The sequence below is a fragment of the Nicotiana tomentosiformis genome, chromosome 5 (assembly GCF_000390325.3).
Source record: "Nicotiana tomentosiformis chromosome 5, ASM39032v3, whole genome shotgun sequence".
NCBI classification, from domain to species: Eukaryota; Viridiplantae; Streptophyta; class Magnoliopsida; order Solanales; family Solanaceae; genus Nicotiana; species Nicotiana tomentosiformis.
The window spans coordinates 28,079,775-28,134,133 of record NC_090816.1 but is presented as its reverse complement, the minus strand read 5'-3'; the positions used below and the strand labels follow the sequence as shown (position 1 = coordinate 28,134,133).

Here is a 54,359-nt window from a genome sequence, read left to right as displayed (position 1 = left end):
ATGATTAACTTACTTTATATACTTTTAAATATTATCTCATTTTTTTGTCCTACATTAGTTTGCTTACGACGCATTTTTACATACGAAAATATAGGGTGTAACAGGGCTGTGTGAAGTCTATCCTTAATTACCTTAACCTTCTCCAAGGCATCCTGAACCAAATCTGTACCCAATAGCCTAGCCTTGCCCGGTTCGAACCAACCCACTGGAGACCGTCATCGCCTACCATACAAGGCCTCATACAGAGCCATCTGAATGCTCGACTGGTAGCTGTTGTTTTAGGCAAACTCTGCAAGTGGCAAGAACTGATCCCAAGCACCCCAAAAATCTATCACAGACGCACGAAGCATATCCTCAGTATTTGAATAGTGCGTTCGGACTGTCCATCCGTCTGAGGGTGAAATGTTATGCTCAACTCAACCCGAGTACCCAAATCATGTTGTACAGCTCTCCAGAACCGTGATGTAAATTGCGTACCCCAGTCAGAGATGATGGATACCGGTACGCCATGAAGTCTGACGATCTCGTGGACATAAATTTGAGCCAACTGCTCGGAAGAATAGGTAGTCATCACAGAAATGAAATGAGCTGACTTGGTCAGCCTGTCCACAATCACCCAACTGCTTCAAACTTTCGCTGAGTCCGTGGGAGTCCAACAATGAAATCCATAGTGATTCGCTCCCATTTCTACTCCGGAATCTCTAACTTCTGAAGCAACCCACCTGGCCGTTGATACTCATACTTCACCTTCTGTAAATTTAGACATCGGGCCACAAACTCTACTATGTTCTTCTTCATCCTCCTCCACCAATAATATTGTCTCAAGTCCTGATACATCTTTGCGGCACCCGGATGAATAGAGTACCGCGAGCTATGAGCCTCTTGGAGAATCAACTCACGCAAACCATCTACATTGGGCACACATAGCCTGCCCTACATCCTCAATGCACCATCATCTCCAATAGTGACATCTCTAGCATCACCTTGCCGAACCCTATCCTGAAGGACGAGCAGATGGGGGTCATCATACTGACCCTTCCTGATACGATCATAAAGAGAAAACCGAGAGACCACACAAGCCAATACTCGACTCGGCTCAGAAATATCCGATCTCACAAACTGGCTGGCTAAGGCCTGAACATCCAACGCCAATGGCCTCTCTACTACTGGTAGATATGCTAAACTCCCAAAAATCTCATCCTTACGACTCAAGGCATCGGCCACTACATTGGCCTTCCCGGGATGATAGAGAATGGTGATATCATAATCCTTAAGTAAATACAACCACCTCCTCTGATGCAAATTAAGATCCTTCTTCTTGAACAGATGCTGCAAATTCCGATGATCGGTGTAAATATCACAAGGAACACCGTACAAATAATGTCGCCAAATCTTCAAGGCATGAACAATAGCTGCTAACTCTGGGTCGTGGACAAGATAGTTCTTTTCATGCACCTTCAGTTGTCTGGACGCGTAGGCAATCACCCTACCGTCCTGCATCAACACCGCACCGAGACCAATCCGCGATGCATCACAATATACAATATAAGACCCTGAACCTGTAGGCAACACCAATACTGGGGCTGTAGTCAAAGCTGTCTTGAGCTTTTGGAAGCTCTCCTCACATTCCTCGGTCCACCTCAATAGAGCACTCTTCTGGGTCAATTTGGTCATAAGTGCAGCAATAGAAGAGAAACCCTCTACAAATCGACGGTAATACCCCGCCAAACCAAGAAAACCCTAGATCTCTATAGCCGAGGACGGTCTAGGCCAACTCTGCACTGCTTCAATCTTCTTCAGATCCACCTGGATCGCATCACTCGATACTATATGACCCAAGAATGCCACTGAGTCTAGCCAAAACTCACACTTTGAAAATTTTGCATATAACTTATTTTCTCTCAAGGTCTGAAGTGCAGTCCTCAGATGTTGCTCATGATCTTCCCGAGTCCGGGAGTACACCAGAATGTCGTCAATAAACACAATGACGAATGAGTCAAAATAAGGCCGGAACACACTATGCATCAAGTTCATAAAAGTTGTTGGGGCATTGGTCAGCCCAAAAGACATAACAAGAAACTCATAGTGACTATATCTGGTCCTGAAAGCAGTCTTTGGGATATCTGGCTCCCGAATCTTCAACTGATGATAGCCTGAGCGTAAATCAATCTTGGAAAACACTCTGTCACCATGTAACTGATCAAATAAGTCATCAATACGAGGCAATGGATACATGTTCTTCACTGTGACTTTGTTCAACTGGCGGTAATCAATACACATCCGCATAGAACCATCTTTCTTCTTCACAAATAAGACAGGAGAACCCCAAGGTGACATAATGGGCCGAATGAAACCCTTATCAAGCAACTCTTGTAACTGCTCCTTCAACTCAGGAGGAGCCATACAATATAGAGAAATAGAGATGGGCTGAGTGCCCAGCAACAAATCAATGCCAAAATCAATATTTCTGTCGGGCGGCATGCCCGGAAGATCAGCTGGAAACACATCTGGAAAGTCCCTCACTACTGGAATTGACTCAACTGTAGGGGTATCAATACTGACATCTCTCACATAAGCTAGATACGCGTCACACCCCTTCTCAACCATTCTTTGAGCTTTAAGAAATGAAATAACTCTGCTGGGAGTATACTCTAAGGTACCTCTCCACTCTAATCGCGGAAGTCCTGGCATAGCCAGCGTCACGGTCTTAGCGTGACAATCAAGAATATCATAATGGGGTGACAACCAGTCCATGCCCAAAATAATATCAAAGTCCACCATGTTGAGCAATAATAAATCAGCTCTGGTCTCAAAACCACTAAGAGCAATCAAACACGCCCGATGCACGTGGTCCATAACAAGAGAATCTCCCACAGGAGTAGACACATAAATAGGAGAACTCAAAAAATCCCGAGATACTCCCAAATATGGGGAAAAATAAGAGGACGCATAGGAATATGTAGAGCCTGGGTCAAATATACGGACGCATCTCTATGACAGACTAGAACAATACATGTAATGATAGAATCAGAAGCAACTGCCTCTATACGAGCAGGAAAGGTATAATATCTGGCCAGGCCTCCCCCTCTGGGGCGACCTCTACCTCCCCAACGTCCACCTCGGGCTGGTTGAGCAGGTGGGGTGGCAGCTGGTGCTATAATCATAGCCTGAGGACCCGGTGGAGCACGCTGTGGCTGAGAAGTCTGTGGAGGTACATCCCTCCTAAACCTAGGGCAATCCCTCACCATATGGCGAGTGTCGCCACACTCAAAACAAGCTCTGAGAGGGCATGGCTGCTGTGACTGGTTTGGGCCAGGTCTGTTGGACTGGCCGCTAAGAACACCCCGTGCAGGAGGCACATTAGATAATGGCGGTGCATAATAAGGCTCATGGGGCCTAGAAGGAGCTGGAACACCGCTGGCAGCTGGAAAAGCTGAATGAATAGGGCACGAGCACCAGAATAAGAACCAGTCTCTCGAGACCTCTTGGCCTCCCTCTCCTCTCTATCCCGGGTAAGCATGCCCTCCAATCTCCTGGCAATACTCACAACCTGCTGATAAGAAATATCCATCTCCAACTCCCTGTCCATACTAATCTGAATACTAGGGTGGAGTCTCTCAATAAACCGTCGAAACCTCTCTCGAACTGTGGCAACCAAGGTCGGTGCATGTCGGGTCAAATCACTGAAACAGACTGCATACTCTGACACAGTCATGGATCCCTGGCGCAGCTGCTCAAACTCCGCACGCCATGAGTCCCTGAGGATCTGAGGGACATACTTTCTCAAAAACATGTCCGAGAACTGAGTCCGTGTAAGTGAAACTGCCTCATCCGAACTATTCAGCTCATAAGCACGCCACCACTGATAGGCTGCTCCTATAAGCTGGAATGTAGTAAAATAAACCCCGCTCGTCTCCGCTATGCCTATAGTATGGAGAATACGATGATACTTTTTCAGAAAACCCTGAGCATCATCTGTAGCCAATCCGCTGAAGGTAGGTGGGTGGTACTTCTTGTATCTCTCAAATCTGAGCTACTCCACCTCAGAAGTTGTTGCCCTAACCTCAGGCTGAGCTGGAGCTACCGGCTGCATTGGTACAATCTCTGGAACCTGGTCGACCTGAACCCGCTGCTCTGGAGTATCGGCGACGGGTGTCTGTACTCCTCCCCCGGCCTGAGATGTGGTAGGAGCAAGTGGGATCAATCCAGCCTGAGCTAAGGTGCTGAACATGCTCAGAAACTGGGCTACAGTCTCCTGGAGGGCTGGTGCAGAAACAGGTACCTCAGGTGTCTGCCTTCCGGCTGAAGCTACTGGGGGCTCCTCTGTAGCAGCTCGTGCGGGTGCCCTGTCTGCACCACGTGGACGACCTCGTCCTCTACCCCAGTCTGGGCCTCTCGCATCTCTAGCAGGGGGCGCAGGTGCCTGGTCATTAAATCCGGTCGTACGTGTCCTCACTATCTGTGAGAGAATAGAATACAAAAGTTTAGATTTTTTTTTTTTGAAGTCAACAAATTTTCGCACGACAAGGAATTAAAGTAGTGAAATTTTCCTAACAGTTCCATAGCCTCCCGAAGATAAGTACAGACGCCTCCGTACCGAACCGCGAGACTCTAATAAATCGGCTTGTGACTCACGATACCTACGAACCTAGAGCTCTGATACTAACTTGTCATGACCTAATTTCCCCTCCTTATTACGTCATGACGACACCTAATCTCTACACCTAGGTAAGCCTAACATTTTGCTGAATAATGATATGAAAACATAAATTTAACAACATAACTGGGTACCATGCCGATTGGCATGTACAATAACCAACTATTAAAAAAAGAAAATACACAGTAATCCCAAAACCCGGAATATCGTGAATCACAAACTACAGAAGGAAAATCTAGTGTCTCTATACATCGGAGTCTAACAAAAAAAATACAGAAGATAATGGACATGTGAAAGAGTAGAAGGGGACTTCGAGGTCTGCGGACGCGGCAGATATACCTTGAAGTCTCCAAAGTAATCTCGGCTCACTGACAATGCGGCTGATAAGGAGCACCTGGATCTGCACATGAAAAATATATGTAGAGAGTAGCATGAGTACACCATAATCGGTACCCAGTAAGTGCCAAGCCTAACCTCGGTCGAGTAATGACGAGGTCAGATCATGACCCTACTTGTATATATAATAATAAAGCGAGGCAGGAATGAAATATCACAGTAAAATAAAGACTGAAATTTAACAAGAAAGAATTCATAGAAGGTAACAGCTCAGTACACAGAAATATAACAGGGGATCTCCCGAGATATCGTCTCGTATTCCTAAACGTAAATGTGCAGGGGGATCTCCCGGAATATTGTTCCGTAGTCCCAAAGTAAATATGCAAGACAGGGGGATCTCCCGGAATACCGTTCCGTAGTCCCAAAATAAATATGCAGTACATGGGAGATCTCCCGGAATACCGTTCCGTAATCCCAAAGTAAATATACAAGACAGGGGGATCTCCAGGAATACCGTTCCGTTGTCCCAAAATAAATATGCAGTACAAGGTGATCTCCCGAAATACCGTTCCGTAGTCCCAAAGTAAATATACAGCTCAACAAACAGAAATAACAATTACAGCAGGAAAAACTACAATTGAGACTAAGTTCAAGTCAAGGAAAAACAGGAATTTCACTAAAACATGTTGCACGGAGTTCAGATAAACAATTAAGGAAAGCAGGCATGCTATTTTAGTCTAACCGGATACTACACATGTTGATAAGACTCAAATAAGAAGGAAAAATAGGTTATTACTTAGTAAAAATTGGGTTTTTATAACAATTAGCCCGTGTACATACTCGTCACCCCACGACCCACGTACACGGCACTCACATATCAAAACAGTACCAAATCCTAAGGGAATTTTTCCCACACAAAGTTAGGCAAGCCACTTACTTCGAACCAAGCTCAATCAATCGGTAAGAATGCCTTTTCCATGAATATCCGACTCTGAATGGCTCGAATCTAGCCAAAATAATTCGATACAGTCAACAAAAATTATACGAATCAATTTCATAAGAAAATACTATATTTTTTAATAGAAATCCGAAATTAACTCAAAAATTACCCGTGGGGCCCATGTATCGGAATCCAGCGAAACTCATAAAATTTGACAACCTATTCAATTAAGAGTCCAACTATACCAGTTTCACCTAAATCCGACTCCGAATCGACACCGAAATCTCAAAATTTCGTTTCTATGAATTTCTAAAATTTTTCCAAATTTCAATCTCAAAATACTAATTAAATGGTGAAAACAAATGATAGATTCAGGTAATCTAACCATAATTGAGTTAAGAATACTTACCCGATGTTTTCTCTGAAAATCTCCCAAAAATCGCCTCTCCCCAAGCTCAAATTTATCAAAATAAAAAATGGGACGAAGTCCCCTGCTTTATAACTTACAGTTCTGTTGAGGATGCCCTCGGCCCTCGATCCTCGGCCTCGACCCTCGGCCCTCGGCCTTTGGTCCTCAGCCTTCAGTCATCGGCCTTCGGTCCTGCCCCCGAATTTCCAGCAGAATAAAAATTACAGCAGCTTTTGCAGTAGCTGTTTAAGTCCAACTTTTGATTCGTTAACCATCCGAAACTCACCCGAGGCCCTCGGGACCTCAACCAAATACACCAACAAATCCTAAAATATCATACGAACTTATTTAAAATCTCAAATTACATCAAACAGCGCTAAAATCACAATTCACACCCCCCAATTCAAGCTTAATGAAACTTAAGAATTTTCTACTTCTACATTCGATGTCGAAACCTATCAAATCAAGTCCGATTGACCTCAAATTTTGCACACAAGTCATAAATGACATAACGAAACTATGAAATTTTTTAGAATTGGATTCCGACCCCGATATTAAAAAGTCAACCCCCCGGTCAAACTTCTAAACTTAAATTCCTATTTTAGCCATTTCAAGCATATTTTAACTACGGACTTTCAAATAAAATTTCGAACATGTCCCTAAGTCCAAAATTATCATACGGAGCTGTTGGAATCATCAAAATTTTATTCCAGGGTCGTTTGCATATAAGTCGACATCCGGTCACTATTTGAACTTAAACTTTAAAACTTGGAACTAAATGTTCCAATTCATTCCAAAACCTCACCGGATCCGAACCGACTATCCCGACAAGTTACATAACAGTTATAAAGCATATAATGAGTAGTAAATAGGGGAGTGGGGCTACAACTTTTAAAACGACTGGCCGGGTCGTTACATCTTATTATTATGTGTTATTGAAATGCGTCAATCATCTCTTTATTCTTTCATATTCATATGTCAAAATTTATTTCATATTTTTCGAATTTGAAGTGGTATTTTGATAATCTAAAATTACATAGAATATATCATTATTTAGGTATCATACTGATTTTTATGTTTAATTATTAAATTTGGTTAACCTTGAAAGCGTACATCAACCAAAAATTATTGGTAGACGACTAAGAAAATAAACTATTATGTGTTACTAAAAAAAACTCCCATAAGATCACTTTAATCGATCATATGTTTGTTATTTTTTTTAATTTTTAGTAAACATATATTCACTTATCAAAATTTTATCTATAACTTTAATAATGCAAGATTGAAATAATATTCATATAACAAAAAAATCCGAAAAATCCAAAAAATCCGACAAAACCGAACCAATCTAAACCGATATAATTGGTTTGGTTTTGATAAAATTCGAACCAACTCGATCCATGTACACCCCTACTATTTACTATGATCGTTCTTTACTCTAGCCGCGTAATACACACTCGACACTTTGTTAGTCTTAACGTCCTGTTAGGATATTTCATCAATCAGACAAAAAAAATTTAAATATTCAAAGTTATAGATTCATATATGCTAAAAATAGTATAATAGAGACGAAAATTAACCTACCCAAAATTCTTTATGGACCATTTAGGTTAAAAACTTGTCTATTAGCTTTAAAATACCCACCACACTAATGAAATGTCATATATTTTTTACGTGTTCAAACTATATAACTTTTTCGATCAAAGATTTTGTCTAATTTTATTTTTGATTGTGTTCAAAGATCAAGCAATTAAAATCTTAATGGCATAATTGGCGCATCAAGAGCTCTATCGAGTATTATTGGAGCATCGGCCATTAAAGCTAAGCTTATTCCCTTTATTACGATTGTTCTTTACACTAGTACATAATACACACTTGACGCTTCGTTAGATTTAACGTTCTGTTTGGATGTTTCATCAGCCGGACTAAAAATGCTTAATTTTCAAATTCATAGATTCATATATGCTAAAGATAGTATAATAAAGACGAAAATTAACCTCCCAAAATCCTTAAGGACTATCTGAGTTAAAAACTTGTCTATTAGCTTTAAAAACCCCACCAGCCACCACACTAATGGCAGTATTCACAAATAATCCCAAAATCCATATTTCTCTCATATTGTCCAATCCACCCACTCCATATTTCTCTCTATAATAACCAATCTTTATTCAATGGATAAAGACTGCATTATTTTATAGAATTACTGTATTTAGGTAGTCAAATAAAAAAAATATTATGAATTTTAAAATAATATTAAAATACTTTCAATAACGAAATTATTTATTTCTGATAATTGTTCATATTCAAATCACCAAATGTATGGTGAAATGCCAAATTAGAAAGATAGAATCCTACCAAAGCAATAAGTTATAAACAAATACCATATTTTTTATTAGAAAACATATTGTTATACTAAAGGCTCGGCAAACGTGTTATAGAATTTGCTCTGTCATTAAAATCCCGATAGTGATCAAGATATGCGGGCCAATGTTAATGTAACTGCCCTTTACTTTCTCTGTTTTGATAAATAAAGAGGATTTTCTGTCGGCAAGTTTTGTAAAAGCGCCAATTATTGCACAATTTGCAATATCAAAAGTTATTCGCCTTTGGAGGAAAAAAATAAGGAAATTGTTTCCCTTTGCATAGTTAATATGAAGCATTGAAAGTAATGACTAGTCTGCTTTGGCAATCTTCTTCAAAGTCAAAAGTATTTTTTTTGTAAAAAAAATATATTTTTTTTTTGTAAAAGAAAGTATATTTTTTTAAAGTTAAAGTGTTAGGCAAAGTTTTTAGAAGAAAAAAAAAAACTTTTGAATATAATTAGAAACACTTTTGAGAAAAATGTACTTAGAATCACTTTTTAAAAGTCTGGCCAAACAATAATTGCTGCTTAGATATACTTTTTAAATTAATTAACTAAATACAAATTGCTTCTCACCGAAAGTACTTTTAAAAAAAAAAAACATTCTCAAAATAATTTGATTTTTAAAGTTTGGCATATAAGTCATATGATCAAACCTCTACACAAAGCCACTTGTCTTGTAGGCTAAGTTGAAACGTTTTTTTTAGGATAACACTTTATACGTCTATTATGTGTATCAACACCTCTAATATGATTCTATTGTCTAACTTCTAATGTCGATTATAGTGATGTATCGTCTAAGATTACTGTTAACACTTCATAATCAAGTTTCAATAATATTTGTTATGTCTAGTCGTTTTTGTTCTCCCACCCCAAGAAGAACTTTTCTGAAATTGAAGTAATTGTTACTTGTTAGTTGGTTCTTAATTGAATTTGGTCCTGCGACAATTTTGTGTATCCAAATCGATTTGCTTAAAAAGAACATTTTTTTTTGTTGGGTGCCGTCAGCTTGGTGAATGTTTCAACAATTACAAGTTTACAAATTGATGTCTCTAAAACCTAACAAGAATTTTGACGATAAGTGCTTAATTTCCTCACATTACTATTTCTCTCTAATTATTGTTGGTTAACATATTAAATCACTACCAATTACTTTTCATTTTTGGCAACTTGTAGCTCCCGATCTCTTCTCAACATACAGTTGCCCCTATTTCCTGTAGCTTCTTGAATGTTGCAAGTTCAAATTAGGAGTATGACTTATGCAAGTAATAAATTACAAAGAAAGGTTTCTACTCCGCCAAATTCAGTAGCGTTGTTTCTTGAGAATGATTCATAGGGAGTCCAATTTTGTAATGGGCTATGTTTTCCAATCACTACATACGCATAAAAATTTAGTCACGGTCGGTATTTATATCAAATCATATTAACTTATCACGATTAAGTAATTTAATAAGGTAATAGTATATAACTATAGCTAAATAAAAAAAGTGTATATGCAACCACATATCATATAATTATTGATTTCAGGGGCAGACCCACATTATATCAAGTGGATTCAATTAAATCCGCTTCGATAAAACTTTTTGTTAATTATATGTGTAAATTATAGTGACAAACGGATATGTAGGTAAAATGAATCTGCTGTCATCAACAAGTAATGTCAGCTCGATGGTCAAGTGGGGTCATTTTCGTAAATCACGGGGATGCACACACTGCACTTTTTTGCGCAGTACAAGGTACCCTTCTCCCTGTATTACTGTGACTATTATTAATTTAGTTCAATCTACTAATATGCTAAAATTGTTAGGTTATTTTTCCTTTTGAATTTTATTATTTGCCAATTGTCATATAGGAGTTGTTTTAATTGTTATAATTATTTATTATTTGTAAATAATACTTAGCTTTTAGAAGTTATATTTGTGTGAAATTGTGTATTTAGTGTCTAATATTTTATTTTAGCACTTTTATGTTATAAAGTTGCGGTTTTTCTCTTCTTCTTTTTCTGCAGTTAGTTCTTTTAAAATTTATTTACTGTTTTATTAAATTGTGTGTTTATTTCTTTATTGTTCAAGTAAATTGTCTGTTAATTTTAATTCTTATTTTGTTTATATTTATGGTGTTTCAAAATTATTAGATTGCTATTGTATTAACTTATCTTTTGAGTAAAACATAAGAAAATTAAAAACTTTAAAGGAAAATTTATAGTCTTATAACGGGTTAAAAGTTCCCCATACCCCAATTGTGGGAAATTATTGGGTTTGTTGTTATTGTATAACGAGTGAAAAGTTGACAGACACAAACACTATACACACACACATTGAAAAGTCACTTTTTGACTAGTATCTCACCTAATATTATTGTGTCTACTGAACTCGTTTGGATAAAATTCTGGGTCCGTCACTGATTGATTTGGTGTATGCATCGTACTGATATAAGTCTATAGCTAAGTGAGAAAAGTGCATGTGCATGTTGCAATCACATCGCAGAAACATAGGGTTTTGGAAAGTTAATGTCCAAATTTCCCCCTTGTGGTAATGTATAATAGACATTTTACACCTTTCTTAGATGTTAACCTTTTACTAGATTTTATGAGATTAACTAAAGTATAACCCACATATTTTTAATTAGATATATTAATTGTATCACAAATTAAGAGATATTGTTATAACATGATAATTTACGCCTCTTTATCGGAAGTGGTTAGCATTTTACCTATAATTGTTGGTATTTAGAGAAAGAACCAGAAAATTGGCAACAATTCAACTAGGGTTCTCATTGAGAAAATGTGATTGTAGACCACGAAAAGGTGAAAGGTGAAGAAGCGTCTCAAGATCACAAGTTAAAAAGCAGAATTTGATACGAATATTAGTGGCTAAGGATGGAACTATTTAAATTTTAGTTGAGTTGAAGCGGCGGGAAAAGTAGTTATCAGTTTTTATTCAAATTCTGTAATTCTTTTTGTTGCATTTTAATTTTCAACACTTATAAATAGAGCATTATAATTGTAAGTCACACAATTATCATGTTATAAGAAAATCTGAGTTCATCTCTCTCTATTTATCTCTATTTTCACATTCTTCTCCCACTCCTCTTTCCTCTTCTTTTGCTATTGTTCTATTACTTAACATATGATACTCGAAAATTGACTATCAAATTGTATCGGAGCTCAGTGAATTATGGGACCTTGACGAGCAGTTGATGTGGTAACTGGTAGTCAACCACTGGAACTTCACGAACAATACGAAGATCTCGCAGCTCAGCAAGTGGATCTACACACTGAATTGACTCAGAAACATCAGGAGCTAAGGGATGATCTGGATAAGCGACATGTTGAGCTACTTAAGTTGGTACATTCTCTGAAAAATTCCTTTGATGGAATACATCTCAGTCAACAATCGAAGGACAATGCATATGTTTCAACTACAGCTAGGGATAAGTTACTTCAATCAGGTCAGGGTATTTTAGGACCTAATCCTTATTGTGTAAACTCTAGTCGTTTCCATAACTTATTGTTTCCTCGATTTAATGGAAAAAATCCAAATACCTGGTTATATAGGATTGATCAATACTTTGCTGAGGATGAAACTCCTCTCAATCAAAGAGTGAGACTAGTTGCTATGAACTTGAATGATGAGGCCTTAGTTTGGCATCGATCCTATTTGAAATGTAGAAATTTTCCTACATTACCTGCTTGGTATGAGTATATATCAGAATTAATTAAAATATTTGGTGAGGAATTTGCTGATCCTATGCTAGAACTCAAGCAATTGAGACAAATTGGTACTGTGAGGGAATTTCAGTTTGCCTTTGATAGGTTACTAGCACACTGTAGTCTAACTATTGAGCAAGCCCTTTCATGTTTCCTGAGAGGCTTGAAGGAAGAGCTGGTACACCCTATTAAGATGCATGAACCCAAATCACTATCCAAAACTTACATGTTAGCTAGGTTAGCAGAAGCAACCTTAGTTGCTAATGCTAGAGCCTTAAAGCAAGCCTCATTTGGGGATACTCTGCAACTAGGAAGAATGTGTATGACAGTCAAGGCCTCAAAAGTCATCAATACCACCAGCCTCAATACCCACCTAGATTGACTTCACCTGCTAATTCTACCTTTATTGCCCCTAAAACAAGGAGAACTATCTCTTCTGCAGAGATGCAAAGTAGAAGAGCTCAAGGTCTTTGTTACTTCTGTGATGACAAGTTTTCTCCTGAACATAAATGCACTCTTCCAAAGTAAATGTTTGTCTTGGAATTGGAAGTTCCCGAGGGTGAATTTACTGACAGTGGCAATAGTAGTAGTGAGACTGAATCACCAAGTGAAGAGAGGTCATCTCTTGGAGGTGATCAACCTTTCATCTCTTTATGCTATAAAAAGAATCCAAGGTGCTCAAACCATCCATGTCACTAGTTATAGTGATAAGAGGCCTATTCAGATTTTATTGGATAGAGGTAGTACCCATAACTTCATTGACTCAGAATCAGCTAAGAGTTCGGGGTGCAATGTGGTTCCAACCAAGGTGGGATATGTCAGCCTAGGCAACAACACTATAGAAGCCACTTCTGGTATAATTAGAAATTTCCAATGGATGTTGGAAGGTACATCATATGAATCAGACTTGATTGTATTTCCAGTTGGGAAGTATGACTTGGTCCCAGGTGCTTTATGGATGAGAACTCTAAGTCCAGTGACTATGGACTATTCTGCACTTACCATGACATATAACTACTTGGGTAAGCAGCATGTTTTGAAGGGTGTTTCTGATGATTGCAGATTGCCAAGTCCAAAGGTTGTTAATAAGTCCGATAGGGAAGAGGTGCAATTCTTCATGATACATGTCATGGTTGATCCACCACAATCTATTAAGTTGATTTCACTCCACCTTTCCAAAGATGAGGCAGTACCACAACCTCTTCATGATCTTCTCAACACCTACCTGACAGTATTTTCTGAACCAACTGCTTTTCCCCCTCAAATAGGTGTCTTTGATCATAAGATCCCATTGCAACCTGGGTCTAAACTAGTTAACATTATACCTTATAGGTACTCTTCTATGAAGAAGTACATTATAGAGAAGTTAGCAAAGAAAATATTGCAGCAAGAGTTGATCCAATACAGTAACAACCCATTCTCCTCTCATGTGGTAGTGGTGGGAAAGAATGATGGTACATGGAGGATGTGTGTGGACTATAGAGAACTAAACCAATGCACAATTAAGGACAAGTTTCCTATTCCAATTATAGATGATTTGCTTAATGAACTATCTTTTCTAAAATTGACCTTAGGTCTGGGTATCACCATATTAGAATGGTGCCTGAGGATGTTCCTAAGACTGCCTTCAAGACTCATATGGGAAACTGTGAATACTTGGTCATGCCATTTGGCTTGACAAATGCACCCTCTACATTTTAGTATTTGATGAACCACGTATTCCAATCTTTCCTGAGGAGGTTTGTGCTGGTCTTTTTTGATGATATTTTGGTCTACAACTTGACTTTAGTAGACCATGTTCAGCATCTACAATAGGTATTTGAGGTTATGGTGCAGCACAGGTTGCTACCCAAGAGGTCTAAGTGTCTGTTTGGTGTCCCTAGTATTGAATACTTGGGGGATTTTATCTCTGCTCATGGTGTGTCCACTGATCCTAAAAAGATAGTTGCAGTGCAACAGTGGCCTACTTCAACTACTGTCAAATAACTGAGAGCCTTTTTGGGATTACCTGGCTATTACAGGAAGTTTATCAAAGGTGTATGGACTCATCAGCAAACCTTTGACTGAATTGTTAAAGAAGGATAACTTCCACTGGTCTGTTTCTGCTGATCAAGCATTTGCTGAGCTCAAGATGGCACTTACTTCTGTACCAGTGTTGGCTCTGCCTAACTACTCCTTGCCCTTTGTAGTAAAAACTGATGCAAGTGGTACTGGTATTGGTGTTGTCCTAATACAATCTTATCACCCTATAACTTTTATTAGTAAGGGTCTTGCACCTAGACATGTTGTCCTTTCTATGTATGAAAGAGAACTTTTAACCTTGGTGTTTGTTGTAACCAATTGGTTTCATTACCTGCTAAGTCAGCATTTTATTGTGAGAACTGATCAGAAGGCTCTAAAATATCTTTTAGAGTAGAAACTTCACACTGATTCCCAGATCAGGTGGTTGGCTAAACTCCTCCCGTTTGACTTTGAAGTTCAGAACAAAAAAGGAAAAGAAAACATTGATGTTGATTCAGTATCTAGAGTTCAAGGTGTTGAACTCATGTCATTACCCATGAGCTCAGTGCAGGCTGATCTTTGGAAGGAAATCCAGGATAGTTGGTCTGAAGATCCTGAGCTTGCTAACCTTATTGCTTCCCACTAGCACACTCCGCAGAAATAATTCACTTGGATTAATCAACAGCTTCAAAGGAAAAGCAAACTTTTGGTTGGCAATGACTCTGCTTTAAGGACTAAAATCCTCACACTTTGGCACTCCTCTCCTGTTGGTAGACATTCAGAAATTGATGTTACTATAAGGAAAATCCTCTCTTATTTCTACTGGAAGGGAATTAGAAGTGACATCGTGAATTTCATTCACAAATGCACTGTATGTCAGAGAAACAAGTATGATATTGCTGTTTCTCCTAGTCTTTTGCAACCCCTTCCTATCCTTGTACTTCCTTGGACTGACATTACTATGGATTATCATTTGGGTAATCATTTATAGGTTAACCAAATATGCTCACTTTATTGCCTTGTCTCACCCCTACACAACTCAGTCCTTGGTCCCTATTTTTTTTAAATAACATCTTCAAACTTCATGGCTTTCCAGTATTGACCACAAGTGACAGGGATCCCATTTTTATCAGCAACTTTTGGAAAGAGTTCCTTACTGCTCAGGGTGTTACCTTACAAACCTCCACTGTTTATCATCCTCAAACAGATGGACAACCAGAGGTCCTTAATCGTTGCTTGGAGACATACCTACGCTGCTTTTGTACTGATTCCCCTGCAGACTGATCCCTTTTTTCCTTTTCTTAGCTGAGCGGTGGTATAACACTAGCCCTCGCTCAGCCATTCAATCTTCCCCCTTTGAACCCTTATATGGATACCCTCCTTCTCTTCATGACTCTGATTCTACTTCCATTGAAGAAATTGCATTGCTCCGAGAATTCAAACTTCAGCTAGCCAAATTCCATCTTACACAAGCCCAACACAGAATGCAAGCCCATGCTAACTCCCATAGGTCTGATAAACAGTTCAAGGTGGGGGACTGAGTCTTTGTCAAGCTCCAACCTTATAGACAATCCACTTTTTCTTCTTTCCCTTAGCACAAGCTCACCTCACGATATTATGGACCCTACCCTATTGTTGAAAAGATTGGTGCAGTAGCCTATAAACTCCTTTTTCTGCATCTTACTTTCCATGTGTTTCAGTTGAAATTATGTTATGAAATCCCTCCTACCATTATTCACCCTCCTGTTGTTAATCTAGCCAGCCAGTATTGTCCCTCTCCTGAAGCTATTCTTGATCACAGATTGATTAAAAGAGGTAATAGAGTTGTCGCTCAATGCTTGATCACATGGACATGCTTAGATCCATCCTATGCTACCTGGGAATTAGCTTCTGCCTTGAAGGCTCCATTTCCTTCCTTCACTCTTGAGGACAAGGGTGTTGTTCATACGGGGGTATTGATACGATTAGTAGTGGCTAAGGATGAAACTATTTGAATTTTAGTTGAGCTGAAGTAGCGGGAAAAAGTAGTTATCAGTTTGTATTCAAATTCTGTAATTCCTTTTGTTGTATTTAATTTCCACCACTTATAAATAGAACATTGTAATTGTAAGTCATACAATTATCACGTTATAAGAAAATTTGAGTTCATCTCTCTATCTTTGTTTTCACTCTCCTCCTCCTCTTTTCTCTTCTTTTGCTACTGTTCTATTACTTAACAGCTGATACTCGACAATTGAGTATCAGAACTCTGTCAAAGATTAAAATAATAATTGGAGGAAAGGCATCAAAAACTCCTTACTGGAGCATCACTTCTTAAAACATGAATACGTCAACAAAAAAAAATGTTCTAAATAGATGATGAACCTCCATGCTAGTAATAAATAATTGAATCAACGTATTAGACCCTGGGATTCTCTTCTAAAGTTTAGAGAAAATCAGTAAATTAGTTCTTTTATTCGACTAGGGCCAAGATAACGGATAGTGATTAATAAAATTACAACACAAATGGAGCAAGAATCTGCAGACTGATAATCAAATTTGATCCAGTTCACGGATGATCTTAGTTCTTTACTGTGGTCACCTGCCTCAGTAGCATCTGGCCAACATCGTGGGAGATACTTTCAGCTTCTGTCTTCAAGTGCTGGATCTTTGCAAATGTTTCTTGCTCAAGGCGTTTGACATTAGCACCCGAATCACCGCTAGTCTGTAGACAACACAGATATTAACAAGCATGCTTAATCAAGGGTAAAGTAAGAAAGTTGAATAACCCACTATGTTACCCCCTTCCCGACAAACAACTACTACGCCTCAATCCCAAGCAAGTTGGAATTGATTATAGAAAACTCCACTGTCCACCTCCCTCCAGATAAGCTCATCTCAGTTCTCTAAATGAGCTCATTTTTATGGTGTACTTAAATGAGTAATTACACCGACCAAAATCACCAGCTGGAAGCAGACTGGAGCAGAAAAGGTAGTCACATTTTCAAGATCTAAGAGGAGAACACATACATTATGGGCCCTGATCAAGAATGCAGCCGGGGGAATGCAAATTAAAGACAACTTTTGGTCTTATTTCATTTTTTTTTTAAAGAAACATGCAAATGGGTTTCTTTCCCAAAACATTTTGTTTCTTATTTACCTGTTCAACCTTCCTCTGAAACTCAGCCTCCATATAAGCACGAAATTCAGCTATCTCCTTCTCAGCTTCTTCCTTTGCCTGTTTCATTCTAGCCTGTTTTCCTGCACATGATACGAAAGTCACGATATAGAACCTGTTTATACAACTGACCCATTTGCAGTCCCAGTGCTTTGAAAGACGATTCCCACAGCTCATATTATAAGATAGACACGGGACAGAAAGTTATAAATTTATGAGCTTTTGTCTGCAACAGTTATGACTCTTTGCATGATATCCAGAAAGCTACCATTATCCAATAACTTAGGCTCCCTCACCCCATATTTGATCTCCCTCTTGAAAATATCCATCCACGACAAGAAAAGCGTGATTTTGCATCTTCCTAGACATGTCCTATTTATGAATTAAATCCCCTTTTGGACATACAGATGCATATTGAGCAGTTATGTAGCAGTTGAATCAGTAATACTATGTACGATGTTGAGAAAGGGAGTGTACTTAAAACTGTGAAGGAAGAGTGGTGTATTGGTAGGAAAATACATTTGGAGTACATTTTACTTATTCAGTGCACATCACATATGACAATCATCCACCTTGCCTTATATTGGAAGGGAGCTGGTTAAGACTGAAAACAAACCCTCAATAAGTACCCCACACTAAGAATGCAACTAGTGTCTGCGGAGTGATTGGTTCAGAAAGTGTGATACTATAACTAAAAAGTGATCTTAAGGAATCTACCATGCACACATACGCAGGAAGGAAATAAGCTGAATTGAATATAGAAGTTATTATGTGGAAGGAGGAAATTATAACAATGGCCCGTTGACTTGAAATAGCATATATGCTGCCAAATAACTAGGTCTCCTGGTTGCTGCACTACAGCTAGTGAAACTAATAGAAATCCAATTTTAAAAAAGAATCAGAAAACTGGCGTCCTAAAAAAAGGGAAATCAATTACCACTCCTGGCAGCATTGACAATGTGTTGAGCTTCTTGCTCTGCACCTAAAAGGAGTTGAATTCCGTTCTGGCTGCCTCTGTTGGATTCCATACTCGTCTGATATAGTTATGGAACTACAATAAGAAAGAAAATATGTGTCTTAAAAATATGGATAATATATGAGGAACACAATTACCAATTATTCAGCAGAAATGTGAGCATGCTGTGAAACTATATGGTAAAAGGAACAGCCATGACGTCTTTTTTGCAAAACTTTTATAGCATTTGTCAAGACCAAAATTACAAGTATTACATGTGAAAAGAAAAACCACAAGTAGCTCATTTACAGCATGATTAAATCTAAGGACCAGATTCTTACTAGGATCTTTTTCTCGTGTGTAGTCCAGGTTGTACATTTATAGGACGAACTTCGAACTATCCAACATTTAGGCTACACGGAGATGGATCATAAGTGGGACAGGGAAAACACATGTATTTCACATGTTAACACAGTAACACACTTTAATTACTAATTCTATGCCAGCAAAAAATTGGGATGTCCCTGCAATAGCTTTGGTGGTCATTCCAATTTCAGCTATCCTATAGTTTATTAAGGCCTCATTTGTTTTTTATTAAGATATCATGATGCGTATTAAGATTAAGACATCTGAACCTGAATACACATCTGAATATTAAGATGTGCATTAAGATCTGAATACTAAATGATTAAGACTGTTTGATTTTTAATATCTGAATGTATAAAATTTATCTTTATTTAAAAATTAATAAACATAAAATTCAAATGAAATACTAATTAATCTAATATTTTATCAATAAAATATATAGTTTTTTAAAATATGGTAGTTGGTGGTGGTGATGGCTAACGATGGTGCTTGTGAATGCCGACTAGAGGCGGTGGTTGGTGGTAGTTTTGGTTGATGGTGGTGGTTTAGGGTAGTAGCTAGTGGTGATTGGTAGCGGTGTCGATTATAATTGAGGATGGTAGTGGTGGATGGTGATAGTTAATAATGGCGGGTGGTGGTGGTAGTTGTGATTGAGGAAGATAGCGGTGGGCGGTGGTAGTTTATAATGATGGGCAGTGCTGACTATGGTTGTTGATGGTGATGGGGTGGTTAGTTGTGATAGTTGAGGTAGATGAGTATTGGTTGTTGTTGAGGATGATGGTGGTGGGAGTGGTGGGGATGGTGGGTGGTGGTAGTCGATAATGGTGACGGCTATGATTGAGGATGATGGTGGTGGTGGTGGTGGGTGACATGGTGGTAGTTGATAATGGCAGGCAGTGGCGGCATTTAATAATAAATATAGATGATAGCATCTTAATGAAATTAAGTCTCTGTTATAGATTTTAATCATACATACCTATTCAGACCCATTAAGTGGTTGTAAAGTAAAAAAAAAAAAAAAAAAACATTTAATGATTAAGATCTGAATAATTAAGATTCAGACTTTAAAAACAAACACACTTAATATCTAAAATCTGAATGATTAAGATTCAGACCTCCATTAAATGCAAACAAATAAGGCACGGTTCCCATCTAGAATGAAAAGAATCCTAGGTCAAATACTTATGAGCTCCGAACTTGGTAAAATTTTGAAGTAACGAATGCCTTACTGTTAGCTTTGAGCTAATGGAGGAAAAAGATTCTTGGCTCAATGGTAATAAGCAAGGTATTCCTACAACTTTTTAAATGGCCCAACTAAATGGAAACCCTGCCCATGAAATTTAACTCCTCTCCTGTGATTCGACTAAACAAACTACAATAAATCCAATAATCATTACAATCAAATACTAAACCTACTTAGCAAAAGAAGGAAAAACTAGAGCATTAGCAATTAACTTGGGAAAGAATCAGAAAACCACATGAAACTGCGAACTGTCAACCATCCCCCACTTCTTCCCAATCCCAAACTCAAAAAAAGATATTTCATACAAGCTACACCTCCTAGAATCTAGAAGCATAGCTATGTGTATCGACAGGGGTTCAATTGAATCTCCTTCATCATAAAGTTATAATGTTCATATAGGACAAAACCAACTTTTTTTGTATATATCAAATTGCTGAATCCCCTAGATAGCCAAGTGTCACTTATTGTGCAAATTTACATTTTTTTGAATCCCCTTGTTAGAATTTCTGACTCTGTCACTACAAAAATCGCTCTATAGAAATAATAGATCCATCAATAAACAAATATATCACTGTCAACAAGTCAAACAGATAAAGCATAAGCATTTTCCAGAAGCAAGTCGATCAATCACCTCAATTCAAAATTAGTTATAATTAACTACATGAATCCTCTGCATCCATTCCGCTTTCATCACAATTTGTATATTTACACAATGCCGGTCAACCAACTACAAACCTTCTAACTCATTATGGTTTGCGAATCTCACATAGACCGAGTTATTTTGTAGAAGCAAATAGTTGACTATGTAAACTAAAGCGGAGTAAAATTCGAAGGAAGAATATATCAAAGCACGTGAAACAATCATCCGATCCAGATCTAATCTATTGAAGCTGAAATTGGCAGATTGCAAATCAAAACACACACACACACACACACACACACACACACACACACACACACAGAAGATGAGGAGTTAATGTAAGAAGAGAGAGAAGTACCTGTAGAAAGAAACTGAGTTTAGGAATGGTGGAGCGGAAGTCGAATTTGCCTTTGTTTGGTTCTTTGCAGAAAGAGCTTAGACTATGAAGTATATGATTTACGGAGAGGGATATAAAGTTATAAACTGTCATGTCCCCTTTTCTTTCTCTTTTTTTTCTTTTTCTTTTTTCTCTTGCTAAAATTTGAAATTGTTGGGTGAAAATATAGTTACAAATTGAAAAATAGAAATAAAAAATAACAAATTTTTCATGCTGAAATATAGATATCTTGTTCTTTTTAAGAAAATTCAAGCCTTTTCTTTTAGTACATTAGAAAATACTAAAAAGTATTGAAATCTTTCATAAGCTACCTTGCTTAAATCTGCTAGGAGCAAGAACTTTATTTCTTGAGCGACTGTAATATGTTTTGAGACTTGTTGGTGTGTTCGAATAGGGTCCCGAGGGGATCGGATGAGTTTCGGGGGTGGTTTTGAACCATTTCTAGGCAATTTTTAGTTGTTGGTTCTTGGCTACAACAATGTGCATTGCGATCGCAGACTTTGGGTCGCATTCGCGATGAGTAAAATGGAAAAAAGGGCACCTGTGAATCGCGTTCGCGGAGGGTTCTTCGTGTTCCCGAAGAAGAAATTCTTCTGTCACTGAGCCGACTTTGGAAGCTTATATTTTGCAATCTATAAGGAATTTGGAGATGACCCAAAATCGAAAGTTGTAGCCCTTGGTATCTAGTTTTCAGAAAGTCAAACCGTTTATCATTTAGAGTTTTGTACAAAAAGTTATAGCCATGTGCTGTGGGATGGCATTTTTAGAGTGTCGTTTGGCTTGCTCGGTATTTGTCTTGGCTTGTTTGAGGTAAATATCTTATTTAAACTTGGTTGAGGCACTAGTTTGCCTGAATTATTTGTGATAGCTACGTGCTATGGGTGCGTGTATGCATGGGGTTTGAACCCATGTGCTGACACCGGGGGTATTTATCCATGCTCGGGTTGTGTTTAGGCTATGATAAGCCTATAATTGATTGTTAAGCTTTAAGTTATGATCTTTCTCATATTTGTAACATTGTGTGAACTATTTGAGCCGTGTTTGAGGTTACATAGAGGTTTAATCCTTGAATGAACTTGATAAATGCTATTCTGTGATGAAATTGCCGATTTGAGCTTTGATAGCACACTCTGCACATGCCTACACTTTAGCATGTCATTTATACCAGTCCAGGAGCATGAGATTTGTTATTCATTCATCACATACATGTATTCTTGTTTATTTGCTCTTGTGTGATATGATTGGTGTCACGACCCAAAATCCATCTAGTCGTTATGGCACCTAACCCAACCCGTTAGGTAAGCTAATTAATAACTATCTAATTTAATGAGATTTATTAGGAAAAGAAATGATAATATAATTGCTTTTATACAAGAATTTCCCAAGGACTAGTAGTACAAATCATGAGCTTTTAAGATTCAGAATTTACAAAGCTGGTGTGAAATAAAAATACATCATCCGTTTGAAATATATATGAACAGATTAATAATTCTAGAGCTACCAAGAACAGGAGGAATCTGTGACTGGATCGCAGGTACATCCTCAATGCCAGCTCCCGCCATACGTAGCAACATCAACATCCCAAAATCTGCACGCAAGGTGCAGAAGTGTAGTATGAGTATGACCGACCCCATATACTCAATAAGTAACAAACCTAACCTTAGGTTGAAAGTAGTGACGAGCTGGGACAAGGGCCAGAGTCTAATTCCAATAACCAGCAACAATTCATAAGAACATAATAAAAATGGTACAAGCCATACTAGCAATTTTTCTTCATGTTTGCGCCCAATGATATAACAACCTTACAACATCATGTCATTTGAACAAAATTCCATTAAAAAGAACATCTTCTCTCAATAAAATAAAACTGTCTTTTTTGTAGTAAATAAGTTGGAGATTTATAACCCGTTTGGATATAAGAAATTTTTCTTTTTTTTTCAAAATATTTTCACTTTTTTCCGAAATCAGCGTTTGTTCATAAAAATTTTAATTTTCACTTGAAGATACATTTTGGAATTTTTTGAAATTTTGAAAAAATCTAAAAAAACTGTTTTTCAAAATTTTCACTCAGATTACTCACAAAACTTCAAAAATAACCCAAAATTATATTCATGTTCAAACACAACTCTAATTTTCAAATACCATTTTCACTTGAAATTTTTTTTCACTTTTTTTTGTAATTTTACAATTCTTATGTCCAAACGCCCCCTTAGACTTTTCTTTTATTTTCACGACTTTCATTTTTTTTTATAACATAACCTTAATTTTACATGCACACTAATATTTTGCGTACACCACACATGGAAGAAATGCTTTTATTTATAGGTGTAGGATTTCTTTTATGTTGTAAACAAGTTTGTAGTAGGGTAATAAACATGTGTTATGTCATGGGCTGCTTTCCATCATCGACCCATGACCCCTTGGACGCACCCCGTGGCGTCCCGGCAAGCCTCCCAACGCCTAGCGCTACGGTCGGCTCCGTGGTCTCGGCAGCGCCAAGTGACAAGCGAGCATGCGCCTCTATCGCCCCACCGACAATCAATGCCAGCGTCCAGCGGCTGGCCAATGCCATCAGTGCAGCGCGCACCGACAATGCCGCGCGCACAAATCATCATGTTGCCATCAGCGCCGCACACCCAGACAGTGCCCCGCGCGCAGACCCAATGCCAAGCACCAGCGCCCAGCCGCTGGCAGATCCAAATAGTGTCGCGCGCGCCCACAGCAATGCGCGTGCAGACCCTGCTGCTCAAGACAAAGTTGCTGCCATCGGACTTGCTTCCATAGAAGACTAAGTCCTTTTCATTGTAATTATAGAGTAGTTTTTACTTCATTCATTTTCAGTGTGCTTCTACAGCTTTCTTAGGTCAACTCATGTAACTTTGGTTTATTTTTTTAAGCATTATTAAGGGGGACCAAAGCATTCAAACATTCAAGCATTCAAACAATTCTCTGTACTAGGGCTGCTTATCGGGCGGATTGGGCGGTTAATTACTCTTAACGGTTTGGCTTAACGGTTATCGGCTTTTAAATGTATTAATCCGCTAGCCACCCGATAAGATATCGGGCGAATTGGTATCGGTTTAGCTCTTATCGGGCGGTTATCGAACGGTTTATCGGCCTAATTAAATCTATATTGCGTGCATTAATTATTTGTTGACCGCCTAGCATATAAATTCATAATAGAAAATTACACATTGAGTCCCGACAAACATGTATGCTAACGCCTACATAAGAATGATATAGTGTGTCATGTATTGTAGAGTGAAAAAAGTAGAACACATTGTAGGCTAGATTACATCCCAAAGCAGACTACATATGAGTCCAGACATACATGTATGCTAACGCCTACCATTAAATCCCAAAGCAGACTACATTACATGAATCCATACATACATATGTCTGTTAACGCCTAGCATACAAATTCAGAATAGGAAATTTCAGTCTATATTCAAAGTGAGTCCAGGATACATATTTCAAAATGATTAATCCATAAATGAGCAGAATACACAGAAATATTTGGCCTGCAGCTAACGCCTAACAGAACTTGAATTTATGCAGCTTCAAAGTTCAAACAACAACTTCAAATTTCTAACTTAAACTCTCAACCAAGCATTTCACGCTATATCATTAACCATACAAACAACATCGAGCAAAAGGCAGTTATGTATAGAAATAGGGATGGATTATAAGTAGTAAACAATTTACATGAAACGCAGATGCGCTATTTCCCCAGAACATAATTCAAGACAGTACTATCGTCAATATTGTGGGATAAAAGTTGTGACAACAACACTGTTGTTCTTCTATTAAACATAGACAGCAGTCATTAGTTTTAAAAAATAAAAGCAGAGGTGAACCATAGACAACAGCTTAAATAATATTATAGTAGGGTGGGAGAATAAGCTAAGCAAATAGCTAGAAGAAGTGGAAGAGTTTTTGATATTTAATATATATATGGATAAAAACAAATTTTATATATATATAAGAAGTGGAAGGGTTTTTGATATTTAATATATATATATATATTCTTAACGGATTAACGGATTATCCGTTAAGAAAATTGAATAATCCGCCCCCAAACCGATAAGCCGTTAATAAAACAATTTCAATCCGTTCCCCGTCCGTTAAACCGTTAACCCGATACCAATAAGCCATTAAGCTTCGGTTTCGATTCGGTTTTCGGTTTCGGTTCGGTTTTGAACACCCCTACTCTGTACTGGTGTCTCTCCCCCGACACTGCATTGCATCTTGTAATAGCTTTCATCATCATCATCAATACAATCATCAGCTTTCATCATTAGTTGCTCATTTTTCGCTGCTCAATTGCTCACGACATTGGTTTTCCCGTACGGCACTGACAATCTAGTCTAGCGTACGACGAGGACCTCAGTTGGCGTATAGCAACCGCACTGACATCGGTTGCTTAGCCTTACGTCGCCCTTCCAAGGAACTTCAGGAACGCGCCACGTAACAGTTGGTATCAGAGCCTAGGCTCGACATCGGACGAGGGAACTCATTGGCATCATCATCACCATTTCTGACCATGGTGAATTACGGGGATCGCATCACGACCCTAGAAGAGACGGTTGACGCATTACGGCCCATCGTGGATACGTTGCCTGATCTAAAAACCAGCCTAGTGCAAAGGTTGGACGACCTAGACCGCAGAATGCGGCAGGTCGAAATTGACATTGCAAACATCAGTTAATACTCTGAGGAAGATCGGAAAACGGCTGCCGTCGAGGCAACCAACATTCATGGCAAATTCGAGGACCTCCAACAGGAGCGTGCCGAGGATTTAGCCTATCGGGAACTAGAGGCAGACTGACTGACAGTCATGCAGCAAACCATAGACAACTTGACAGGCCAGCTCAATGTAGTCAATGCTGCACTATAAAGCCTGCTCAAAGGAGGCGAAAACCAAATCAGGGGTGCCATGAACATCGCCCCCATGCCACAGAAGCTGAAAATCCCGGAGCCCAAGCCATACAACGGAGCCCGTGATGCTAAAGAAGTGGAAAACTTCATCTTCGACATCGAATAATACTTCGATGCCGTAGGACAGTTGGAAGAATCCAAAAAGGTAGCAATTGCTACCATGTATCTTCAGGGTGATGCAAAACTCTGGTGGAGAGTCAAATACGAAGCCATCAGGGCCGGTGAAGATACTCTCCAGACATGGGCAGAACTGAAGGCTGCCATACGCTTGTAGTTCTTCCCCGAAAGTGTGGAATACAATGCACGGAGAAAGTTGCGTGAACTCCGCCACACCAGGTCGGTGCGGGACTACGTGCGTGAATTTTCTCCGCACTCATGCTAAACATACGGGATATGGGGGACAAAGACAAACTGTTCGCATTCATAGAAGGTTTGAAACCTCATGCTCGTATGGAGCTGCAAAGACAACGGGTAGATACCCTGCCCAAGGCCATTCAAGCTGCAGAGTGCCTTGGGGATTATCAGTTGGAAACTCAGAAGGATAGGCCCCAGACGCCTGTCCGAGGGGGATACAACGGGAGCCAACCTAGCAATGGTGGTCCCAACAGAAACGGAGGAGATCGAGGTGCATCCAAATCCAAGACTCCTTCCTCAAGCAGTAACACTAATGCATCAGTCAACAACAATCAGGGGAGAAAGCCCCCATCTGAATGCCGTCATTGCAGCGGGGAACATTGGAACAATCAATGCCCCAATACACAAATCAATGCTCAACAAACTGTTGACGATGACAAGTCAGATACCGACGACTCAGACGGCGCCGATCAAGTAGGTGCCTTCAACGCATTTGTCGGCTCCATTCATGATACCTTGGCGGGAACCAGTGCTGGCAACCCCAAGAAGAAGGCATTCCCAATCGACAAGAAAGGGAAAGGAAAGGCGGACGAAAGGCCTCCCACATCACAAAAGAGGACCTTAATGTTCGTCGACATGAAAGTAAACGGCAGACCTATTCAGGCATTGATAGACACGGGTGCTAGCCACAACTACCTGGCCTCAACTCAGGTGCAACGCCTCTGTCTAGTAGTGCAAAAATGCAAGGGTCGTGTCAAGGCTATCAACTCTCCATCTCAGCAAGTGAGTGGAATAGCCAAAGAAGCGCCCATTCAGCTTGGCCCATACAAGGGAATATTCGACCTACGCATAGCTATCATCGATGACTTCGAACTGATAGTGGGATTGGAATTCCTCAGGCAAACCAACACCATCCCGGTACCATATGCCAACATGCTCCTAATGATGGGAGACAACGGGGCCAAACCCCACACCATACCATGCATATCCAAGAAGATGGCCGCTGGAAACATCACGGCCATGCAGTTTAAGGAGGGAACCAATAGACCTGAACCCATGGTTCCGGCTACCCTCAACATCATCAAACAGACATTACATCATCGGGGTCCAACAGCTCATGGTGCCCCTCATTGTGTGAAGACTTGTCAAGCAGTCCAAAAGGACAAGTCGGATCACTCAGCACAAGCGGGACTCTTGGAGCCGCTACCTGTCCCACAGAGACCTTGGGAAAGCATTTCCCTGAATTTCATCACAAGATTACCCAAGGTCGGAAATCATGTAACCATCATGGTGGTAGTAGACCAATTTTTCAAGTATGCTACCTTCATCGCAGCCCCGCAGAACATATCAGCAGAAGATACAGCTCGACTCTTCTTCTCTCATGTTGTCAAACATTGGGGTATGCCCAACAACATCATTAGTGACTGCGACCCACGCTTCACTAGCAAGTTTTGGACCCAACTCTTCAGATGCCTCGGATCCAAATTGAGTTACAACTCAAGCCATCATCATCAGCAAACATATGATCAAACAGACCGGTTCAACGACATGCTGGAGGAATATCTCCGCCAATTTGCAACCGGGTCACAAACACATTGGGTGAAGCTTCTGGATGCTGCTCAGCTGTGTTTCAATTCACAAAAGTGCGCCCATACAAACAAAAGCGCTTTTGAAATTGTTACCGGACAGCAACCGCTACTCCCACAAAATGTGAATGCACCAAACATACCATCATCTCATCGAGCTGCCAGTTTCTCTACAGAATGGGAACAAACTTTGAAGATAGTGCAGAGCTATCTTGTCAATGCCCAAGACAGGGCAACGAGGCATGCCGAACAAAACCGTCGCTTTGCCCAACATCAAGCAGGGGACAAAGTGATGGTAAGAACCCCGAGGCGGAACTTGTTTGCAAAGAGGACCCAAGATCCTCGCCTATTGCCAAGCTACATCGGGCCTTTTTCCATTGAAAGGCGCATCGGGAAATCCACATACCAGCTGAACACACCAGCCTGGTGGAAAATCCATCCAGTCTTCCATGTCAGCCGCCTCAGGCCATTTCAGAAATGCATGGAAGATCATTCAGAAAGACATCTCACAGCACCGAGGGGAACAGACCTCACAGCCATCAAGAGCCTGACCAATCATCATCATCCTGCAGGTAAGGCTCCGAGGACGTCGCCAACTCAGGTGGGGGAGAATGTCATGGGCTGCTTTCCATCATCGACCCATGACTCCTTGGACGCGCCCTGTGGCGTCCCGGCAAGCCCCCCAATGCCTAGCGCCACGGTCGGCCCCGTAGTCTCGGCAGCGCCAAGTGACAAGCGAGCATGCGCCTCTGTCGCCCCATCGATAATCAATGCCAGCGCCCAGCGGCTGGCCAATGCCATCAGTGCCGCGCGCACCGACAATGCCGCGCGCACAAATCATCATGTTGCCATCAGCGCCGCACACCCAGACAGTTCCCCGCGCGCAGACCCAATGCCAAGCACCAGCGCCCAGCCGCTGGCAGATCCAAATAGTGCCGCGCGCGCCCACAGCAATGCGCGCGCAGACCCTGCTGCTCAAGACAAAGTTGCTGCCATCGGACTTGCTTCCATAGAAGACTAAGTCCTTTTCATTGTAATTATAGAGTAGTTTTTACTTCATTCATTTTCAGTGTGCTTCTACAACTTTCTTAGGTCAACTCATGTAACTTTGGTTTATTTTTTTTAAACATTATTAAGGGGGACCAAAGCATTCAAACATTCAAGCATTCAAACAATTCTCTGTACTGGTGTCTCTCCCCCCCGACACTGCATTGCATCTTATAATAGCTTTCATCATCATCATCATCATCATCATCATCAATACAATCATCAGCTTTCATCATTAGTTGCTCATTTTCCGCTGCTCAATTGCTCACGACATTAGTTTTCCCGTACGGCACTGACAATCTAGTCTAGCGTACGGTGAGGACCTCAGTTGGCGCATAGCAACCGCACTGACATCGGTTGCTTAGCCTTACGTCTCCCTTCCAAGGAACTTCAGGAACGCGTCGCGCTACAATTAATACGAGCGTGGATTATTTAGTCAGAAATAATTAGGCGGATAATAAGTAAGTGATTGAAAGAAATAAAGGACAAACTTTAGATCATGGAAGCACATGAATTAGTGGCTATAAAAATATTATGGCCACTTTCTAGTTTTTATAACTACTAAGAAGGATGAAAGATTACACTTTAATATTAATTTTTTTAACAGCTTGTTTGGATTTGTTTGGATGGTTGTTACTCATCGTTTTATAATGTATTGTATTGTGTTGTATTTTTTAACAGTTTGGTTGGATTTGTTCTTAAAGTGCACTATCATCCGTTGATCCCCGAATACGATCACAACTTAATCCTTGGGTTTTTACTCAGACTTCAAAACTCCAAAATAACATGAATTCATTCAACAACATCTATATAGATCGAAATCACTCCTACAAGGCATAAAACACACAATTAGTGCAAAACACTAGCGATTAAAGCTCCAACTCAATTAAAGTACAGTAAATTAGAGTGCAATAAGCGACTAAAATCCAAGATTATAACTTACCATCAACACTCTTATGTGCTAAAGTCTATAATAATCTAAAATTATTTTTTTGTGACATTAACTATTAAATTAAATATGTCAGGATTTAGAAGAAATCGTCCTTTACTTTATGAAATTAATGATAAAAGATTGTTACATTTTTCCTTTTTCCATCTTTCCAAACAAGGAGTTGTGTAATCTATGTACGTCCAAACAAAACCTTATCGACACTTTGTCAAATTCCCCCAAATGCTATAAGGCTAAATTTTTTTTTTAAAGAACCTAACCCTAACGACACCGTATTCCTAATTGTGCCTCGCCGATTCTCAACACCACCTCCGTCGATCTCTTCTCCGGCGATCTTCTTCTCCATTAACCCTTCATCTCTCTCTTTGTCACTCTCTCTCTCTCTCTCTCTATACACACACGCGCAGAGATACACACATACATTCATTGCCCATTGCCTTGGCTTACTGGTTTAACTGGTACATTCTCTCTCTCTCTCTCTCTCTCTCTCTCTCTCTCTCTCTCTATATATATATATATATATATATATATATATATATATATATATATATATGTGTGTGTGTGTGTGTGTGTGTGTGTGTTTTGTGCTTTAAAAATTGTTACTTTTCCTCTTTGCCAATATGGTTTCTACCCTGTCGTAAAGTTAAGTTTTTCCTTTTTCTTGTATGTTGATCTTTTGGGCTTTTACCTAGTCATTTCAGGGACTGGGATTAGATTAAATTTGGTAATTTGTAAGTTCTTTTTTTACATTTTTTTCTTCATTCGGACTAGAGGTAATTTGTAATATATCTAGTGATTCATATAATTGGCTCCAACTATTTTGGGACTGAGCAATAGTTGATTGATTGATTGGTAGTTATCATATTTCGTATGGTTTATCCTAATTGTTTAGGACCGACGCATAGATGATTGATTGATTGATCAAAAGTTATTGAGGGCATTAGTAGTTTGATGTTTGCAAACGTAGCAGAGCCATGATTTTCATTAAGGGGTGTCAAAATTTGGAGAAGTAAATATACGAAGAAGTTGAGGGAATTCAACACATAGTATATACACACCCCTTGGAGCTATGTGGCCCCGCCACTGCTTGCAACATTGTATTGAAGTCATGATATCAGCAAAAACATATGTAAGGGATGGCAATTTCAATCATTAGAAAATAGTTACAGCATCATTTAGTATGTATTTGTGTTGGACTTCTGATAGAAAACAAAGTCTGGTTTACGTGCAAACAGTGTAGCACTCTGCATTGACACTTTGCACTATTAACTACAAGAGTAACCAGTGAACACACCGTTAGAGAATCAAGTAGGAAAGTGTTAGTAAAAGCGTGATTTTCAAGTACGAATATGAATAAAGTAACTTTACCGTTATTTAGAATTCTTGTGAAAACAGTGAAGAACAGAATACAGTGGAAGCAAAGTATCCATAAGATGATATTAACCAGTGGGGATTAAGGCTCTTACATTAGGGTTAGTGTTTAACACGTGTTTTTTAGTTATATTAGTGATTGTTTGACACTATAGGATAGATGTGAGATTTAGATAATCCCTAATTTAAGAGAAATCCTAGTTTGTCCTTAAAGTCAAATTTTGAGTAGTGAAATGAGACGGACCCAAGTGGAGTGGAATGGATATAGAGAAGTCACATAGCGACTGCAACTAGTTTTGGGTTGAGGCATAGTTGTTGTTGTATTGTCGTTGTAAGTTGTAACATAACAGTTCTCTGGACAATGTCCTCTCTAGTCACCTTTAAATCCTACAGTTATTTGGAATTTCCTTATCCATAGGTATCTTCCCGCAAAAACCACTAACAGGAATGATTTTGTAAACAAAAGAAGATAAGTTAACTTCGTAATAAGGGTTGTTATAATTCTTTGCTATAATGTGAGATCAATAATCTTTTATTTTCTGGTAAGCAACTTCAGTTTTACATTTTTCCTTGACTTACATAATTCCAAAATGGAAATCGGGAAGCATTCAAAACTTTGTTTTATTTCAATACTCACATTCCTTGTTAGTTAGGAATTTAGTTAATAATCCTAGTGATTGGCAACAAGAGGATGGTAATCCCTATCTCCTTAACCAGGACTCATGAAGTTCCAATCACTTCTAGGTACTTTTTTAAGCAGTTAGGTCTCTGACTGATGAATTGGAAAGTTCAAATAAACATAATCTACTTTTTGGAGTCCATCATAAGATAATTTCTCACCGAACAGGAATTAGCACCTTCTTGGTGCAATAAATTGAAAATACTTACATATATTTACAAAACATATCACATTTCTCGCTGAACAATAGGAAACCTTAATAATTTATTATTTCTACATCCGATTGAGGATGATATTTCACAATAAAAAACAAGGAACTGGTAATTTTAGTGGAAAAAAAGCAGGACCTAGTTTTTACTTTACATTTTATTTTAAGGTAAATAATGTTGTATATGCTACTTAAACTTGCTCAGGACTTCAAGGCCAGGGCCGGCTTTTAAATCATTTGGTTAAAATAGTTATGTCTAAAAGTTTTACACATCTTAAATTGTAGTTACTAGTTGTTTCCCGTCTTTAATTCGTCCCAACTTAAACCGATCTTCTTACAATGTTAGTTTAGAGCAATTTTTCTTAATTCTTTGAGTGCTTTTGTAGACATTTTTCAAGCTACTTTGATAAGTAACTATTAAAATACGTCATTACATTGAATGACTCTTGAAGCATAGTAGTTACTACAGTATTATTTGTTCCAACTTATATTTAGAATTAAAAAGTGCTAAGAGAAACTGTATAAGTAGAAGAATACTCTAATTGGCAAACTCAATCAGGTAAAAAGTGTTAATTCAATTACCGTTAACAATTTCTATATCGGTTGCCTCGGTTGAAAAAGTTTTTCAACACTAAATCAATAAAGTTCAACATGATAACACAAGAGAGATTAAACAAATTGGTTAGACATTGGCAATAATTAAAACTGATTATAACTTCTTTAGATTTCGATAAATTATAAGAGAAAAAAAAATTAAAAAAATTTAAGGCCTCCCTTTTTATTTTCGCCTTAGGCCCCATATTATGCCGAGCCGCCCCTGTTCAAGGCTAAGGTGTTTGAGATGAAGAACGGTTTGATTCCTGCCACTGGGTCGCTCATCTGTATAAATGTACATTGGTTACTTGTCTCACCACTTATGATGTGGATTCATGCTTGTTTAACTTGTGAAGTAGTTTCTTGTGTAGTCTAGCTTTTGATTCATCCTTAGCTGGTTTTACAATATTTAGATTTTGGGTTCTTTCAAGGTTTCTAACAGCTCTAACCATGGTTTGGAAAAGGAGGAATAGGGGCTTCTTTTCCATCTTCCTATCCTATTTTTTTTTATTTAATTAATTAATTTATTTATATGCCCGTTTTAGACTTACCATCACTAGTTTCTGTTCAACAACAACGACCCAGTAAAATCCCACTAATGAGGGTCTGGGGAGGGTAGAGTGTACGCAGACCTTTACCCTTACCCCGAGGGAATAGAGAGGCTGTTTCCGAAAGACCCTCGGCTCACGAAAATCCCACTAGTTTCTGTTCAAATGCTTCCTAAATATAAAGCTTTCGTCCCTTAGTTTCAAACAATGTAGTTAAGGTGCATTACAAATTTTAATGAAAAGCTTAATTTTGTTCTTCCTTAATAGTAATGTTAAGTTTGTCTTGTTTCAGAGATATGTCATAAGCAGTGATGGTGGACTACTATGCAACTAATCCTGGACCTATTGATGATGCTGTGTTGTACGATCAAGATAAACATGTATCATCTGCTATTTGGGAAGGGCAGGTATTCATTAAGATAAACTTCCTCCTTTTTTTTTAATTTTAGAAATTGATACTTGAATGTAAAACAGTGACCCAGACAAGAATTAAATAACTTGTTCTGACTGTTGACAGGAGCGTAGTGCTCTTAGGTGCCATGAACACACATCAAAGCTCGATCAGTGGATGCTCACAGAGAAACAGATTGAGTTGGTTAAGAAGGCTGGATTTGGCTATTTAAGAATGATACCGGCAATTAGTTTGGATAACCCACTCATTTCTGCTCTAGTTGAGAGATGGAGGAGAGAAACTAACACATTCCATTTCACTGTTGGGGAAATGACTGTGACCCTTGAGGATGTCGCCTACTTGCTTGGGCTACCAGTTGATGGTGAAGCTGTTATAGGTGTGACATATACTTCATGTGAAGCAGTCTGTATCAGGTTGTTGGGGAAAGCACCTGACTCGGGATATACGAGTGGTGGGATGGTGAAGCTTAGTTGGTTGAAAGAGACCTTCTCTCAGTGTCCTGAGGATGCTTCCATGGAAGATATTGAGCGTCATACACGTGCTTATCTTCTTTACCTTGTCGGTAGCACAATTTTTTCAACTACTACTGGCAATAAAGTACCGGTCATGTACCTTCCATTGTTTGAAAATTTTGATGAAGCTGGCAAGTATGCTTGGGGTGCTGCAGCCTTATCCTTCTTGTACAGAGCGCTTGGGAATGCTTCCCTCAGGTCTCAAAGCACAATTAGTGGCTGTTTGACACTGTTACAGGTATGATGAGGCTAGGAATTTTTTGCCTTTGTAAGGTTTCCTCCTGGACACAACTGACCTGGCTGTGTCATGCTTTGATAAGTAATTAGAAAATGTAGCTCACCTTTATATTAAATCTTCCTGTGATTAGTTTTTCCTCTCTTGTAGTGCTGGAGTTACTACCACCTCAATGTTGGTCGGCCAAAGCTTAATCATGATCCAATCCATGAATGTTTCCCATTTGTACTTAGGTGGAAAGGTAAACAAAGCAGTCCAACATCAAACCGTGATGTGGCATTCTACCGAAAAGCATTGGACTCTATGAAGCCATCTGACGTAAGTTAGTTTTCAGAACTTCTTATGTGACTTGAATCATTTACCTCTTGGAGAGCTTAAGAAAATGGAACAATTCTATGCTTTCGTCCAGGTTGACTGGTGTCCTTACTCAAACATTAGTCACACTGTCATACCAGAACATATATTACGCAGCCTCATTCTCGGGAGATCAAAGACCATGTTGATATGTTATGACAAGGCTGAAAGGCACCTTCCGGATCGTTGCCTAAGGCAGTTTGGCATGCATCAGACAGTCCCTGAAGAGGTACAAAAGTGGGAAAGGAAGAGCCGGGGAGTTGATGGTGGTGTAGATCTCTCGACAAAAATGGAGTCAGAGCTTAATGAATGGTCGAATCGCCATCTCTACATTGTGGAGGCAGAGGAAGATGTGGAGGAAAGTGAATACATGCAGTGGTATTTGAGAATTACAAGGAAGTTGGTGGGGAGGCCTGTGCCTATCTCATCTGAGTTTCAAAGAATGGTAAACTAATTTAGAAAATTTCAATTTCTGTTATCCACATCCTCTCTTATCTCCTTACTCTGTAGTGCACCTCCAATTTTTCATTACAATCTGTTTTTTTGTCGTTGCAGAATGCTGCACTGAGGGAGATTGCCCTTATAGCAGACACCCTTTCAACTCATGGGATGGATGATCAACAGTTACAATCTGTCACAAGAATCCGATATATTACTTATGAATGCTTGAGGGATCAGATTGCAAGTACAGTAGTTGTTGCAACAAACTCACAAAGTGAAGTTGGAAAGAGAGTACGTGGAAAGGAGAGAGTAAGAAGGAAGGGGATGGGCAAACGTAAGCGGAAAGAAGAGATAGAGCAATATTATGCAGCAGGGATACCTGTACAATCTCGGTTACCTGCTACAACTTTTGATGCAGATGACTCTCACCTATATCACATGGGCAATGATGATTTATGTATTACAGTAAGTGAGGATGATCACGGCCGGATATCTCATGTGGCTCACAGTGTCGATGATTTGGAGCTTTGCGAAGATGCTAATGGACTTGACGAATCACACTTCCATCATCTAGCTGAAGAAGATGGCCGGCTCTCCAGTGAAGTAGCAGAAGATAAGCCTCATGCTTCAATTGATGTTGTTCCCCAGGTCTCCCATGAAACTAGAGAGGACATTGCCCAACAGAATGATTACGGGGTTCTTGTTTAGACCAGTAAAGATGAGATTTTTATTCTGTAAGGGATGATATTCTTTCTAACATTTATAACTGTAGGTGCTTGACTAATATTTTGCTCATTTTGGTATTATTTCGTTGCATTATATGTTCCTGTTCATGGGCAGTCAATGATCTTCAGTCTTCCTGGGAACATAGGAAATCCAAGCTTAGGCTTGTTGTAATTAGTTAGCTAGAGACCTTTTTTGGCTTGCTCAATTTTCCTTTTGTTTGGCTGTCGTTTCTGCCATCCTTTACTGATTAAGGAGAAGAATTATGCAGACTCTGAATGCATAAACATGTACTTGTGAATGGTAATATTACGTCCTTAGCTTCTTCAACCTTTATTTATACCTGCATCCTGCAGTTGGACTACCTGCTTTTACCAAGTTTATATTTGTGGGTTGATTTCAACTTCTACTCTTTGTTTTTCTTTTTCTAATGGAAGGATTAAACGGGGAAAAAATGAGACATTCAGCCAATGCTTGTATCACTTCCTGGCAAAAGGTGTAAGTAGCATAGTTACTGGGTCGTTTGATTTGAAGACAAGTTATGATGGGATTAGTTATGTTGTGATTAATTATTCTAGATTTACTTCTTATTGATTGTTTGGTATGTTGTATTAATCCTGAAATTGTCAATTTTAGTTTTATTCTGAGATTACTATTCCGCCATCTGACAAGTATAAGTTATTCTGGTACTATTTTTAATCCTGGGATAACTTATCCCACAATTAGTAACCAAACAAGGGATAAAGCGATACTATATTTTTATTCCAGAATTATTTTTGCTTATACCAAACAACCCCTTAAAAGATAAAATGAGAAAAAGTCATCGTTGACTAAGAGGGTATTTTGATTGACTTTTGAAAAGTAGTTTATAAGCTAAAAGCCAAAAGTTATAAGTTGGTATACCCAACTTTTGGCTTTTGACATATTTTTATATTTTTCATGCCTAAAAGTAAGTGTTTTTAAGCACTTTTTATTATTACCAAACACCAAAAAAACTAGAAAAATGCTTAACAATCAATAAAAACTTAAAATAAGTTAATCCAAACATTATCTAAGTAAGTTGTCTTGAAAGTACTACGATCTCTTAGAAGTTCATGCAACATACACAAAATATGGCACAATGGAAAGAAAAAAAGTACAAAAATAAACATTTACCAATTAGGTGTAGTTATGAATTAGTTTGAAAAAAATCTTTTTGTTTTGTTGAAAATTTGTATGCCAGTAAGGAAATATACTACTTCCTCGGTTCACTTTTGCTTATCCATTATGGACTTTGCACATTTATTAAAAAATAATAAATGAAATACATAATTACCATGATACACATATTAATTGATGCATATTGTTAATGAATTTAAAAAAATAATTTAAAATAAATAATTAATATTGTGAGTATAATCGAAAAAAAAAAATTATCTTCTATTGATATACTAAAAGTGACAAGTAAAATTAAAAATCTATTTTTAGAATATTAAACGAGTAAAAGTGACTCTAGGGATTATGTTTTAGTCTTAAATAACCTAAATATTCAAATATTGCATTTGGGTACAAGTTTAAAATGAAGCCACGTGACCTCAATTAGTTTGAGGTTGAATAGCAGTTACTCCTATTGTTCAGCATAATGCTTGTACAAAGTTATTTTTGGTCCTTTTGAGTTACGGATCACACTGTTTGCTGTTTTCTTAACTACCTCAGCACATCTTTAACAATTAACCAACCACTCCTCAACTACAATATTCAAACCAACTTCCATTCAAACACTTCCCTACGCGCCGCCGTCCACGGTGGTCTTCTCAGCTCTCGTTCTAAGCCACTCCACAACATCTCCGAACACTTTCTCCACATTTTCCTCTGGTTCGCCGATCAGCTGATGCCACATTCCCGGATATATATTCAAAGTCTTGTCATTACTTATCGATCGTCGATACAGCTCCTCCGCACAGGCTGGATCGCAAATGACGTCATCACCGCCGTGTACTATCAGAAATGGCACCTTCACTTCTTCGAATCGCCCCTGTAACTCCCTGCATACCCTCATCAACTCACGCGCCGTCGCTGCGCGTGGCTTCATAAGTGGCCTCTTTGGACTGGCTATTGCCAGCTTCCTCTTCCACTCCTCCTTCGTGAATTACCAAAAAAGTCAAAAAATGAAAAATGCAACATAAGCGAAAAGCTCAAATGATTTAATTACTAGAAAGAAAATAAAATCATATGTATGTTGTTAATTAAATAGTTTTACAATGACTCCTCCTTCATGAATTACCAAAAAAAAGAAAAATGTGAAAAAGGCAACAAAAGAGAAATGCTCAAATGCTTGACTGAAATTACATTTCTCAAAAAAGAAAATAAAATTCATATATATATGTTATTAGTTAAATAGTTTTAAATTAACATTTCCACTCACAGTATATAATTACATATTTTAGAAATACACTTCCTTTGTCCTAATTTATGTTATCGTATTTTACTTTTAGTTTGTTTGAAAAATGATATAGTTACAAGTTTTCAAAAAAAATAAAAATTAGCCTTTTAAAATTCAGTAATTAATCATATATTGAGATAGATAGACTATTTATGTAGTTGTTGTAGACTATTTGTCACAAAATCGTGAATATCAAATTTACACCAACGGATTTCATTTCAAATTTAAATAAAAGCGATTTTATCTCATTACCTTGAACGCAACCATAGGCAACGAGCCGCGAGTGGGAACTACTGGCCAAGTCGGGATCAAAAAAGCGGCAATATCAAGGAGATACTCCAAAGGCCACGCCGGTTTAAACTTATTGCTAATCCCACACATAGCTCCATTCAAAACGACACCGTCGAACGGTCGGCGGGGAGCAGAATCACCCTGCCGGAGAGTGATTAGCAGCGCGATAGCGCCGCCGAGGGACTCAGCGTAAAGGAACGACGGCAGAGACTGCGGCGCGTGGAGATTCCGAAACGAATCGAAGAAACTAATACAGTCGTTAACGACGAGATTTAGGTCCGGTATGTGAGCGGCAAGGCCGTCGGAGAATCCATGGCCTTGGTGATCAATAGCGCAGACGATGAATCCGTGTTTGGCTATGTGAACGGCGGTGAGCTGAACGAACCAGCTGGACTCGCCGGTGAAGCCGTGGACGACACAGACAACGCCGACGATTTTCGCCGGAGGGAGTGGGGTCCACCACTGAGCGAAAAGCTTAAGGCCTCGTGAATTGGTGATGAATTCGGAGTTGTGAGTTACTGAGTGGTGAGAGTAGAATTCGGATTGGCTCAGTGAGCCGAATGGACTCTCCTCGTTTGCTTCTGCAACTGGATGCTTCATGTTTTCACGGCTCGTTGCTATAATGCGCCGAGGGATAGGATATGCATACTGAAATGGGGGACATGTAAAGATGAAGATAATAATGGGGATAGGGAAAAGTAGCGTGTCCCGTCATGTATTGATTGTGCTGACATTTGGAATGAAAAAATTAAATAAATAAAAAATACAAAGAGAGAGGGTAGAATAAAAATACCAACACTTAGGGTGTGTTTGGTACTAAGAAAAATATTTTTCTGGAAAATATTTTTATAAAAAATGAATGGTTTTATCACTTATTTTTTTATTTGGTTGGTGAATGAAAAACGTTTTCGAAATATTTCCTTCAAACCAAACACACCCTTATTGACTGAAAAATTTATATAAATTGAATAGTGTTATAAATAGAATTGTATTTAAGGTGAATGTCTATATTTTAGAAAAATTTTAGGATTTGTAACTTGGTGGCTAAGCCACCTTTTACCATAAATAGAGAGGTTTTATTCTATTATAAATCATCCCAAATCAATAAGAATTCTCTCTTTACTTTTCTCTGTAATACTCATCTTATTCTCTTATTGTTTTATAACACGTTATCAGCACGAGACTCTAACCAATTGACTAGAGAGCGGTTATTTTAATTTGTAGATATACTATTAATTAGTTGTCTAATGTTTGAGAAATTAAGCCGCCCGTGGAGAGAAAATATAGGAATTTGCGTGAGTCTCCCGCGTGAATGCATTGATATTCATATATTAGGCATCTGCTTTAGTCACTCGGCTTTGGATACATGCATGTTGCTCAACTTCCTTCAGGAGAAGGTAAGTATTTTACCTTATTTTTCTATTTTAAATTCTTGACATTCTATAATTTGGTTTTAAATACAAGCAAAGACAATAAATTTTGATTATAACTCTAATGGAATTTGTGAGAAATTATATGTAATGCCCCATTTCACTAGCTTTTAAATACATATTGCTTAATAATAGCAAGTAGCAACTACAATGATTAAAAAGCAAAAAGAGAAAAAGAAAAAGAGACTTAGTGGGACCGAAGCCTAAGGGAATTAGAGGGGTAATTTTTTTTTCGTGATAAGGGTTGGTAAAAGTCTTTGTCTGAAAAAGTAAAGAGGAAAAAATGAGATCTTAGCAAGAAAACCAAAGCAATTTAATTGCTTTAGGAGTTAGGCAACACAGAGAACGTAGAAAGCCATAAAAGAATTCAAGGTTTTGCAATTTGCCATTCTCGAAACCCAGGTATTCAATTGTTCCAAATTTCCTATGGTTATTATCGCTAGGTGAAAATTTAGTCAAAACCCTTAAATTCTCATTCTATGAAATTATTTTTATACGTAAGTTTAAGTATTCACTGAAATAAGTTGATAGAGCTTTTGAGGTTCATATTTTCTAGTTATGGCAGGGAAGTTTTCTTTGAATGCCCATATGATAAACATTTATCTTTTAGTTAGTGCCAAAGTTAAGTGAGAGATTCTTCCATATCTAGTATTTAATTGTAGAATACATAATTGATGTTATGGGTCTAGAACCAAGGATTTATAATGAGGTCACTTTATCTTTTTGTAAAATCAGTTTACTTGAATTCATGGCCTCATCATCTATATACCTTTGTGGAAGAATGAAAATATTTAGTTGAAAACTTTACTTGAATAAGTGAGGTGAGAGTTTCTAGATTTATAGCTAAGTAACAACAAGTAAGACTTAATAGCTTATGAATTGATATGGTTAAGCCTATTATTGTAGATTTCGCGTTATCGAATACTCGAAAAACTTGAAGAGACGAATTGCATCTAAAGTTTTAAGGTGAGTTGAGGTTTACTTTCCTAGTAGGGAATTCCATTATAACCCTTGTGCTCCATATGTTAGCTAAAGCTAAGTCATGTCTTCTCGTGATCCAATGCTCATTTCACCTATTCTTATTCAGTACGACATTATATGTGACATGAATATATGCTTATGTGTATTACCAATTGTTATGTGTCTTTAATTGTGATATTCACATTCAGTAGGGAGAAGTGGCCAACCTCCCCCAACGCGAGTGCCATAATGTTAGGGTTACCTATCTCACGCTCACAGGTGCCAACTGTTTGTTGGGGAGATAGGACGACACTCCCCCGTACGTGTTCCCAGATGCTCACGTACGCAGGGCCATTATGCATAACAATTAACTTTGCAAAGTTATATCTTAAAATATATATAACTCAGTTTCTATTTTAGATATCAGTTATGGGCTCAATTTATACGTTAAGTTTCAGTTTTAGCTTACAATTTAGCTTACAATTTCAGTTTCCAGATTATTACTTAGTTGTAAAATTTTATATGATTTATACGATTTTTCGTATATCCCTTTTCTTTCTTATATTTTTCAGAAGGTCTCGCTCCGCCTTTTTAGGAGGTAGCCTATGAGACTTACTGTGTATCCTTTGGTGGTACTTAGCCCGTTTGGGCCTGCTACGTTGTGTGGCAGGTATTGAGGATGTAGGTAACGAGGGACATGGCTAGAGGAGATATTCTAGATTCAGTTTACAAACTCCGTTGATTCATCCCAGCGGTAGCGAACCCTTTTCAGACTATTATTTATAACTTTTTTTACGTTTATTTTATTTCTGAGGGATGCCCCCGTAGGCTATGTATTTTAATTTTTTTTTCCAGATTCTACAAGCTCATGATCTGTTAGTGGGTCAGTATTAAAATATTTTGGAATTTATCCTTTATTTATTATATTTTATCAGTCAGCTTAAGAACTGCAATTTGATTAGAATTAATATTTAAGCATGTTAATTTCTTTGCTATTGAACTTGAAGTTTGATACAAATAGTACAGGGTTCAGTCAACGAGGGGTAAGTGTTGAGTGCCAATCACGTCCCACCCCAGTTTGGGGGCATGACAAGTTGGTATCAGAGCAGCCAGGTTTACGGAGTTCTAGGGAGTCATGAGCCGTGTCTAGCAGTGCCTCAAATATGCGTATGTTGTGTACCATACTTATATTTGGGAGGCTGCATGACATGTTAGGAATTTTTTTTTCTTTCTCTCCTTTGATTCTTATATCGTGCGTTAGAGCTAAACGTTTCAGAATTCTAACACCCATTTATCTCTCGTTTCAGCACAAACAAGATGGTTAGAACAAGATCAACTTCATCCTCTGCTGCTAACAATGTTGAGATACCAGCTGCTAATAATCAAGAAGCAGCACTAGAGGTGCAAGCCGCACTAATAGCACCAGCTGCAGTTAGAGGACGTGGCAGAGGTAGAGGTATAGGTCAAAATGCTAGGGGTAGAGGTGAAAATGCCAGAGGTAGAGGTGAAAATGCCAGAGGTAATCAGGCTCGTGATAGGGCCACAAGACAAGCACAAGCTCTACCTCAGTAGGTTGTTAATGATCGGGTACCACCACATCAGCAGGATAATCGAATTGACAGAATTTTGGACTTTCTGGAGTCCCTAGCCCCTCCGACTGGTGGTCGGGCTGCACCTGTTCATGCTCCTCCTCAGGACCCTCATGATTCAGATGAATAGGTTATAAGAGATGATTTTCAAGCTCCACTTGAGGTACCACCACCAGGTGTCCCTGCAAATATTGCCCAGACAGTGCAGTTACCAACGGGAAAAATTGATCCACATACCTTTCTGAGATTAAACCCTCCTACTTATAATGGTATCGATAAACCAAATGAACCAATGTTATTTTTGGAAGAGATAGAGGAAATATTTATTTCTTTGGGTTGTCTTGAAACACAAGCCACAAAGTTGATTGGGTTTCGATTGAAGGGTGTAGCAGGACAATGGTGGAGAGGTTACAAGAAGGCTAGAGATTCTACATTACCGCCACTTACTTGGCCCCAGTTCAAAGAAGCTTTCAGGGCCAAGTTTTTGCCTAGCAGTCGGATGGATGAGCTCCAATGTTAGTTTGAATATCTTAAACAGGGTACCATGTCAGTGACTAAATATGAGATGGAATTTACCAAATTGGCAGAGTATGCACCTAATTTGATACCGACAGAGAGAGTAAAAGTGAGAAGGTTTATTGAAGGCTTGAATCCACATATGGCAAAAGATATTACTTCATATCAGGATGACAAGACTTATCTTCAGGTTGTCAATATCGCTACGCGTAAGGAGGCTTTTGATAAAATCGCCAGGGAAGCTAGAGATAGCAGCAAGAGGGCTAGAAGAACAAGTATTTATAGTGGATTTTCAGTTGGGGGCAAGAACATGAATCATTCAGCTCACATTCAACCAATGGCTTACTCATTTCCTTATCCAGCTCCACTCAGACATGGCCAGCAGAGTAAGGGTCAGGCCCCTCAGGGGCAAAGTTCAACTAGTCAAGGCCAACCTCGGTTTTCCTGCCATATATGTCCTTCGTGCAGCAAAAGATACCCAGGGAAATGCCTTTTGGGTCAGAAAGGTTGTTTCCACTGACATGATCCGGGTTATATTAAGAGAGACTGTCCACTGCTTGGACAAGCTCCGGGGACAACTCCAACCAGATATGCAACATCCATGGGTAATTCTATAGTTGCACCTCCTCCAGTTCGGGCATCTAATACTCATACTGAGCATGGTGCCAATAGACGTGGAGCTCATGGAGGAGGCGGACCAGCCAGATTCTATGCAGTTCTAGACAGGCAGAATGCTGAGGCGTCTAACAAAGTTATTACAGGTATTCTCCCGGTTTATGTTCGCCTTGCTTATGTATTAGTTGATCCCGATTCAACTTTCTCTTATGTGTCTCCTTATTTTTGTGTCGAGTTTGGAAAAGTACCAGAAAAATTAGGGGTTCTGTTTAAGGTTTCCACACATATAGGGGAATTTGTTAAAGTTGAGTATATATTCAGAAACTGCATCATCACAGTTCAGGGCTGAGAAACATTAGCCGATTTGAACTTGTTAGATATGGTAGACTTTGATATCATAACTGGCATGGACTGGTTATCTTCTTGTCATGCTACAGTTGGTTACCACGCGAAGACGGTTAAATTCTTATTTATTGGGGAAGATCCAATTATAATTATAGGTGAAGTAGGTACACCTGCGGGTAAGTTTATTTCTTACCTTAAGGCTAGAAAACTAGTGAGCAGTGAGTGTTTGGCGTATCTAGCACATGTGTGGGATATGAAAGTTGGCTTCCTAGTGCTTGAATCAGTACCGATTGTGAAAGAGTTTTCAGATGTGTTCCTTGATGATCTCCCAGGGATATCACCAGATAGGGAGATTGAGTTTGGCATAGACACATTGCCAGGAACTCAACCAATCTCGATTCCTCCTTACAGAATGGCTCCATCTGAGCTAAATGAACTCAAGAAACAGTTACAAGACCTCTTAGATAAGGGTTTTATTCGACCTAGTGTTTCACCGTGGGGTACTCCAGTGTTGTTCATGAAGAAAAAAGATGGTTCCCTACGGATGTGTATAGATTACCGCTAGCTGAATAAGTTTACTATCAAAAATAAATATCCACTGCCCAGGATAGATGACTTATTTGATCAGTTGCAGGGTGCCAGGTATTTCTCAAAAATAGATCTGAGATCGAGATACCATCAGTTAAAAATCATAGAAGCAGACATCCCGAAAAAAGCTTTCAGGACTCGGTACGGTCACTATAAATGTTTAGTGATGTCCTTTGGGTTGACCAATGCACCAGCAGCTTTTATGGACTTAATGAACAGAGTCTTCAAGCCTTTCTTAGATACCTTTGTCATAGTATTTATCGATGATATTTTGGTATATTCCCGTAGCCAGAAAGAGCACGAGAATCACTTGAGAACAATTTTTCAAATACTCAAGGACCGTCAGCTTTATGCCAAATTTTCCAATTGTGAATTTTGGCTCGATGCAGTTACATTTTTGGGACACGTAGTCTCGAAAGAAGGCATTAGAGTAGACCCACAAAAAATAGAAGTAGTTAAGAGTTGGCCTAGGTCGACGACCCCTATAAAGATTTGCAGTTTTCTAGGATTGGCAGGTTACTACCGTTGTTTTGTAGAAGGGTTCTCTTCAGTAGCTGCCCCATTGACAAAGTTAACTCAGAAAAATGTGAAGTTTCAATGGTTTGAAGCTTGTGAGAAAAGTTTTCAAGAACTCAAGAACAGGTTGACTACAGCCCCAATCCTGACTCTACCTACCCCTACAGGTAAATTTGTGATCTATTGTGATGCTTCAAGAGTAGGATTAGGATGTGTTCTTATGCAGAATGACAAGGTAATTTCTTATGCTTCTAAACAGTTAAAGAATTATGAGAGAAATTATTCTACCCACGATCTTGAGCTAGCAGCAGTTATTTTTGGTCTAAAAATATGGCGTCACTACCTTTATGGAGAGCAATGTGACATTTATACAGATCACAAAAGTTTGCAGTATATATTCAAGCAGAAAGAGTTGAATTTGAGACAACGCAAGTGGTTGGAGTTGCTTAAAGATTATGATTGTAATATCCTTTACCATCCCGGCAAAGCGAATGTGGTGTTGATGCTTTGAGTAGAAGATCCATGGGGAGTTTGACCAGGTTGTGTGTGGCCGAACGTCCAATAGTTAAGGAAGCCCAACAAATAGCTAGCCAAGGGGTTCGACTCGATGAGAAGTATGATGGAAGGTTGATAGCAAGTATGAGTGCTAAGTCTACTTTAGTAGAGCAAGTTAAAGCCAAACAATTTGATGACCCTAGCTTGCTTAAGCTCAAGGAAGGTGTCCTCAGTGGCAAGATTAAGAATTTTGCACTTGATGAGAATGGTGTGATGAGACTTGATGGCCGCTTATGCGTGCCTATTGTAGAAGATCTTCGAAGGGCAATTATGGTAGAAGCTCATAGCTCCAGATATTCAATATATCCAGGTTCTACCAAAATGTATCATGATTTGAGGGATGTTTATTGGTGGAATAATATGAAGCGAGATATTGCAGATTATGTATCACGATGCCTTAACTGTCAGTAAGTAAAAGCTTAACACCAAAGGCCAGGTGGCTTAGCTCAAGTCATTGAAATACCAGAATGGAAATGGGAACGAATAAATATGGATTTTATGGTTGACTTTCCGCTAAATTTTAAGAAACATGACTCCATTTGGGTCATAGTAGACCGACTCACTAAGTCAGCTCACTTTTTGCCAGACAAAATAACCTACACGGCACCCCAGTATGCATCATTATACATAAATGAGATTGTTTGGTTGCATGGTTCTCCCATATCTATTATTTCTGACATGGGTGCACAGTTTACTGCCCAGTTATGGCAGAGTTTTCAGGAAGATCTCGGTACCCAAGTTAATCTGAGTACAACTTTTCACCCTCAAACGGACGGACAGGCCGAGAGGACAATTCAGACTTTGGAAGATATGCTACGAGCCTGTGTTCTTGATTTTAAAGGAAACTGGGATGATCATCTACCTTTGATTGAGTTTGCATATAATAACAGTTATCAAGCAAGCATTCAAATGGCCCTATTCGAGGCCCTATATGGGAGGCGATGTCGTTCGCCTGTAAGGTGGTTTGAGATAGGTGAAACGAAGCTTATTGGGCCAAACATAGTGCAGGATGCCTTGAAAAAGGTGAATCTTATTCAGGAACGACTTAAAACAGTTCAAAGCCGACAAAAGTCATACTCTAATATAAGACGTCATGATCTTGAGTTCAAAGAGGGTGACTATGTATTTTTAAAGGTGTCTCCAATGAAAGGTATCATGAGGTTTGGTAGAAAAGGGAAGCTTAGCCCAAGATATATAAGGCCTTATCCAATTCTTGAAAGGATTGGGCTTGTGGCGTATCGACTAGCTTTACCTCCAGAGTTATCTTCTGTGCATCCAGTTTTTCATGTGTCCATGATGAGACAGTACTTTCACGACCCGAGTCATGTACTTGATAGACAAGAGGTAGAGGTAGATGGTACTCTGACATATGAGGAGGTCCCTGTAGCTATAGTAGACAGGCAGGTTCGTAGACTTCGAACCAAAGACGTTGCTTCAGTAAAAGTAATATAGAACAACCACTCAACTGAGGAAGCTACGTGGGATCCCGAGGAAGTTATGAAGAAAAAGTATCCTTATTTGTTCGAGATTTCAGGTACATAATTCAATTTAAGCTTTAAAATATTTAGATTTTCAAGTTATGTGATATTTGTACTTATAATTATGTAAAATGGCTTTGGCGGGTATATGTGTATGCCTTGATGTTGTATATTATTGGATTGAGTAGATGGAGGTGCAAAGTGTTATTATTCTATTGGTTTTGATAGGTTGAAAATTTTGGGATAACTACAGTTAAAAAGAAAACTCTACCGAAATTTTTGAAAATTTTAGGAGTTAGCCAAATTTTGAGGTCCTAAGAGATAGTGAGAGTGGCATAAGGCCTAAGATCTTTCTTTATACTCATGAATAACTGTGATATGATATTCGAGGACGAATATTTCTAAGGGGGAGAGAATGTAATGTCCCATTTCGCTAGCTTTTAAATACATATTGCTTAATAATAGCAAGTAGCAACTACAATGATTAAAAAGCAAAAAGAGAAATAGAAAAAGAGACTTAGTGGGACCGAAGCCTAAGGGAATTAGAGGGGTAAAAGTTTTTTTTCCGTGAGAAGGGTTGGTAAAGGTCTTTGTCTGAATAAGTAAGAGGGAAAAATGAGGTCTTAGCAAGAAAACCAAAGCAATTTAATTGCTTTAGGAGTTAGGCAACGCAGAGAACGTAGAAAGCCATAAAAAAATTTAAGGTTTTTCAATTTGCCATTCTCGAAACCCAGGTATTCAATTCTTCCAAATTTCCTATGGTTATTATCGCTAGGTGAAATTTTAGTCAAAACCCTTAAATTCTCATTCTATGAAATTATTTTTATACGTAAGTTTAAGTATTCATTGAACTAGGTTGATAGAGCTTTTGAGGTTCATATTTTCTAGTCATGGCAGAGAAGTTTTCTTTGAATGCCTATATGATAAAAGTTTATCTTTTAGTTAGTTCCAAAGTTAAGTGAGAGATTCTTCCATATCTAGTATTTAATTGTAGAATACATAATTAATGTTATGGGTCTAGAACCAAGGATTTATAATGAGGTCACTTTATCTTTTTGTAAATTCAGTTTACTTGAATTCATGGCCTCGTCATCTATATACTTTTTTGGAAGAATGAAAATATTTAGTTGAAAACTTTACTTGAATCAGTGAGGTGAGTGTTTCTAGATTTATAGCTAAGTAACAACAAGTAAGACTTAATAGCTTATGAATTGACATGGTTAAGCCTATTATTATAGATTTCGCGTTGTCGAATACTCGAAAAACTTGAAGAGACGAATTGCAGCTAAAGTTTTAAGGTGAGTTGATGTTTACTTTCCTAGTAGGGAATTCCATTATAACCCTTGTGCTCCATATGTTAGCTAAAGCTAAGTCATGTCTTCTCGTGATCTAATGCTTATTTCACTTATTCTTATTCAGTACGATATTATATGTAACATGAATACATGCTTATATGTATTACCAATTGTTATGTGCCTTTAATTGTGATATTCACATTCAGTAAGGAGAAGTGGCCAACCTTCCCCAGCGTGAGTGCCATGATGTCAGGGTTACCTACCCCACGCTCGCAGGTGCCAACTGTTTGTTGGAGAGATAGGCCGGCACTCCCCCGTACGTGTTCCCAGATGCTCACGTACGCAGGGCCATTATGCGTAACAATTAACTTTGCAAAGTTATATCTTAAAATATATATAACTCAGTTTCTATTTCAGATATCAGTTATGGGCTCAATTTCTACGTTAAGTTTCAGTTTTAGCTTACAATTTAGCTTATAGTTTTAGTTTCCAGATTATTACTTGGTTGTAAAATTTTATATGATTTATATGATTTTCCGTATATCCCTTTTCTTTCTTATATTTTTCAGAAGGTCTCGCTCCGCCTTTTTTATGAGGTAGCCTATGAGACTTACTGTGTATCCTTTGGTGGTAGCCCGTTTGGGCATGCTACGTCGTGTGGCAGGTATTGAGGACGCAGGTAACAAGGCACGTGGCTAGAGGATATATTGTAGATTCAGTTAACAGACTCCGTTGATTCATCCCAGCGGTAGCGGACCCTTTTCAGACTATTATTTATAACTTTTTTTTACATTTATTTTATTTCCGGGGGATGCCCCCCGTAGGCTATGTATTTTAATTTTTTTTTATTTTCAGATTCTAGAGGCTCATGACTTGTTAGTGGGTCAGTATTAAAATATTTTGGGATTTATCCTTTATTTATTATATTTTATCAGTCAGCTTAAGAACTGCAATTTGATTAGAATTAATATTTAAGCATGTTAGTTTCGTTACTATTGAACTCGAAGTTTGATACAAATAGTACAAGGTTCACTCAACGAGTGGTAAGGGTTGAGTGCCAATAACGTCCCACCCCAGTTTGGGGGCGTGACATTATAACCATCCGAATTGGTCAAAATTTCTATGTCTTGCCATAATCAAATTTATATATGATTATGAGCACAAGAAGTGAAAACCCGTTCCATTGAATTTGCTTCATTCTCGTTCCCTTAAGAGAATATGGTAGTAATATGTAATAAGTCTGAAAAAAGATAAAATTATTACCGTGAAAGTATCAATGGATGTGAACGTAGAAACAGACGAAATTATAATCGTCATCATTGTGGTAATGAGAATAATTAGGATTCTCAAAATAATATTTCTCTGTGAAAGTAATGTTTGTCTTCGATTTGACATGAGATTTTGTAAAGCACATATAGATGATTATAATCCATTCACGGTTTGAATGTAACAACATGTGATTTATGAATACATATTCATTCTTGGAAGAATATGAACGTGCTAGTGGTAGTGAATATACCACACTCACCTCTAGAAGTGGGTTTGAGATAAAATAAGAAAATAATTTTATTATTATGGCATGAATAATCATTGATCATGTACCTATTGTGATTATGCCAAAAAATAATGGCAACGTGATTATTACATGGCAAAAGTAATAGAAGCAACATATCTTGCATATAATGATTTTGACCATGACCATAATGGTATAAATTTTTCCTTGAAAGAGATATTTACCATATGGATGTTGATAAATATGTGGTAGTACAAAATTAATTGAGAGATCTGGAAGAGCCAATTATACTATTTTGGAGAAATAAATTGATTATCAATAAGGTATTGTGTCATACTAAGTCTCAAAGAAACTTATTCAGTTTCTAAAGTATTCGCGAAAGTGGTTGGTTATATTGAGACTATAAATAGAAGAAAGATTTAATATCTTCTATTACTACAGCTTGTAGCGGGATAATATGTATGGGCAAAGATACCCGCTTTATTCTCCAATTTGTACTACACAATGATAATTCGAAGTTTATTGATTTAAAACCTATATCATAAACTTGGAATTTATTGATAATTGCACACGCCATGGTATAAACCTGAAATTTATCAATATTGATAATTTATTCAGTTGGCACAATTGGTTTAGCTAAGCTAATTTAAGTATGATGTGCTAAAATAAAAGAGAATTCACATGGGTAAATATTAAAGAACTACAAAATTCTTTACGAATTCTCTTATGTTGTTTGTTCTCATTAATTAATAGACCAACTAAAATTGGGATTGAATCCCATGAATGCTGTAAATATCAAAGGTGAATATGGGCCCATTCACCTGCCATGTATACCACATAATATGCATCTATGAGATGGTTACATGTGGGATTATTATTAACCTGCAACCTTGTGTTTGTGAGGTAACTTGCTCAATAATTTAATTTATAGCATAATTTCTAGATTTTCTATTCAAGACAGTTCATCTTGATAAGTTGGTTTACATCACAATTGGTTTAGCAAAATAATATTGAGTGCCTCCACTTAATATTTATACTATTTCTTATGAGAACAAAGTTATCTATATTAGTTTGATATATGTTATATATGAAAGTATATTACATTCTCCTCTCACAAGTGGTTTAGGGCCAGGAATCAAATAATTTCATCTTATTATTGTTATTGATGTGCGGTGTATATTTTGATTAATAACATAATACACAAAGGTGGATTTTTAAAGTTGAGGAAGCAAGTTAGTTTTTCTAACATGAGGAGGAGAAAGGATAAACAGTTGAGAAAACGTTACGTGGAATGAATTATCATTTCTACATTTAGATCCTCGAATAAGATAATATGAACTTGAAGTTTATAAAAAGATAATTCATCTGCAATATATTGCAAAGCATGCCAAACGCATTTGCGGACCCAAAGATAGTAACTATATTCTCACTGTAAATGCTCCTATTAGAATAAATCCTAGAAGGACAAAGTCTATGGTACACTTAAACTGTATAGACAAATCGGTTTTAAATAAGATTCTTGATAAAGAAGATGAGCAAATGATTAAAATAATCATAATAAGGAGGCAAGTGATCTAGAAGATCACGTGACATAACACTTCATAAACCTGAAGAGAGATTCAAGTACCTAAAATGAATGAAAAGATCTTTGGAATCGATATAAATTGTTCGTCGACTATATCTATGATAACGTAAAATATATATGAGGATCTTAAGTCTAGAGAAACAATTCAAGTAGAATTAGTTTCATATGAAAGACATGTAGTTTTGGATCTGCAGTTCAAACACTTGAAAGTATAAAGTCAATGGTATGTGCAATCACCTTTATCTATCTTATATGTCTAGCATGACATAAAAAACTTGATATACATCTAAAGTCTAGTTATATGGCTTATATGACTTAACTTATGTGACAATCCCTAAAGGATTTGAATCGCTAAAAGGTTATTTTAGAGAAATTTTAGGATTTGTTACTTGGTGGCTAAGTCACTTTTTCCCTATAAATAGAAGAGTTCTATTCTATTATAAATCATCCCAAATCAATAAGAATTCTCTCTCTATTTTTCTCTGTAATACTCTTCTTATTCCTTTATTGTTTTATAACAAATAGAATAAAATTAGCCTATTAGGAATTTACGTGTTTTTAGATCAAGAATATGTTTTTTTTTTCTTTGGTTAAGAAATGTTACAGAGGTTCGGCCAAAAAAGGTGAAAATTGCACTTCTAAATTATTTAGGTACTTAAGTTAACACCACTAGCCCCCTATTATACTTTATAGAGGGCTTGTAAACTTTACTGTACTTTTATAATTCTGTGGTTTAGATAGTCAAACAGTTTGGTAATCTGGCAGATATTTTATACACTTTCTTAGTTCATCTTTCGTCTTCTAATCTTTGCAAAGGAGTCAACTTTGAGCTGCATGTAATCAAAACCAACATACATATATTAGTTGTCATATGCTGCATCACATAAATCACCACACACAAAACTTCATAAATCACAAATACTCAATCACATTACCCCATCGTTGCATTGATTATATGTTTCTCATTGTTAGTATACACACACTATCATTATTGCCAGTGGCAGACCCATGATTTTTATCAAATGGATTCAAAATACGAAGAAGCAAATATATAAAGAGGTCAACAAAAAAATATATTATTAAAATATATCATTACAACTGTCTTCTACGAGTTTTCATTTCCTGAAACGTATTTATAATAGTCTCATTAGAAATAGTATTAAATATTTTTCTTTCTACATAAGGTACCAAACAACCGCTCATGAATTCGTCATTCATTCGGTTTCGCAATTCACTCTTGATCAACTTCATCGCCGAAAAAGTTCTTTCAACGGTAGCAGTGGCAACAGATAGAAGCAAAGTAAATTTCACAAGGCGAAACACAAATAGATAATTCAAATGCTTCTTTGTCTTAACTAGTGTTTCAGAAAGATCAACAAGTCCTTGTAGATTTGAGAACCTCTCATCAACATCACGAACATCAACAATATAAGTTTCAAGCTGATTCTTGAGTGTAACCGTTATATTCTCATCAAAATCATCAGGATACAATTCAGCCATCCTCAATATCTTGTTTATGTTAAAACTGAAAAATGAGTCAACTGGATTTAAGCAAGCTACTCCAACAAGCAAGTTCGTTGTCACCTCATTAAAATGAGCATTGAGTTCTTGAACTTGCTAATCAATAATCTTAAAAAATATATCAACACGATAGTGATGTAAAATAGTATAATCATCAACTTTACGTCGAGATCTTCCAGAGTTAACGTAGAGGTCATCAAAGTTTGGTATCAAAATATTATACTTGACACAAAATGCAGATACCTTATCAATAAGTGAATCCCATTCTTCTTCTCTTAGCTTTTGCAACCGTCTCTTTGCCACTTCAACAAGTAGAATAGCATTTGCAATATCTTGCTCCTTTTTTTGTAAGAATGTATTAAGCTCATTTGTAATCCCCAAAATATCTCTCATTAGGTGCAACATGAAAGCAACCTCAAATGTTTGACAAGTGCTAAGATATCCCTTTGCCTTATCTCTTTCTTCTAAAGTCCGGGCATCAACAACGATAGTATCAAGAACATCAATAATTGAGCCAAACATAGAAATAAAGTTTTTAAAAGATTTGTAGTGCGAACCCTAACGAGTATCAGCAGCTCTAGCAAGACCAAGTTCTTGATTCAAACCCCTATCAGTTTCAAGTTCACCCATGTCTAATACCTCTTGAACTTTTTCTGCTTGAGATTCTCGAAGATCATCCATACGTTTAAAAGAATCTCCCACTATATTCAATACATTAGAAACCAACAATACAAATTCTCCCACTTCAAGATACTTTTTGGATACCGCAACAAGAGTCAATTGAAATTGGTGTGCAAAACAATGAATGGAATACGCAGATTTACTTTCTTGTTGAATCAAAGTTTTGAGGCCACGTAAATCCCCTTGCATGTTGCTTGCTCCATCATAGCACTGTCCACGCACATAAGATAAACTCAAAGAATGTTGAGCAAGGTAATCAACAATTGCTTTCTTTAAATACAAAGCAGTAGTATTACGAACATGAAAGATCCCAATAAAATATTCCACCACATATCC

At 38.0% G+C, this 54,359-nt stretch overlaps 8 protein-coding genes across 8 annotated transcripts in view; 4 read left to right on the top strand and 4 right to left on the bottom strand.

The window, feature by feature from the left end:
• The first annotated feature begins 11,213 nt into the window (after window positions 1-11,213).
• LOC138892079 (uncharacterized) lies at window positions 11,214-16,408 on the top strand. Its single transcript, XM_070175773.1, has 9 exons — window positions 11,214-11,235; window positions 11,900-12,591; window positions 12,856-13,993; window positions 14,435-14,711; window positions 14,856-15,017; window positions 15,147-15,391; window positions 15,511-15,675; window positions 15,720-15,943; window positions 16,115-16,408. Exons 1-9 carry the CDS (start codon window positions 11,214-11,216, stop codon window positions 16,406-16,408), a joined length of 3,219 nt encoding a protein of 1,072 aa, XP_070031874.1.
• A 290-nt stretch (window positions 16,409-16,698) lies between these two features.
• On the bottom strand, window positions 16,699-21,271 carry LOC104120185 (V-type proton ATPase subunit G 2). The gene is made up of 4 exons (XM_009631913.4): window positions 21,134-21,271; window positions 18,509-18,622; window positions 17,554-17,654; window positions 16,699-17,118 (listed from the first exon to the last, which is right to left on the bottom strand). The coding sequence occupies exons 2-4, from the start codon at window positions 18,597-18,599 to the stop codon at window positions 16,975-16,977; spliced, it is 336 nt and encodes a 111-aa protein (XP_009630208.1). The 5' UTR covers window positions 18,600-18,622; window positions 21,134-21,271; the 3' UTR covers window positions 16,699-16,974.
• Window positions 21,272-30,320: 9,049 nt separating this feature from the next.
• On the top strand, window positions 30,321-36,463 carry LOC104108907 (protein MAIN-LIKE 2). Its single transcript, XM_070174768.1, has 6 exons — window positions 30,321-30,504; window positions 33,739-33,853; window positions 33,964-34,608; window positions 34,756-34,923; window positions 35,015-35,404; window positions 35,515-36,463. Exons 2-6 carry the CDS (start codon window positions 33,758-33,760, stop codon window positions 36,106-36,108), a joined length of 1,893 nt encoding a protein of 630 aa, XP_070030869.1. The 5' UTR covers window positions 30,321-30,504; window positions 33,739-33,757; the 3' UTR covers window positions 36,109-36,463.
• Window positions 36,464-37,621: 1,158 nt separating this feature from the next.
• On the bottom strand, window positions 37,622-39,587 carry LOC104108906 (caffeoylshikimate esterase-like). Its single transcript, XM_009618059.4, has 2 exons — window positions 38,798-39,587; window positions 37,622-38,242 (listed from the first exon to the last, which is right to left on the bottom strand). The coding sequence occupies exons 1-2, from the start codon at window positions 39,434-39,436 to the stop codon at window positions 37,889-37,891; spliced, it is 993 nt and encodes a 330-aa protein (XP_009616354.1). The 5' UTR covers window positions 39,437-39,587; the 3' UTR covers window positions 37,622-37,888.
• Window positions 39,588-43,359: 3,772 nt separating this feature from the next.
• On the top strand, window positions 43,360-43,851 carry LOC117279751 (uncharacterized). The gene has a single exon (XM_033659348.2). The coding sequence runs from the start codon at window positions 43,360-43,362 to the stop codon at window positions 43,849-43,851; it is 492 nt and encodes a 163-aa protein (XP_033515239.2).
• A 2,066-nt stretch (window positions 43,852-45,917) lies between these two features.
• Window positions 45,918-47,402, top strand: LOC138892077 (uncharacterized). Its single transcript, XM_070175772.1, has 2 exons — window positions 45,918-46,357; window positions 46,841-47,402. The coding sequence occupies exons 1-2, from the start codon at window positions 45,918-45,920 to the stop codon at window positions 47,400-47,402; spliced, it is 1,002 nt and encodes a 333-aa protein (XP_070031873.1).
• A 5,511-nt stretch (window positions 47,403-52,913) lies between these two features.
• On the bottom strand, window positions 52,914-53,864 carry LOC104108910 (uncharacterized). Its single transcript, XM_009618063.1, has 2 exons — window positions 53,586-53,864; window positions 52,914-53,438 (listed from the first exon to the last, which is right to left on the bottom strand). Exons 1-2 carry the CDS (start codon window positions 53,862-53,864, stop codon window positions 52,914-52,916), a joined length of 804 nt encoding a protein of 267 aa, XP_009616358.1.
• A 36-nt stretch (window positions 53,865-53,900) lies between these two features.
• The window catches only part of LOC104108909 (uncharacterized), a 4,630-nt gene continuing 4,171 nt past the window's right edge, over window positions 53,901-54,359 (bottom strand). The window contains exon 3 of the mRNA XM_009618062.2: window positions 53,901-54,359. This exon is cut by the window's right edge and continues 798 nt beyond it. Coding sequence (XP_009616357.2) covers window positions 53,901-54,359 — 459 coding nt within the window.

Bases quoted from the DNA above. Each gene is read 5' to 3' on its own strand.
- LOC104108906 (XM_009618059.4), bottom strand. From the start codon at position 39,436: ATGAAGCATCCAGTTGCAGAAGCAAACGAGGAGAGTCCATTCGGCTCA. The intron at 38,243-38,797 runs GTAATGAGATAA...TAATTCACGAAG, and splicing joins TGCCTATGGTTGCGTTCAAG to GAGGAGTGGAAGAGGAAGCT.
- LOC117279751 (XM_033659348.2), top strand. From the start codon at position 43,360: ATGTCAGTGACTAAATATGAGATGGAATTTACCAAATTGGCAGAGTAT.
- LOC138892077 (XM_070175772.1), top strand. From the start codon at position 45,918: ATGGGGAGTTTGACCAGGTTGTGTGTGGCCGAACGTCCAATAGTTAAG. The intron at 46,358-46,840 runs GTAAGTAAAAGC...ATATAATAACAG, and splicing joins TCACGATGCCTTAACTGTCA to TTATCAAGCAAGCATTCAAA.
- LOC138892079 (XM_070175773.1), top strand. From the start codon at position 11,214: ATGTCCAAATTTCCCCCTTGTG. The intron at 15,018-15,146 runs GTCTGAAGATCC...CTCTGCTTTAAG, and splicing joins AAGGAAATCCAGGATAGTTG to GACTAAAATCCTCACACTTT. The intron at 15,676-15,719 runs GTACTGATTCCC...TCCTTTTCTTAG, and splicing joins GACATACCTACGCTGCTTTT to CTGAGCGGTGGTATAACACT.
- LOC104108907 (XM_070174768.1), top strand. From the start codon at position 33,758: ATGGTGGACTACTATGCAACTAATCCTGGACCTATTGATGATGCTGTG. The intron at 34,609-34,755 runs GTATGATGAGGC...CCTCTCTTGTAG, and splicing joins GCTGTTTGACACTGTTACAG to TGCTGGAGTTACTACCACCT. The intron at 35,405-35,514 runs GTAAACTAATTT...TTGTCGTTGCAG, and splicing joins CATCTGAGTTTCAAAGAATG to AATGCTGCACTGAGGGAGAT.
- LOC104120185 (XM_009631913.4), bottom strand. From the start codon at position 18,599: ATGGAATCCAACAGAGGCAGCCAGAACGGAATTCAACTCCTTTTAGGT. The intron at 17,655-18,508 runs GTAATTGATTTC...TATCATGTGCAG, and splicing joins TGTCAATGCTGCCAGGAGTG to GAAAACAGGCTAGAATGAAA. The intron at 17,119-17,553 runs GTAAATAAGAAA...TGTTGTCTACAG, and splicing joins TTCAGAGGAAGGTTGAACAG to ACTAGCGGTGATTCGGGTGC.
- LOC104108910 (XM_009618063.1), bottom strand. From the start codon at position 53,864: ATGTTTGGCTCAATTATTGATGTTCTTGATACTATCGTTGTTGATGCC. The intron at 53,439-53,585 runs GTATCTGCATTT...ATTATTGATTAG, and splicing joins GGGATTCACTTATTGATAAG to CAAGTTCAAGAACTCAATGC.